The following is a 70,421-nucleotide window of genomic DNA, read 5'->3' on the forward strand; positions in this document are numbered from 1 at the left end:
TGTCCTGGTCCAAGCCACCATCATCTGTTACTTGGATTCTTACACTAATCTCTTAACTGTTCTCCCTCTTTTCACTCTTGTCCCCCTGTACCCTAATACAAACCTGCTATAGACTGAATGTTTAGGTGCCTCCAATATTCATATGTTGAAACCTAATCCCCAATATGAAGGTGTTTGAAGGTGGAGCCTTTGGTAGGTGTTTGGGTCATGAGGGCAGAGCTGCCATGAATGGGATTCATGCCCTTATAAAAGAGACCCCACAGAGCTCCCTCACTCCTTCTGCTATATAAGGACACATAGAGAAGGCATCACCTATGAACCAGGAAGCAGGCCCTCACCAGACACCGAATCTGCAGGTGCCTTGATGTTGGACTTTATTTCTGTTGTTGACAAGGTACCCAGTGTATGGGATTCTGTTCTAGCAGCCTCAAAGGTCTGAGACAAAATGAAAAAGCCAGACTGAACTTTTAAAAATGTAAGCAAAGCCACCCCTTCACTCAAAGCTCCCTTCTCATCTCAAAGTCAAGGTGGCCTAGAGGACCCCAATCACCTCTCTGGCCCCTTCCCTTGCACTCTCCAGCTTGCTCACTGCCTCGACACTGGCCTCCCTGCTGTTCTGTGTACACCTCTCCTACTGCAGCCTCGGAGCACTGATGCTTGTGTTGCCTCTCTCTGCAGAGCTCCGCCCCAGACATAGACATGGATTGCCCTCCCATCTTATAGTTTTTACTCAAATTCTTTTTTCTTTTTCTTTTTTTATAATTTCTTTTTTCTGAAAATTTTTATAGTGATGGGGTCTTCCTGTGTTCCCCGGGCTAGTCTCAAACTGCTAGAATCAAGCAATCCTCCCACATCAGCCTCCCAAAGTGCTGGGATTACAGGCATGAGCCACCACGCCTGGCCCAAATTCTTTAATCTAACCAAACAATTTCCCTTTTCTTGAGATCTTTCCTGTCCTCCCCATGTAAAATGGAGTGCCACCCCCTTTGGTAATAGCTTATTCCCACTCCCCTGCTTTATTTTTCTCATCACTAGATCAGAGACTTTATATTTTGTGTATTGATTTGTTTACTATCTGTCTTTCTCCACCAAAATGTAAGCTTTATGGGGCAGGGATTTTTTTTTTTTGATCTGTTTTATTCATTGCTGTACTCCCTGACATAATAGACATTGAATAAGTTAAATGATTCAAATGATTTCCAGTCATTGTAATGAACATTTGAGTGCTCATTTGTGTAACATAATTGTAGATGATAATGACAATAAACATAATACTAGCCTTATCCTTCAGGAGCTCACTATCTAATAACTACAGAGACAATGTAAATATAAATGAGTATAAAATAAATGTATAAACATAAATAAATCTATTAAGTAGATAAGATTCAAAATGAAAAAATATATAAATGATAAAAACAAAATAAGACATAATACATATACACAGAATATATTCCCCAAGAATGTATTCTCTTACAGTGGGAATGTAGCTGAAGCAGTAATTCATTTTAATCTATTTAATGAAGATGGCCTTTTATGTATAATATTTGTGTTTAGTAACATTTGTAAGAGACTAGTCTTAAGTAATCATTTTTTAATAATTATACTGAAACTTAGAAATTGTGAAATGTATTTTAAAAAGATGTTCTATATCACACAAAAGGGAATATAAAAAGTTTCCAATCATAAAAAACAAAAGAATAGCTTTCTAAATGCAGTACAATGATTTTATGACACAAAGAACAGCTGTGAGCTTCTCAGAAATCAATAAATCATCAATACTACATGCCTGCATTATTTTATTGTGTTGTATGTTGATATGAAATAAATTACATTATATATTATTAATTACATATACTCTATTACTGAAAACCTGTGCAAAAGTATTGACTCACAGTCCTGTTTTGGGTTTATCATGGTGAATATTTTACCAGCAGATACAAAATGGAAGCCAACTAAACAACATTGTTCACCTTGAAAACTGTAAGAAATGATTTTTTATTTGGCCGGGCGTGGTGGCTCATGCCTGTAATCCCAGCACTTTGGGAGGCCGAGGTGGGTGGATCACGAGGTCAAGAGATCAAGACCATCCTGGCTAACATGGTGAAACCGTGTCTCTACTAAAAATACAAAAATTATCTGGGCATGTTGGTGTGCTCCTGTAGTCCCAGCTACTCTGGAGGCTGAGGCAGGAGAATCACTTGAACCTCGAAGGTGGAGGTTGCAGTGAGCCAAAATCCCACCATTGCACTCCAGCCTGGTGACAGAGCAAGACTCTGTCTCAAAAAAAAAAGAAAAAAAAAAAAGAAAAATTTTTTTAAACTGTTGAGAGGCAGTGCCAGAGGTGTACACTGTAGGACATACCAGTGACTCTTAAGCCTGGCTGTGCACTGGGATCATTGGTGGAGCCTTCGAAAATCCAGATTCTCCCAGGCGTCAGCCCAACCAACTAAATCAGAATCTGTGGGGCTGGGGCCCAGGCACATGCATTTTGTCAAAGCTCCACAAGTGATGCTGACTCACAGCTAGGGTTGGAGCCACATTGAAGCTTCTTTGTATGTGGTAGAAACATGAGCTGTCCACCAGAGACTGGCTCCTCTTCCACAGGGAGAGTTGCAGCTGGGAAGTGACTGCTCAGCAGTCTCCTTTGCATTTAGGCAGAGGCTTGTGAGTGGGTGCTGGCCAATAAAAAGTGGAAGACGTGATATCCACCACATCTAGACCTGACCCTTTAAAACCTTTCATGCGATCCTCTATTTCCTCGCCTCCCCTCTCTGCCAGCTGAAAGTCAATGCCTGGGGTAGCCCTCCATAATCAAAAGAACATCATGCCACATGTTCTAGAAGTTAAAAACCTCAGTTAACAAAGAGGTCTTTTTCAGTGTTTCACTCCACTGGACAAATGGTATCCCTTTGTAGATTCAAAATAATTTTCTGGACAGATTTTGTGACATCTTTCCAATGTATATTATTACTAGTCCTTTCAAACAATCTTTTTCAAGTCTGCTAATTTAGAACTACAGGGTCAACTCTCCCCCCTCCTGTTGACAGAGCCTTTCTTCCCCTGCTGTCTATAAGGCAGTCTTAGAGGGGTCTTAAGTGTATACTTAGGTGAAAAAGGAGACCCTGTAAATCCTGATATGTGAGAGACCTGGGGTATGGCATCTCCTTGCCTTTGGTTGGCAGGCACTCTCTCTGATCCTTCCTGCAAGGCAGATCTTATAAAGAACGTTGGCCGGGTGCGGTGGCTTATGCCTGTAATCCCAGCACTTTTGGAAGCTGAGGTGGGCGGATCATGAGGTCAGGAGATCGAGACCATCTAACACATCTAACACGGTGAAACCCCGTCTCTACTAAAAATACAAAAAAATTAGTCGGGCGTGTTGGCAGGTGCCTGTAGTCCCATCTACTCATAGTCCCAGCTACTCAGGAGGCTGAGGCAGGAGAATGGTGTGAACCCGAGAGGCGGAGCTTGCAGTGAGCTGAGATCGCACCACAGCACTCCAGCCTGGGTGACAGAGTGAGACCTTGTCTCAAAAAAAAAAAAAAGAGAGATTAGGACATTGATAGGCACAGGTGGAAGACCATGTGAACATGAAGACAGCCATCTACAGCCAAGGAGATACCTCATGAGAAACCAACCCTGCTGACACCTTCATCTCATATTTCTGACTGGCACAATTGTGGGAAATAAATTCCTGGTGTTTTTGTGTGTGTTTTTGTTTGTTTGTTTGTTTGTTTTGAGACAGAGTCTTGCTCTGTTGCCCAGGCTGGAGTGCAATGGCGTGATCTCGGCTCACTGCAACCTCTGCCTCCTGGGCTCAAGCAATTCTCCTGTCTCATCCTCCCAAGTAGCTGGGATTACAGGCATGGGCCACCATGCCTGGCTAATTTTTGTATTTTTAGTAGAGACGGGGTTTCACCATGTTGGCCAGGCTGGTCTCGAACTCCTGACCTCATGATCTGCCTGCCTTGGCCTCCCAAAGTGCTGGGATTACAGGCATGAGCCACCACGCCCAGCCAAATTCCTGTTGTTTAAGCCACCCAGTCTCTGGTACTTTGTTATGGCATCCCTAGAAAACTGATGCAGTCATGAAGGTGGTGGCCAGGACACTGAGGACAACCTGAGATGGTACTGTGGGTCATTTTGTGTCAACATCAATTACCGTCAGAATTGTTTCCTGTGGTTCCTAGCCCCCAAATGCACGTGTCTCTGATAATTTGCCTTCTCCCCTCTTTCCTTGTCATTTGAGTATCTTTCCTCCATTCTCTGTTTAGTCAGGGGAAAACAAAGAAAAAGCATGTGAACGGAGGACAGTACTGAGACCATGGTAGGGGGGATGTGTCCTGTTTCTTTCAATCACGAGGTAAGGAGGAAATCCTTCTGCACCGTGGGCACATCACTAACAGTCCCCCAGAGTAGGAAACACAGGGTAAGTCTAGAAGAGGCGGGCGTTTCACTAACGGGGAGCCCCATGGTCCAGCCGTGTTGAGTCTTGGTGATGGGCTGCCTATCGGTGCAACTCTCCAGCTGTTCAGCTGTTGCTATGGCGGGTCCCACAGTGGTGCCTTCGGGTGCATGCTCAGTGTGGCTGGGGTGGGGATGGGGGTGAACGGGGGCAGGCACTCGTCTCCCTGGTTAAAGAATCAGTATCACATAATTGAGAGACTGATTCTAGGAGGATTCTAGTGGAAAAGACGTTCAGCAACCATTCCTCAGATGTCTCCCAGTTCTACTGAAATGTGCCCCAGTCCAAGCTGACCACAAATGGGGAGGATGCCAAAATGTTCCACTGAGTGACTGAGGTAAGGGGATGGAATTTAGGTATTTCATTTACAAAGACCTGGTTAAAGTGAACTTTGTTGTCTCCACTAGTCTATATGGTTCTTTTTTTTTTTTTTTTTTTTTGAGACAGAATCTCATTCTGTCGCGCAGGCTGGAGTGCAGTGGCGCAATCTCAGCTCGCTCACTACAACCTCTGCTTCCTGGGTTCAAGTGATTCTCCTGCCTCAGCCTCCGGAGTAGCTGGGATTACAGGCATGCGCCACCACGCCAGCTAATTTTTGTATTTTTAGTAGAGATGGAGTTTTGCCATGTTGGCCAGGCTGTTCTTGAACTCCTGACCTCAGGTAAGCCACCCACCTCGGCTTCCCAAAGTGCTGGCATAAGCCACTGCGCCTGGCCATCTATATGATTCTTTTGCTAACATTGTCCCAAAATCTTAGGTCCTCCATCTCACAAAACACACACACAGACATATAGACACACACACAGAGAGATCTGTATGATGGCTCTGAAAGTGACTGAACCCAGATGAGGATGAGGATGAAGATGAATATTTGAAGCTTGGGTTTTGGTTTCTAAACTATTCCCCATCTCTCTCTCTTTTTTTTTTTTTTAGACAGAGCTTTGCTTGCTCTGTTGCCCAGGCTGGAGTGCAGTGGTGTGATCTCAGCTCACTGCAGTCTCCGCCTCCCAGGTTCAAGTGATTCTCCTGCCTCAGCCGCCTGAGTAGCTGGGATTACAGGCACGTGCCACCACGCTCAGCTAATTTTTGTATTTTTAGTATAGACAGGGTTCCATGTTGGTCAGGCTGGTCTCGAACTCCTGACCTTGTGATCTGCCCACCTTGGACTTTCAAAGTGCTGGGATTATAGGCGGGAGCCAGTGCGCCCGGCCTTTTCTTTTCTTTTTTTTGAGACAGAGTCTTGCTCCGTCGCCCAGGCTGGAGTGCAGTGGCACGATCTCGGCTCACTGCAACCTCCACTTCCCGGGTTCAAGCGATTCTCCTGCCTCAGCCTCCAGAGTAGCTGGGATAACAGGTGCCCGCCACTAGGCCTGGCTAATTTTTGTATTTCTAGTAGAGATGGGGTTTCACCATGTTGGCCAGGCTGGTCTCAAACTCCTGACCTCAGGTGATCTGCCCACCTCAGCCTCCCAAAGTGCTGGGATTACAGGGGTTAGCCACTGCGCCTAGCCATTTTTTTTTTTTTCTAAAGCAATGTAAGCTACTGAATTTGAGATCAGTCCAGTATGACTACATACACTCAATTTTTTATGAGTATGAACATTTATTTCTCTGGATTCCTTCAGCAAACCTCATTCTCTTTCTTGTCTTGCCTAGGGAAAGCCATTTCTTTCAAAGTGAAGTGAGGAATCCACGTCAGCTTGCATTTTCTTTCCTGTTTCCTCAGACAGAAGCAAGCAGAGAGCCACTAAAGGTCCCAATGAGGAGGTCTGCAGAGAGCTATTTACCATTACAGTGCCCATCAGTGGGAAGGCAGCTGCGGTGCCCAAAGGGGGTCAGGCTGGGTTGGATCTGTGCTCGGCACTCTGGTGGTGGTGGGAAGAAAATCACAGCAGGTGGGCCTCGGTTCCTAGAAAACATCCATGGCCATATCTGTGGGATATTCTTACCACCCGGGATGCACAGGGAAAACATTACAGGATGTTTTCTGCACCTCCGCTTTATTGAGTGCTGGGTCAAGCGTTGTGCTGTCCTTTCTTTTTTTTTTTTTTTTTTTTTTTTTTGACGTAGTCTCACTCTGTCAGCCAGGCTGGAGTGCAGTGGCGCGATCTCGGCTCACTGCAACCTCCGCCTCCCGGGTTCACGCCATTCTCCTGCCTCAGCCTCTCCGAGTAGCTGGGATTACAGGCGCCCGCCACCACGCCTGGCTGATTTTTTGTATTTTTAGTAGAGACGAGGTTTCACCATGTTAGCCAGGATGGTCTCCTGACCTCGTGATCCGCCCGCCTCGGCCTCCCAAAGTGCTGGGATTACAGGCGTGAGCTACCGCGCCGGTCTGTCCTTTCCATGCATTATCTTATTTCATCTTTCCAGCAATCCTATCAGGTAGTCACTCTAAATATCCTATTTTGAGATGAGGAAACGGAGGCACAGAGGGGTTCAGTAATGTGCTCAAGATTGCACAGCTGTTGAGTGGTGACACTGGGACTGGAACCCAAGTGTGCCTAACTCCAGAGCCCTACGCATGCACCTGAAACCCCATGTAAGCCCAATGTAGAGATGCGCACCTAGAAATAATGGAATCCACTACATCAGTTCCTTTAGCTTTCAGTGTAATCAGAGTAGCTAGCAGGCTCGGGATTTTCCCGCTTTTTTTTTTTTTTTTTTTTTTTTTGAGACGGAGTTTTGCTCTTGTTGCCCAGGCTGGAGTGCAATGGTGCAATCTCGGCTCACTGCAACCTTTGCCTCCCGGGTTCACGCCATTCTCCTGCCTCAGCCTCCTGAGTAGCTGGGATTACAGGCACCGGCCACCACGCCCAGCTAATTTTTTATATTTTTAGTAGAGATAGGGTTTCACCATGTTGGCCAGGCTGGTCTTGAACTTTTCCCCTCCTATTATAATTCAGACACTTAACCTGAAATATACCTTTTCAAATGAAGTAAATGGGCTTACCACTTTCCTTGACCTACTATTGAAAAATACATTCTCCATCCAATATTCAGCCTGAAAACAGGTATATATATATATATATATATATACTTCTCATTGCTTTTTTTTTTTTTTGAGACAAGGTCTCACTCTGTTGCGCAGGCTGGAGTGCAGTGTCATGATCTCGGCTCACTGCAACCTTCGCCTAATGGGTTCAAACAATCCTCCCAACTCAGCCTCTCAAGCCTGGGATTACAGGCGAGCTACCATGCCCGGCTAATTTTTTTATTTTTAGTAGAGACTAGGTTTCACTACATTGGCCAGGCTGGTCTCCAACTCCTGACCTCAAAGTGATCTGCCCGCCTCAGCCTCCCAAAGTACTGGGATTACAGGCATGAGCCAATGCACCTGGACTTTCATTGCTTTTTAAAGACCTAATAGGCTAGACTTTGCTCTCCCTCAATACTCGTTGGTAGGGATAGGCAATTCTCTTAACTCCAGAGAGCATTCGTTTGCCTCTTTCTGGTGCTAACACATTCAGTGGTAGGAAACTGGGTCTTGAACAAGGGCCATTCATTCTTTGGTGCCACTGGCTATACCACAGAGACATTTAGGGGTCTGAAACAATACATTGGTCACCTGGGCACCTATACTAAGCACCTTAGAGGGAAAACAGACTTTTGCCCGCACACCTCCAAAGGATTTTGCCCTTGGAGATGTTTTTATGATCATCTATCTTTCCACCCTGGTGGAGGACGTGAGTAGGCATTTTCCCCATTTAAAGAAAAAATGGGGACGGGGGAGGGCCGTGACGCAGTCACACAGGTAAGGGGCCGCCAGATGGCAGGGAGGGGGAATTCCACCCACATTCTCGGGGGCTCATGGAGACGGGTGTTCGAATCCAGATCCTGCTCAAGGCCTTCCTACCTCGGGTGAGCCCAGCTGAGGACCAGCCACTGGGGAGCCCGGCCAGGATCCTGCAGATGCAGGGTGCCACGGCGGGCGGAATTACCGGCGCCAGTCTTGGGGTGGTATATGGGGAGAAGTGGTGAGCCCGGAGAGCCAAGCATGGTAGAAGTGGGCTGGGTAGGGGCTCACCTCAACTCCCCCATTCGGAGCGTCTGCGGAAAAGCGAAAACGTTCCCCCGCCCCGGGCAGGAAGGGGTTGGGGGGGCGGCTGGCGCCCCGCCCCAGCGTCGCCCGCTCGTTGGGGTCCGGCTCTCCTGCGCGCGCTCCCCGCCCCCTCTCTCCGGGGCGGTGGCGGCGGTGGCGGCGGCGGCGCAGGGGAAGGGGCGGGCAGGGGCCGCCGCCGCTTTCTCCTCCCACCGCTGCGCGCCAGCCCGGCCGAGCCGAGCGGTCACCGCGCCGGGCTCCCGCCGCAGCCGCGCTTCCCGGCACCCAGCGAGCGAGTGGGCAGGCGGGAGGGCGAGGCCGCCGCGGGGGCCGGGCCCGGCGTCCTCCTCGCCGCCCGCAGCGTCCCCCGGCGGGCGCGGGCCGCGATGGCAGCGGCGGAGCAGGGCTGAACCCGCTGCCCGCCCGCAGCCCTCGGCCCCGCTGGCCCCAGCCATGGCGAAGCAGTACGATGTGCTGTTCCGGCTGCTGCTGATCGGGGACTCCGGGGTGGGCAAGACCTGCCTGCTGTGCCGCTTCACCGACAACGAGTTCCACTCCTCGCACATCTCCACCATCGGTAAGGGGCGGTGGCCCAGGGCGCCCCTCCCTCCCCGCCCGCGGCCCCTTTCCCCGCCGCCCCCGTCCCCAGCTGGGGAGGAATTGCCAGCCCCTCCGGCTGGAGGCGGTGGCGCGGGAGGCCGGAGTCCGTGATAAATCTCGGGGTGAGCATAGGTTTTGGCAAGTGAGGGTGTCCCTGCTGCCTGCCGTCCGGACCAGGGGTGGGGTCTCCCGCCTCTTGCCTGGGAGACTTCCCTCCCATCAAACCGAGAAACCAGGGGTGAGGGGAGCGGGTGTAGGCCTGGGTACCCCGAGCTGGGGTAGCGAGAATCGTAGCCGCTGGAATAACATCCCCACACCCCCAGGGGGAGGGGAAGTAAAGCTTGTGCTGGGGGAAAGGGGGTCTGGGTGGAGACCGGAGTCACTGAGGCACCCTTGGTTCTGTGGTGACCCAAGGTGGAGCCGGCGGTGGGTGAGGGGGCGAAGAGAGGTCCTGTACGGAGGGGCCGCAGGGATCGAGTTTCCAGGGCAGAGTTGGGAAGGTAAGCCACAAGGTGGGACACCTGGGGGAGGGCACAGATAGGGTGAGGAGCCCCTGCGCCTGGGAAGAGGAGGAGCCGAGACATCTGTTCTGAGGGAGGCTAGAGGTTGGAGGAGTGTCAGGAATACCTGCCCAGACCAAGGGGTCAGAAGGCAGGCAGGAGCCGCCTGAGGACATTTCTCATCTGGCATTGCTGGAGCCTGTGGTTAGAGGGATAAGGCCCGGTGGCATCCCGGACAGCACTATGATGGGGTCACTTATTCCAGGAATGGGTCCATGGCCTCCCCTCTGAGACAGTCTCTCACTCCTAGGCTGTGAGGGGCCCCTCCCCAAGAAGTCTGAGTAGAGGGAATTTCATCCTCAGCTGCTACCCGGGTCAGCCCTGGAGTAGCCTCTGCATTGCCTAGGCCCCTGGAAACACCTGCTAGCTAGCTGGTCATCCATTTGGAATGCTCTCCTAGAAGTCCCTGCTGCCATCAGGGACGGGAACCAGCTCTCAGCTTCCTCTTGAGGATTCATGTCCACGCCATCCCCCTTTCCCCCAACACACATTCCTTGCTGAGAGAGAAGTAGGAGCAGATAGATACAGCCAGGAGGAACAGAACCTTCTGGTTAAGAAGCCAGCTTTATTGTCCAAGAGACCTGAGACCTCACTTTGGGGCAAAGCAACCTTGAATATCGCCTAAACTTCTGAGCTTTATTTAGTTTCTCATCTGTAGAATGGGTATAATAATTGCACCTACCTCCCAAGTTGTTGTCAAGATTAAATGAGATAATGATTGTTAAGTGCTTAGCACAGCCAGACACATGGTGAAACTTGATAAATGCTGATTGTTCTTACTGCTATTGCCATTATCATTGCGCTTTTTGGGTCTCCTCTCTTTGTTTCACTAACTTGAAGGGTGAAACAACAGGACTTGGGGTCAGGGAACAGAACTTGTCCATCTTTCTCAGAGGAGCTGTAAGGCCAACTCTTAGGAAACCCAGGAGCTTGGACTGAGCCATGGTTTGGATGAGAGACATTGCAGAAAGAAGGGGAGCCTACAGACACTAAGGCTTTGTGCCTGCCGGGAGGACTCGGGGAAGAGGCAGGTGCAGGAGAAAGGCATGGGTGTGATGGAGGGAGTGGCAGAGGAACCAGATGGTGTATGAGGACAGGTTGTGGGCTCAGGGACAAAGGGCGGTGGGTTATCCCTTAAGGAAACTAGGAGTGGCTATTTTTGGGAGAGGCCTGGTGCTTGGGACTACTGAGCTATCTCCAGAGAGCTGTGGGCTGCCTGGGAGGCCCTGGCTTTGGCCTGAAGAGCTGTTGTTTGCACCTGCTCCCCTAGTCACATTCCAAGTCCTACGGGTGACCTGGACTTTTCCCTTTGAGGGATTCATTCAACCATCTCATTTCAGAAGCTCTGGGACTCCTGCTTAGTGCTGTGGGAGGCAGGCTCCCCTGGGAGACACATACCCTTTTTTTTGAGGGCACCCCTGTTTCTAAAATACCAGGATGGCCCTCTGAGGCTCGTGCTCTCCTTAAACAGAGTCCATTGCCTCACACCTCTAATCATCCACCCTTCTCCTTGTCCCTTCCCCTTGTAATCTCTCTTCTTAGACACCTTCTGCTAATAGGTGAACACTAAATAGGTCACAGGGACTTCCTGAAACCCTCCAGGGCAGACACTTTGGGCACATAGGTGAATCAGTGAACTGAGTAGGGTGTCTCTGCAGCACTGTCTCCCCTCAAGGCCCTTGGTATATTGGCCTAAAACCTAAAGATGGCTCCCAGATTTCTTCCTCCACTTCTGACGGCCGGGTTCCCCTTTCTACAGGACACAGAGGATTCTCTAGGGTCCCCCTTTCCACAGGACACAGAGGACTCTTTAGGAGTTTGGATTCCATGGAATAGAAAGAAACCTGTCTTTTTTCACATCAGCCTTTTAAAATCTGCCCCACTGGGTATCTTAAATGCTTTCTTATTTAAAGCTTATTAAGGGACTTGGGATTCTCCCTTATCTTGGGCGTGTTTTTCAGCATTAACTAAAACTTAAACGAAAGAGTTGGATGGTCAAGAAAAGCTTTTTCCTTAAGTGATAGGGACAGTTCCTCAAGGAGGTAGAAGGGGCAGCCAGGAGACAAATCAAGGAGCCAACGAAATGAGTGCTACCAAGTCATAGTCATTCGCTTATTTTTAAAAAATGCGTGTCCTGTATGCCAGGCTCTGCACTGAGACCGAGAGATTCCGAGATGAATAATACCCACAGTCACTGTGCTCAAATTGTGCACGATCTAAAACACATTACATGACCATGCTGGGCACTGATTGAGGCACCTTTCCCAGGGGCTTTTTTTGTGAATTAAGAAAACAAAGTAATTCACCAGTTACTGCCAAGACAGTTTGGCTTCTTGGCTCATGTGGATATCCCCTAGGCCGGTACTTTTGTGATTTACTGTGTACTCCACTTTAACGGCCTGCGATCTTCTAGAGAAGAACCTGCCAGGGAGCAGTGAGAGGCCTCCCTGGTAGACTGAGACACTGACTGTCCCTCCCCCTATCCTTTTTGTTTTTCTGGCCAGCAGGCCAGCAGGTGGCCCTGCCGCTGGCTCTGCCACAGGCATTTCCTTCCTGTGCAGCTGTGCTGGCCTGGCTGGGGGTTGGTGCAAAGGGGTCCCCGAAATACTGTCTTAAACAAATTAATTGAGCATTCACTACCAAGCTCTGTGCTAGGCATTTTAGAGACATTGCAGTCTACGTTTTCTGCCCACAGAAGCCCATAACCTAGATGGGGAGGCAAGACATAGGCAAAAACAAAAAAAAAGAGCTAGTGCCAAAATGAGATATCTGAAAGTACTTGGTGAATCACTCTTCAGATGTAAAGGATGGATTATGATCATTACGGTAACTCTTAATGAAGGTCTCACAGTGGGTATCAGAAGCTAAATTATGATGCAAGATGTGCCATGAGGCAGCCGGAGAATGGCGATGGATGGGATGGGTGAGTGCTATTCCCACGACTCCATGCTGTTGGAGGCTAGGGAAGAGAGAGGTCCCTGTGGACTAGAACCGGCAGGGAAGGCTGAAGCTAGGCCTCAGTTCCTGCAGCAGAAGGGAGCAGATGGAGTAACATGAGCAGAGATAACAGAGGTGGGATTGAGTGGGTGTCCCTAGGGCTCTAGGCAGTTTAGATGCAACAGAAGGGATTCTTCAGAAAAGCAAGAACATTCTTCTATTTCTCTCTCTGTCTCCCAAACTATAAGTGCCTTGATGGTGCGACCAAATCTTATTACTCTTTGTTTTCATAGTTCCTAGTACAGGGCCAGGCAGATCTCAATGCCTGTTGTTAAATTAATGAATGCATGCAGGGACCAGTTGGCAGAGGGCATTGAGGGCCTGGCTAAGGAGGTGGAACATGAGCTTTAGCAATGGTAGGAGGGGTTTTGAGTAGGGTACTAATGAGGTTGGCTGGAAGAAGGGGTTAAGACTTGAAGCGGCCGGGCGCGGTGGCTCAAGCCTGTAATCCCAGCACTTTGGGAGGCCGAGGCGGGCGGATCACGAGGTCAGGAGATCGAGACCATCCTGGCTAACACGGTGAAACCCCGTCTCTACTAAAAATACAAAAAATTAGCCGGGTGTGTTGGCGGGCGCCTGTAGTCCCAGCTACTCGAGAGGCTGAGGCAGGAGAATGGCGTGAACCCGGGAGGCGGAGCTTGCAGTGAGCCGAGATCGCGCCACTGCACTCCAGCCTGGGGCGCACAGAGCAAGACTCCGTCTCAAAAAAAAAAAAAAAAAAAAAGACTTGAAGCAGGGAGACTAGTCAGGGGCTGCAGTAGTATCTGGGCATGAAGGAACCCTCTGAATGGACCCTCACCCCCAGTGGTACCAACACCAACTTCCGCACAGTCACCTGTTCTAGTTTCCCTCCAGAATGAGGAGTGGTTCAAGCCAATCAACCTGGCAACTTCTGAAAGAATCTTATAGGACCTGTGCCATGACCAGGTAGGGAGAAGATGTCATACATGGACATCTATGTTCAGGGGACCTTTGAGGACCTTTCTGCATGGTGGCCAGGAGTGAGAAGATGTAAACCGTGAATGGAAACTGAAGAGACTGCTCAGGAGTTGTTGGTTTTCTTTTCTTTTCTTTTCTTTTTTGAGACTAGGTTTCACTCTGTCACCCAGTCTGGAGTGTGGTGGTGGCACAATCACGGCTCACTGCAGCCTCGATCTCCTAAACTCAATCCTCCCGCCTCAGCCTCTCGAGTAGCTGGGACTACAGGCGCATGCCACCGCATTCAGCTAATGTTTGTATGTTTTGTAGAGATGGGGTTTCACTATGTTGACCAGGCTGGTCTCAAACTCCTGAACTCATGATCCACCAGCCTCAGCCTTCCAAAATGCTGGGATTATAGGCGTGAGCTACCTCACTCCCTCAGGAGTTGGTTTTCTCCCTCCCATCCTTAGTCTTCCCTGAGTAGACCTGTCACCTAGTCCCTGGACCTTTTGTTTTGAAAGCCACCCTCCAGGCTGCACTCCTTCTGGGTGAGGAGGAGGGTGATCTGGTTGGACGGGTTGGGCTGCTGTGGCTTCAGGGCACTTTCTCAGGCTGGGCTGCTGCTGCTATGTCACCTTTCTCAGGGAGTTCTGTTGGGACTGGCTTGGCTGCCTGGGGCAAGGGCTTGTGACTGAGGAGGGGAGAGGGTGAGGGAGGGGGTGGGGCTAGATCCAAGCCTGGAACAGGGTGACCTAACAGACATTGGGGCCTGTGCTTAGACACTAAGATCCTGGGGTTTGCAGGTTTCTAGACTGAGAGCAGCTGGGGGCAAATGCAGTGTGACGTTGTAAGAGGGTCAGGGCTGGGTCTGTGTCAGCCTTCAGGCAGCCTGAGACCAGTCTCTACCTACTCTGTTCCCCGGTACCTAGAAAGGAAGGGAAGGTGAGAAGCAATGAGCAGAATGGAAAGAGCCCAGATTTTTTTTTTTTTTTTTTTTTGAGACAGAGTCTTGCTCTTGCCCAGGCTGGAGTGCAGTGGCTCAATGTCAGCTCACTGCAAGCTCCGCCTCCCGGGTTCACGCCATTCTCCTGCCTCAGCCTCCTGAGTAGCTGGGATTACAGGTGCCCGCCACCACGCCCGGCTGATTTTTTTGTATTTTTAGTAGAGACAGGGTTTCACTGTGTTAGCCAGGATAGTCTCGATCTCCTGACCTTGTGATCCGCCCGCCTCGGCCTCCCAAAGTGCTGGGATTACAGGCGTGAGCCACCGTGCTGCAGTTCCCCTTTTGTAACAAAGGAGAGAGTACTGTTGACCCTCTTCCTAGGAACTGTGAGTTTGACTGAACTGTGTCCTGCCATAGGATCTTTGCTGCTTCCTCTGCCTGATTCTTTGGATCTCCCTACTGGTACCTTCTTGTCATTTAGGTCTCAGCTCACATGTTACCTCCTTTAAAATGTCTTCTCTGGCCAGCCAGTCTAAATTTGCTTGTGCTTGGGGTCTCCTCACTCTCTACTAGAGCTCTCTACTAGAGCCCAGATTAACATGCACATTTCCCATGGCCTTACTGGCCCTGTGACCTTCAGACACTTTGGTGACATCTTTGTGCTTCGTTTCTGCATCTTTAAATTGAAGATGGTAACAGAGTCTTTCTTAAAGGTTGTTGTGAAGATTATAGAGCCTAGTGCATACAAAGCACTTGGCAGAGCCCTCGATAAAATAATAGCTGCTATCATTATATTATCATTATTATTTTATTTATTTATTTATTTATTTATTTATTTATTTATTTGAGACCGAGTATCGCTCTGTCGCCCAGGCTGGAGTGCAGTGGCACAATCTCGGCTCACTGCAACCTCCGCCTCCCGGGTTTAAGTGATTCTCCTGCCTCAGCCTCCTGAGTAGCTGGGATTACAGGCGCCCGCCACCACGCCCGGCTATTATTATTATTCCTAACTATAAGAATGTTGTAGAGATGAATACACTGTCAGTGCGCTAGGAGGTCATCCTGTGTATCCATCACTTGTGCACTCAGTAATTCAGGCGCTATTTACTGAACACCAACTACATGCCAGGTGCCATGCTAAGATTTGGGGATACAGTGGTGACCAAAACAGACAGAAACCAAGAAGCTGGCCTACATTCCAGGGGAGTGCATAGGAAGCTGTGTTTCATTTCAGTTTCTGCTCTAGTACCCCCCTTCCCCTGGCAGTGCCAGGGTCTGAGAAGGAAGAGTGAGGTGGTGAGGAGGTGTGAAGCAGTGGGGTGACCTGAGAGGAGAGGATGGGGTGGCCTTGCTTCAAGGCTTGAGCCCCTGCCAGGTGTCGCTCTGCCTCGGGCCTCTGTTTCTCCTGCTGACACAGGCACAGACCTGGTCTCCCACCCCTTCCCCAAGGACATGACCTTGGGAAGGAACATATCTGAAGCCCGCAGAGGGTTTCCGCTGCTCTGCATCTGTGCCACGTTCACAGATCCGCAGATGCACCCACAGCTGGGAGCACCGGTTCCTCCCGCCTCCCTGCACTCCGTGGTTTCCGTTCCTTCCTCCTCCTCCTTCCTTCTTCCCGCTCCCCAGACAGGCTAGTGATGAGCTTTATAACATGAAAGCTGATATTTGGCCATTATCCTTCTACCCTGATTGCCAGCTCTTCTCAGAGTGCCTTCTTCTGTAATCCAATCTTTGCACCGGTTTCCCTGTGAAACTGCCAGTTTTCTGTATAGGCTTCTGCCCTCCCTTTGGCTCTTCTCTCTGGTCAGTGAGCTTTGTCAAGGGGAACACAGGGCTTCCTGGACACGTAATTCCTCCCACTGAGGAGGAGGGGGCTAATCATCATCCCTGTTTTATTTTATTTTATTTTATTTTTTTGAGATGAAGTCTAGCTCTGTCGCCCAGGCTGGAGTGCAACGGCTTGATCTCGGCTCACTGCAACTTCTGTCTCCCAGGTTCAAGCGATTCTTCTGCCTCAGCCTCCTGAGCAGCTGGGATTACAGGCGTGCACCAGCACACCCGGCTAATTTTTTGTATTTTTAGTAGAGACAGGGTTTCACCACGTTGGCCAGGCTGGTCTCAAACTCCTGACCTCAGGTGATCCACCTACCTCGGCCTCCCAAAGTGCTGGGATTACAGGAGTGAGCCACCATGCCCGGCCGACCCCATCTCTTAAAAAAAAAAAAACAAACAAAAAAAAAAAACTTTTTAAATTAACTGGTCACAGTGGCATGTGCCTGTAGTCCTAACTACTCAGGAGGCTGAAGTGGAAGGATTGCTGGAGCCCAAGAGTTGGAGGCCACAGTGAGCTGTGATCACATCACTGTACTCCAGCCTGGGTGACAGAGTGAGACCCTGTCTCAGGAAAAAAAAAAAAAAAATTACTGAGAACTCTGTGACCATGGCACCATGAACTATAGAAAGGGCTAACAGATGGCTTTAAAATGTGGGTTATGGCCAGGTGCGGTGGCTCACACCTGTAATCCCAGCACTTTGGAAGGCCAAGGTGAGTAGATCACAAGGTCAGGAGTTTGAGACCAGCCCGGCCAGTGTAGTGAAACCTCATCTCTACTAAAAATACAAAAAATTAGCCGCGTGTTGTGGCAGGTGCCTGTAATCCTAGCTACTCGGGAGGCTGAGGCAGGAGAATTGCTTGAACCTGGGAGGTGGAGGTTGCCACAAGCTGAGATCGTGCCACTGCACTCCAGCCTGGGCGACAGAGCAAGACTGTCTCAAAAACAAAAAAAAAGTGGGTTATTTTCTTTTCTTTTCTTTTGAAACGGAGTCTTGCTCTGTCACCAGGCTGGAATGCAGTGGAGATCTTGGCTCACTGCAACCTCCGCCTCCCAGGTTCAAGTGATTCCCCTGCCTCAGCCTCCCGAGTAGCTGGGACTACAGGCGCACACCACCACGCCCGGCTAAGTTTTTGTATTTTAGCACAGACGGGGTTTCACCATGTTGGCCAGGATGGTCTCGATCTCCTGACCTCGTGATCCACCCACCTCGGTCTCCCAAAGTGCTGGGATTACAGGCGTAAGCCACCGCGCCCAGCCTAAAAGTGGATTATTTTCTAATTGCTCTTCTCTGATTAAGATTTTCTCTTTGCCCATCTTTTCTCTAGATATGTACTGACTTCATTCACCCATTTATTCATCTCACTGGCTCATTCATTTTTGCTTTCATTTACTCAACTTTGTTGAATAATATTTAGTGATCTACCTGCTGCCAGGCGGTGAGAGTATGAAATGAACAGGATGCTGCTTTGCCTTCTGGGAGCTTACAGTGTAGCTGGGAACCAGACATCCAAACAAGCAGAATATTATGCAAAAGAAACGTCAGGATGCTTTGGAATCACAGAGGCGTGAGAAATCCCTCCCAGGGAGGCTGGTGAAGGCTTTGAAGAGGAAGTGACATTTGAGTGGAGTCTTGAAGACTAGGCAGGATTCTCCAGGGTCCCTGGGTGTGGGGGAAGCACACGTCCTTTTCCCTGTAGGAGGTGCTGTGGAGAACACCTCCAGTGGGGCTGTTACTCTTCAGCCTTGCTGGTGCTAGCTGGAGTGGCCACACCATGGTTATACCAGCTGAAGTTCAAGAAACTCCTTGCTAGGAGATTGCTTTGCTGGCTCTGGGTGAGGGCAGGTGCATCTGGAAGCCCCCTTCTTTCTAAGATGTTTGCTCCTGAGTCTCCATGTCCCAGTCTTTTCTTCCCTAAACATTTTGCTACCAGTCAGCACAGCCCTGCCTGAGAAGGAGGCTGGAGGAGTGAGTAGTCAGTAGCCTGGTGGGTCTTGGCTGCCTCTGTGGTGCCCGCTGGCCTAAGTAGCAGGCTTAGGGAGGCGAGACCCAGTTCCAGGAGCTGCCAATGGGGAGTGAGACGGGGTGGCTGGAGCACACTGCACGTGTCACCAAGGCTCTAGGGAGGTCTGTGCACAAAGCAGTGGGAGAAGCAAAGGGAAGACCCAGCCTGGTCAACATGGCAAAACCCCATCTCCACTAAAAATACAAAAATTATCTGGGCGTGGTAGAGCGTGCCTGTAGTCCAGCTAACTTGGGAGGCTGAGGCAGGAGAATCACTTTAACACAGGAGGTGGAGGTTGCAGTGAGCCGAGATCGTACCACTGCACTCTAGCCTGGGTGACAGAGTGAGACCCTGTCTCAAAAAAAAAAAAAAAAAAGTGGGGGAAGGGGAACACTGATCCTGATTATCTACTCCACATACTTACTATATACCTACTACCTACACAGGGACAGTGGGCTTTACGCACGCCATTTATTCAGTGTATAGAGATCTCAGCATCACATAGGAGCAGGGAGTTCTGAAGTTGGCCTTGCTGGCGTTTGAGAAGTTTCTTGGTGCATTCTTCAGGTTCACGCCTCCAGACAAGTGTAAGTGCTATTGAATGCTGACTATGTTCCAGGAACTAAACCAGATGCTAGAAGACACGCGGTAAACAGTACAGATGCAGGTGCACATGTGGGGGTCGGCACAAGACCTGAGAGAAGGGAGGGGTCTTGCTGCAGTTCCCCTTTTGTAACAAAGGAGAGAGTACTGTTGACCCTCTTCCTAGGAACTGTGAGTTTGACTGAACTGTGTCCTGCCATAGGATCTTTGCTGCTTCCTCTGCCTGATTCTTTGGATCTCCCTGCTGGTACCTTCTTGTCATTTAGGTCTCAGCTCACATGTTACCTCCTTTAAAATGTCTTCTCTGGCCAGCCAGTCTAAATTTGCTTGTGCTTGGGGTCTCCTCACTCTCTACTTTATCCCACAGTTGCTTCTTATCACATATGGCTCTCTGAAGTTAGGTATTCATTACTTATATCTGTCTTCCCCACTAGAATTAAGCTCTGAAGACAAGGATCTTTCTGTGCTGTGCATAGCTTATCTTCTAGTACCTCGCTTAGTTCCTGGCACATTGTAAGCATTCAATAACAGTTTGAATGAATGAATTAACAAATGAAAGAATGAATGAATGCATTTTCCTAGAGGACTTCTGTTCTTCCCTGAGGGAAGTTATAGGTAGTATTGGTTTCTTGGGACTGTTTTTTGTTTGTTTGTTTTGTTTTGTTTTGTTTTTTGAGACAGAGTCTCACTGTATCCCCCAGGCTGGAGTGCAGTGGCACAATCTTGGCTCACTGCAACTTCCGCCTCCCAGGTTCAAGCGATTCTCATGCCTCAGCCTCCCAACTAGCTGGGATTCCAGGGGCCTGCCACCACCACCGGCTAATTTTTGTATTTTTAGTAGAGACGAGGTTTCACCTTGTTGGCCAGGCTGGTCTTGAACTCTTGACCTCAGGTGACCTGCCTGCCTCGGCCTCCCAAAGTGCTGGGATTACAGGCATGAGCCACCACACCCGGCCTGTTTTTTGTTTTGTTTTGTTTTTTTTTAAGACAGAGTCTTGCACTGTCTCCCAGACTGGAGTGCAGTGGTGTGATCTCAGCTCATTGCAGCCTCAACCTCCTGGCCTCAGGTCCAAGTGATCCTCTTACCTCAGTCGTCTGAGTAGCTGGGCCCACTGGTGTATACCACCACACCTGGCTAATTTTTTAATTTTTTGCAGAGACATGTTCTCACTGTGTTGCCCAGACTGATCTTGAACTCCTTGGGTTCGAGTGATCCTCACACTTTGGCCTCCCAAAGTGCTGGGTTTACAGGTGTGAGCCACCATGCCTGGGCTTGAGACTCTTAAGATGATGAGGCTGGAGGGAGTGGATGGCCCCACTGCTTGAGCCCTAGAGATTCCTTACTCCAGAGTGCCCTGGCTGCAGAGGTGGCCCTGGAGGGTCACTCCAGCAACCTGGCTGAGCTGATGGGCATCATCTGATACCAGCTCGGACCCTGAACAACAGGCAACATGGACCTTAGTCTAAGGCACTGACCCCTCATCTCTGCATATACCAAAGAAGATGAGATTTGGGTGAGGACACAGCCAAACCATATCAGCTCCCAGGATCCCTGTGTGAATGGGGTCTTTTTTGGGGTTTTAGGGTTGCACAGGGTGACCTCTTTAGAGGTGACCTCCTGCCACAACCCACAGGAGGTGCACATGGCCCGCACATGCTGGTTTCCTGCAGTGGGAGGGGCTGGGGCACTGCTGGGACCTGTGCTTGGTAACCGGAGCTGGCCTGGCCCCAGGGATTGGGTGTCTGCCTTGGGTTTCAGGTGTATTAGGTTGTTCCTCGTTGTGGAGTCTCATTACTAATGAAAAGCTCAGGTTGCACTGCTGGTCCTTTCGGCTGTGGTTGATCCTGGTGATAACATTTGGCACCCAGAGGCAGCCCTGTTTCCACTAAAGCATGCAGTGCCTGGGTGGCAGGCAGGCAAGCTGGCACCTGCCCTTAACCCATGAGGTGCTGGCTCGCTAGTAGGCACACCCTACCTGTGCCAGAATTTAGGTTGTAGCCAGACTCTAGGAGCCATCTGGGCCCCACAGGGGCGGCATTTCCTCTTTTTGTTGAAACATTCCAGCCAAGTGCTGGCTTGGCCTTCATCTCTCTGTCGCACTCTTCTTCCTCTCCCCAACATAAGCCTCTTTCTACATCCTAGAGCTCTTTCCATTCCCCCTCCTGCAGCTCTGGGCTCGCTAATCTCATCCTTCCCTAAGGGAGCTTGACGGCTGCTTCTGCTAACATTTAATAAAGCCTGCGTGCCAGACCCTGTGTTATGGATTTTACACCTTATCTTACAATCTTAAAAAAATAAAATTCTCTGAGAATTCTCTGTCACCCCCACTTTACAGGTGAGGAAACTGAGGCAAAGATAGGCTAACTGGCTTCCCCAACACCATGCAGGTAATTAGTGATAAAGGCAGGGTTGGAACCAAACTTGACCTCCCAGTTGTGCTCTTAAGGGCCAGAACACTCTGTGTCTTGAGCCATACTTCCTCCATGTTTTCTAGGGCTTTCTAGGGAGGCAGACAGTGACGGGAAGGAGTGTTCTTTGGTGTGGATGTGCCCTGCCTGCTCCTTTCTGTAAGCATCACAGCACCTCCACTGCTGTACTGGGGAGGCACCAAGTTCTTCCCTGTTTGCCAACCCACGGCGAGCTAGCTTAGGAGCCACGTGAGTGCCAGGTGTCTCCCCTGCTGCATCCCTCTATTCTGCCCCTGCCCCCGGTGCCCAGAGGAGGGCCCTGCCTGTCTTCCCAGTTCTCCAACAGCAATGCTGTCCCAGCACCCTTGGGCTCCAGTTGTGGCCTGGCAGCTGCTGGGGCAGAGGCCACACAGCCAGAGTCACAGCAGGAAGAGGATGGGGCCCAGGGCTGCCTCAGGCCATGGCTGCATGGCACCATCACTTGATTGAGGAGCTTTTCTTGCCAATGTCTGTGAGGCATCAGGTGGCAAGACACGTCCCCCTGCTCTTAAGCCTCAGGCATGCAGCCCTTCTTATGCTCTCTGGGGTGAGGGGAGATCCCCCTCATGGAATTGCTTTTTTTTTTTTTTTGAGACAGGGTCCTGCTCTGTCAGTCAGGCTGGAGTGCAGCCTCAACCTCCCAGACTCAAGTGATCCTCCTGCCTCAGCCTCCCGAGTAGCTGGGACCACAGGTGGACACCATCACACCTGGTTTTTTTTTTGTTTTTTTTTTTTTCTAGAGATGGGGTCTCACTTTCTTGCTCAGTCTGGTCTCGAACTCCTGGGCTCAAGCAGTCCTCCCACCTTGTCTTCCCAAAGTGTTTGGATTACAGGTGTGAGCCACTGTGCTTGGCCTATTTATTTATTTAGAGTTTGTTTTGGAATTGCTTCTTTATGCCTGGCACTATGCTGGCACTATGTGGCAGAGATTTAAAAAACAAGCAAACAAAACAAATGCTTTGTCAACCACAAAATGTATTCTCTGCCCCTTAGGTTCTTTTTGTGTAGTTGAGGCTAGAAGACAAAAATAGGGGGCAGTAAGGAGCAGGGAGCAATGGTTTAGGGGGTCTTCCTTACAGCCCCCTTGTTGAAGCATCTGGCTCACTAGCTTGGGGGAGCCATTAGGCAGCAGTGGCCAATCCTGAGGCACTCTCAGGTGTCACTAAGAAAAGGGGCATGTGCTCTATGGATACCCATGGGCTGAACTTGGAGTCTGGTCTGGACCCATGGCTGTGCTAGGATCCACCGTCCCTAAGCCCCAACTGCGGTCAGCATGTTCATCATCCTTAGGCCTCTCCGCTTCTTTCTGCATGTTTGTCTGCCTCATGCCCTGCTCATTACCAACTGGTCAGTCCCCTCTGCCCTGCCTGGAGTGAGCTGGTTTGATTGGCTTAGCTAAGCTCCCTCACCTCTGCTGGCCAGGTCACCCTGTGGGTCACCAGTAAACCTGCTGATGGTCCAGTCTGAACCTGCTTCTCCACAAAGAACATGTTGCACCCAGCCCTGCTTCTCTGAGCAGAGGTTTGGGGCTGAGCTGTTCTAGCCAGAAAGGGACACAGGGTGTGGCAGGCACTATGATGGGCATATCTAATGTGCTGGGAAAAACAATCAGCTGCTCTCCATGCTTTGGGCACCTGGTTGGGAGAGGGCCCGTCTGTCTGACTTTCTCCTCCTGGGGCTCCCAGCGTCTCTGAGAACCTCTACCCAGAGCTGTGTAGAAGTGGTTTGCTTGTTTCTTAACACTTCTGTGCCCTATTTCTTTCTGTACCCAAGAAAGGAAGTAGACTGTTTTGTAGGGACACTGTCAGGGTGATGAATCTGGACTTACTGGAATCATGAACCATGCCAAGGAGGAAGGAGAAAATAGGCTATGGTGGGTGTCTTAGTTAGGGCTGGCTACTGTAACAAAATGCCTTTAGCTGAGTAATTAAAAGCAAGAGAAATGTATTGCTCAGAGTTTGGGAGGCTGGGAAGTCCAAGATCAGGGTGCCAGCAGATTCAGCGTCTGGTGAAGGCTGATGCTCTGTGACAAAGGTGGCACCTTCTAGCTCCGTCCTCACATGGCAGAAGAGGGAACGAGCTCCCTCCGGCCTCCTTTCTAAGGGCATTAGTCCCACGCATGAGGGCTCTAACATCACGACTGAGTCACCTCCCAAAGGCCTCCCCTCCCACCAGCACTGCACTGGGGATTAAATTTCAATATGGGAATTTTGGAGGAACACAGACCTTCAGACCATAGCAGCGGGCTTCTCCTCATGTGCCCCCTGCCTCACTTCTAGATGCCGCATAATGTCAGTGAAACCCCGTCTCTACTAAAAATACAAAAAATTAGCTGGATGTGGTGGCACGTGCCTGTAATCCCAGCTACTCGGGAGGCTGAGGCAGGAGAATTGCTTGAACCCAGGAGGCAGAGGTTGCAGTGACCTGAGATCGTGCCACTGCACTCCAGCCTGGGTGACAGAGCAAGACTCCGTCAAGAAAAAGGAGAAAAGGCATCGGGTATGCCAGGGCGTGTGGGAAAAGGCATCGGGTATGCCAGGGCGTGTGGGAAAAGGCATCGGGTATGCCAGGGCGTGTGGGAAAAGGTGGTAAGATTCCTCAGCCTCCCAGGGTTGGGAAGCCTCTGGCCGAGTGAAGGATACCCTGGGTGGGTTTTAAGACACCAGCTTTCCAGTCCAGCTCAGCTGTGGGATGTGGGAACATGAATCAGTTACTTGGCTTCCCTGTGGCTCACGATGATAATACCTACTCCTGCCTACTTCATGGGACCCGCATAAGAGCTGAGGGATTCCATAGCTCAGGGGTGTGCTATAAAGACAAGCACTGTGCATCTGGGTGTGGTTCTGAAACTTTCTTGTGCAGAAGAGTGAGTAGAGCTGGGCGAGCCCTGAGAATGTGCATTTCTCACACACTCTGATGCTGCTGATGCTCTAGTCCCTTGGCTGGCAAGGGTAGCTGGATAGCAGGGGCCGGCACTCTGTAATGCCTTCCACTTCAGGGTTCTCTGGGCTGGTTTTCCTGACTCCCCAGGAAGCCTTTATTCAGCAGAGGGAAGGTAGGAGTGAGAGGACTACGCTGTCAGTGCTTCACATACATCGTTTGATTTCTCCCACCACAGCTCTTAGGAGGGAAGTGGTATTCTCCTTCTACACTTAAGAAAATCGGCCTGGTGCGGAGGCTCATGCCTGTAATGCCAGCACTGTGGGAAGCTGAGGCGAGAGGATCACTGGAGCCCAGGAGTTCAAGACTAGTCTAGGCAATATAGGGAGATCTCATCTATACAAAAAAAAAAAAATTAGCTGGGCATGGTGGTGCACGCTTGTAGTCCCAGCTACCTACCCAGAGGCTGAGATGGGAGGATCACTTGAGTCCTGGAGGATCGAGGCGGCAGTGAGCTATGATTGCACCGCTACACTCCATCCCTGGCAACAGAGTGAGACTCCGTCTCAAAAATAAACAAACAAATAAATAAATAAATAAATTGAAGCTAGGAGAAGTTAAGACTTGCCTGAAGTTACACAGCAAGTGCCAGAACCAGGATTTGGACCAGGTCTTTTCTGACTCCAGGCCAATGGATGTTTCTTCCATGCATATATAGCTCTTGAACCTTCTTCTATCTAATATCACCCACAGTGCTGTTAAAAATACAGATTTCTGGGCCTCACCCTCAAATTATGATTCAGTAGGTCTAGTCAAGGTCATTGTTTTTGTCTTTGTTTTTGTTTTTGTTTTAAGTCACCCCAGGTGATTCTAAAGCCGAAGCTCTGCAAAGCACACCTTGAGAAACAGAGAACTCTTGTGCTGGCTCTCTTGACACTTCAGGTGCAAAACTTTTGTCCTAATGTAGTTCTCAAACTTACGCATGTGTGAGAATCACCGGGAGAGCTTATTGAAACTGATTGCGGGGCCCCATACCTAGAGGGCCTGATTCTACAGGTCTGAGGTAAGGCCCAAGAATTTGCATTTTGTTTTCTTTTCTTTTCTCTTTTTTTTTTTTTTTTTTTTTGAGATGAAGTCTCACCCTGTCGCCCAGACTGGAGTGCAGTGGCGTGATCTCAGCTCACTGCAGCCTCTGCCTCCCGGGTTAAAGCGATTCTCCTGTCTGTCTCAGCCCCACACCCCAAACCCACTCCTGAGTAGCTGGGATTACAGGTGCCTGCCACCATAACCAGCTAATTTTTGTATTTTTAGTAGAGACGGGGGGGGGGGTTCGCCGTGTTGGCCAGGCTAGTCTCAAACTCCTGACCTCAGGCGATCCACTTGCTTCAGCCTCCCAAGGTCTTGGGATTACTGGCGTGAGCCACTGCGTGCGGCCAGAATTTGCATTTCTAACAAGTCCCAGGTGATGCTGATGCTGAGGGTCCGGGGACACGCTTTGAGAACAGCTTGTTATTCAGACGATATGTGGACAGTAGAGTCATCTTCACCTGGGAGCTTCCTGCAGCATCTTAGGCCTTGCCCCACACCTACCGGATCAGAATCTGCATTTTAACTCAATCCCCGCGTGATTCTCATGTACCTGGAAGTTTGAGAAATGTGACCTTAGAGGAGCCAGAATGTGAAACCACTGGAGGCAGAGATAGATGGAGATTATCTCTTCTTCCCACGGATACTAAAGATGCAACAAAAAGGGCTGACTCTCTGGGTGTGCACCCAGGTGGGGTTGATGAGGACTGAAAAGAGGCGAGATGTGGATAGAGGACTCTTCCCTGAGGGAAGGCAGAGAGAACATAAGAAAATCTGAAGAAAGGAGGTGGCTTCAGAGGAAAGGCATTCATCGGGGCCATAAAACAGTGGAGAAGGTATCCTGCTGAGAGCACAGGGGTGGGGAGGGGGTGCCCTGGAGCTGAAGCCTTCAGTGGGAGGACAGTGATAGGTGAACACACATGTGAATAAACAGTTTGCTAAGCAGCTGTGAGGGCTGGCCAAGGCGAGAAAGCATCCGTCTGCAGAGGCCTCAATAAGGCCAGTGTGTTGACTTTGTCCTGTGGTGTGCTCAGCAGTGGAAAAAACCAACAGCTATGCAGGGAGAGGGAAGGAGCCACGATGGGCACGGGTTACTGGGGCCAGGGCTTGACTGGTGGGTGGACACAGAGGAAGGCCCAGGCTGTGTGGGAACAGAGCGCAGAAGCAATAGATTCCTCTTGAAGATCCTTGGGCTGTTAACCTTTTTTAAATTTAAGAGAGGTTGTGTGGGCGGGGAGGGAGGAAGGAAAATCCTTCAGAAGACATAGACTTACTCTGTTTCTTCCATCATATTGAATAAATATGGATAGCCAAAAGGTGAATAAAACACATGTTCCCAGGTGGCCAGTGAGACCTAGGTTGCAAGACGGTGGGGTGTGGGTGAGGCCGGGGAGTGCTGCAAGCCCCAGAATCCCCCAGCCTTGGTCCCCCGCCACATAGCTAAGAAGTGAGGGAGGAGGTGAGAAGGAGTCACTGCCCAGCCTCACTTCCAGTGGAGTACGCTGTCTCCTTGTCAGTTCTGTCTCTGGGGACAGTTGCCTGCTTTCACCTCTCCCTCCATCCCCTCTTCTCTCACAGGGAAAAATTCACCTTAATATTGGAAGTTCCTCTCCTAGCAAAGTCCTTCTCAAGCACCCACAGGCAAACAGGAAACTAAGCAGAGTTAGGGCTTCCATGCCTAGCCAACTACACGACTCTCCTCTCGCTTCCCTAAAAACCAGCGCAAGGGGCAGCGTGGGTTCCGGCATAGATGGACCTGTGTTGGAATCTCTGCACGTGCTGTGCTGACCCTGGCTAGCAGTTGACCTCTCTGAGCCTTTGTTTCCTTTCCACTAGACTCCCTGAGGGCAGGGGCTGTGTCTTTTTCACTGCTCTGTCTGCACTGAGCACTGTGCAGGGCACATAGGAAGTTCCCATAAACGTTTGTGGGATAAAGGAAATAAAACCTTCTCTCTTCCTGTCCCCCTTGTGATGGCTTTGCACAAGGCACTGTCCTTGGCCAGGTTTGCTAGGCTAGTGTGAGGATAAACTAGGTATATTACAAATTGGAGAAAATTTCTCGTTCTTCTTGGGAGAAGGTGCTGTACAATGAAACAAGAATGTCTTGATTCCCTTCTATGCCAGGTACTGGGGAGAAACAGGTGCCTCATAACCATTGATCCAGGCAGCAATAAGCATACTCCTGCTTCCCAAGGCCTGATGCCTCTCTCCTTCTTCCCTTCCTTCTTCCCTCCTCCTCTTCACTCTTTCTCTGCACACATGGAAGAATGGCTGCTAGGCATTGCCCATTTGGAAAAGTACAGCTCAATGGATATGAATCAGCTTGGGCAGGCGAAAAATGATTCACGTCTGACCAAATCGATTTAGTTCAGGTTGCCCGTTCTGCATCTTTTTTCCCTTGTAATTAAATGATGATTGGTCTTGATGGTGGGAAGGAAGAGACAGAATTTAATTTGTTTGCCTTTGTAGAAAGCTGGGGACAGCACGGATAAGGGAAGATGTCTCCCATTTGGCAAATAACTGATGCGGAGGTGGAGTGGCAGTGGTGATGGGGATGCTGGCACCTTCGGGCCTCGTGGGCCGGGCAGTGCAGCTGGTGGCAGACGGTTCAGAACTCTACCATGTTCCCATCTGAAAACCATGGCTGATCATGCCCACTCCTGACCTTGCTCCAGGGAGTACACAAAGACGTAAGCTTAATTAACCCACCAGACGTAGCTCTTGAATCCCTGGGCATAATGCCTCGGTATAGTTAGGGTTGGGGAGAGGCATGGTCAGCAAAACAACCTCCCTCATCTCTCTGTTGTCACTCAGAGTCAAGCTGGCTGCTGCTGGTGATGCTGACTTCTCTTGCTGCAGATTTCTCCAATGTGTTTCTGCCCTGGACATGTTTGCCAAATCCCTTGTGTTTCTTGTGTCTCGTGGCAGCTTAGCTCCTCCACCCCTTGGATGAAGAAGCGTGGGAACTCTGTGCTTCCTTTCCCTCCCGCAGTGACATGCCATGCCACTGCCTCTTCATCTGGTCCTATGACAGTCACTCATAAGCACCCGCATGTACCCGGCCCAGCACTAGCTCATGACAGCTGCAGTCAATTGGGCCAGGTGCTGTATCTCATCCGGCCCCCTCAGCAACCCTCTGAGATATTGGTAATGTCCCTGATGAAGACATTTACTGAGGCAGAAATGGAGGCTCAGTGAAGCAAGGTGTCTGATGTTATAGCAATGAGCTATGGGTGGCCAGAGTGAGGATAAGCTCACGCCTGACGCCAAAGCCCATGCTCCTTCTAGTCAACCACAGTGCATCCTATGGTGAATGGGTGAGTCAGCAACCAAGACGCATGAGGCCTTCTTTTTGGTGGGCCTTGGCTGGGTGCTGAGGCTTCAGGTACAATCATGGGTTGGAAGAGCCCTCCTCTCTCTCCACGGTCTGGCACTATGACCCCTTCTGCTTATTAACAAGGCAGAGAAAGAGCGGGAAGAAAGCAGGCAAATAATGCGGGTTGCTATTCCTAGAGATAGAATTTCAGGAAGGATAAACACAGCGTTCTCTCCAGAAGTATAAATAGGAAGACTTCACACATGACTAGAACGAGACATGTTTTAAGTCTGTTGAGTAAGGCAGTGATGAAGTAGATTTCCCCAGATTCACTCTTCCTCCTCCTGGGTCCCCCAGGCCCTTTACTTTTGGCAACTTTCAGCTCAGGGAGGAAGGAAAGCCCCTTTCAAAGCTTCAGATACTTCCTTAAGGTCAGTTTCTGCTTAAAGAAGGCCTTTACATTACTTCATCCCTTTGCCAAATTAAACTGAAAGGAAACCTTTCAAGTGTGATTGCCTGGCCCTTTCCTGTTCATTTCTTATGGGTACCCTTTCTAACTTTCTTGCTTTCTTCCTTTCTCCAGGTGTTGACTTTAAGATGAAGACCATAGAGGTAGATGGCATCAAAGTGCGGATACAGATTTGGTGAGTTGGGGAGGAGGAGGAGGCAAATGTAGGAGGAGAGGACCTCTGGCTGCTCCTTAGCTGCCCCTGCCATGTGTAGAATTCCTAGGCTTCACCTGGGATAACTGGCCACCTCTATGATGGAGAGAAGCGAAGTCTCAGAAGCCCATCTCTTCCTATGAGCCTTAATCTCCAGCCTCTAAGAAACTTTATGGGATTGACTACAAGCACCAAAGGGCAGGAATTAGAAGGAACTGGCACACTAACCGTTGTGAATTTGTCTCAGGATTAGGCTTTGCCCTTGGGCTGTGCCACACTGTGTTAAGATTGGAAGGAAGGAGGCTACACCCCCCATCATTTAGGGCGAGACCCCAAGAGAGTTCCTCAGGATAGCACGGTGCAGTTTCCACAGTAGCAGAGGATGCTGCTGTGGCTCTCTGCCTGAGGTCTTGGAAGCACTGCCTTTGCCAGGGTTTAGAGCTCCCTCTCAATTCCACAGCAGTATGGGCACTGCCTTCAGAGGTCCCATAGGGACTAGGGGTGTAGCAGCATCCCCTGCCAACTCTCATCAAACCAAATCTGGCCACAGCGGCCAGATTCCAGAGAGCTGTCCAAGGCCTATTCTGGCTGTGGCTTCTGGTGTCTGCCAGGAGGGCAGTTGGCAGGAGGGGCCAAGGCCCTGCAGGCCTGGTCAGCACCAGCACAGATGACCAGGCCTCTGACTGCAGATCCCCGTGGGGATCCAAGCACCCCTGGTTTTTCACCCTGCAGCTCCCCAGTTTTTCCTACAAGGGGACAGCTCTGCTCTTCCCCTCCCCATCTGTTCCCATGGTCCCTGCTCCTCTGAGGGACTGGCTTTCCCCTGCAGGGACACCGCAGGGCAGGAGAGATACCAGACCATCACAAAGCAGTACTATCGGCGGGCCCAGGTAAGCCACCACGTTGGGGGTTTCAAAGTGGGAAGCTGCCACCCACACTCCCAGCTCTGGGTATTTGAGATGTCTGTGCCACGGATCCGCTAAACAGTTTGCCTGCTTGGAGGAGCACAGGGCATCTTTCAGCTGTTCACTGATCGTTTTTCCATCCATTGTTCATGGCTCACTCACTGCAGGCAGGCCCCTGCCCTCACCCCTGACTTCCACCCTCCATCCTGGGTCAAAGATCCAGGACAAAGCATGTGGTGCCTTCCTGCTGTAGAAAGTTCTGTGATGGGCCTGGCAGGCAGCAGTGGTGGGGTCTGAGAGGAGATATTTCTGGATGCTGAGCAGGGAGAATGGGAGAGTGGGACCCAACCTTTAAGTTTCCACGGCCCCTTCTGGCCCCATGACTGCACTCTCTCTGTGCATATCACATCTCTCTATTTCTCTGTCTCTCAGGGGATATTTTTGGTCTACGACATTAGCAGCGAGCGCTCTTACCAGCACATCATGAAGTGGGTCAGTGACGTGGATGAGGTAGGAGATGCCACCTCACTGCCGGGGTGCGGAGAGGGTGCCTCACCAGGGAAGGCAAGGCGAGGGCCAGATGGGAAGGCCGGAGCTCTCAGGGTGGGCGAGCAAATGCTTCCAGGAAGCTTTGCCTTCCACAGCCCTGGATGAAGACCTCTGGGTGAGTAAGACAGAGGGAAGAAACTGAAGCTGCCATGCCCTCACTCTCCATACCCTGCCAGGCCTCCATGGCTGTGTCTTCCCTGGAAATGAATTAGTTCCAAGTCTTCCCTGTGAGCAGCTTCTTCCCTGAAATCTTGGGACCAGGTGGAGTTGCAAGATTGGGATCTAGTCCTGGCTCTGCACAATAGCTGTGGAGCCTTGGGAAGCCGTTTGAATCCTCTGGGTCCCCAGTTCCTGTAGAATGAGGGCTGGACTTACATCCAATGTCCTTTCCAGCTCTGATACCAGTGGTCTAACCCAAGGAAGCACCAGTCTTAGCCAGAGTGTCTTCTACCCTGAGCTGTCCCCATGATACCCTTGAGGTCAGCCATGGCACTTGGGGGAGCCTGGCACCTGCATCCAGTCAGCCCACCCTGTCCCTAGGGCTCTGGAATTGGTGGTGGGCTGGAGGCAGTGCAGACTCTGTAGGGAAAACTGGGGGGGCAGGCAGCACTCACTGGCTGTTCTGCCCATCCTTTGTCCCTAGTACGCACCAGAAGGCGTCCAGAAGATCCTTATTGGGAATAAGGCTGATGAGGAGCAGAAACGGCAGGTGGGAAGAGAGCAAGGGCAGCAGGTAAGTGGAGGGAAAAGGCAAGTCCACCCCAGGTCCTCTGCTGGGCCTCCAGGGCCAGTCCTGAGCACGGGGACCTGAGGGTGTGTTCCCCAGCAGCAGGTCCTCCCACGCGTCCCCAGCACCCCAAGGTCCTGGGGGAGTGGCCATCCTCGGAAGGCTTGTTGTCTGGGTTTTAGGACAGAAGCCCAGAGATTCGGGGTCCATCCAGAAACAAAGACGTCATAGGCAGCAACTCTCCCAAGTCTAGGTCCCCAAATGCAGGATTTCCCTCTGCTTAAGAGATCATCCCTGTGTCAGTAATGAAGGACTTCAAGTTGTCAACTTCTTCTCTGACAGCATCCAGGCCTAGCTGCCATGTTGCGGTCAAGAAATGATCTCTCATCCCACCTGACACTCCCCCACTCCTGTCCTTCTTACCCAGGAAAGAGCCAGGGAGGCAAATGAGGAGACAAAGAGCCACAGTTGGAGAAGCCATGGGGGCAGAAAGGGTAGGAGGATGGCACTGAGGGAATGTCCAAGCATGCAGGGAGACCATCCTCCCAGAGAGCAGAAAGAAATGTTGGTCATTTTTTTTTTCTTTCTTTTTTTTTTTTGAAATGGAGTCTCGCTCTGTCACCCAGGCTAGAGTGCAGTGGCGCCATCTCAGCTCACTGCAACCTCTGCCTCCTGAGTTGAAGCAATTCTTCTGCCTCAGCCTCCCAAGTAGCTGAGATTACAGGTGCATGCCACCACGCCTGGCTAATATTTTTGTATTTTTAGTAGAGATGGGGTTTTGCCATATTGGCCAGGCCAGTCTCGAACTCCTAACCTCAGGTGATCCACCTGCCTCAGTCTCCCAAAGTGCTGGGATTACAGGCATGAGCCACCATGCCCAGCCAAGATTGGTATTTCTGAGACAAGTTATCCACCCAGTCCATGGACCTCAAGAGTTTTCCTCTCCCTTCTCAGTCAATAGCGTTCCATTAGTACTTAAAATGAAATTGATTGTTTGGTATAAAATATAAGACATGGTCATTGACCAATTTGAAAGTAGAGGCAAAGCCTACTAGCATAGTATTTATTGAGCGCTCTATGTGTGGCACTGTGCTAAGGCAAGCACTTTTAAGTGCACGACCCCATTTAATCATCCCACAACCGTGGATGGGAGACACTCTCAACCTCCTTTAACAGAAGATAAAGCTGGGGCTTACAGAGAATGAACAACTTGTCCAAGGTTGCACAGCTAGCCATCAGTGGCAGTGCTGCTATTCAGGTCTGGGACTGTGGGACTCCAGAGCCCATGTTTTTTATGAGGATGCCACACTGCCACAATGGATGGTGTCTTTATCTCCTAATATATGATTGTGTGTTGGGGGGCGTGGGGTGGCAGCTGGAAGATTGGAGAGGCATATTTGTGGAGGATCTTCCCCCATTCTCTGCTACCCTCTCTTGGAGCTCCCAGTCCCATCTGAGAAATTATCTACTGCAGTGGCAGAAGCCTGTGCCTGGTTGTGTGGGCCCCTCCCCTGCCTTACTGACTCTCTTTCAGAAATGTCCTTCTCTTGCAGCTGGCGAAGGAGTATGGCATGGACTTCTATGAAACAAGTGCCTGCACCAACCTCAACATTAAAGAGGTGAGAGCCCTGGCGACCAGGCGCCGGCTCTCTCGGGCTGAGTCCAGCAGAGGCGGGAGGAGGAGCCATAAAATGGACCTCATCCCTTGGGCCGCTGCAGGGTTGCCAGGGGAGAGGAGGAGACGCTGGACTAATCTGTGCCCTTTGGTTTCCAGTCATTCACACGTCTGACGGAGCTGGTGCTGCAGGCCCATAGGAAGGAGCTGGAAGGCCTCCGGGCGCGTGCCAGCAACGAGTTGGCACTGGCAGAGCTGGAGGAGGAGGAGGGCAAACCCGAGGGCCCAGCGAACTCTTCGAAAACCTGCTGGTGCTGAGTCCTGTATGGGGCACCCCACACAACACCCCTCTTCCCTCAGGAGGCCCATGGGCAGACAGGGGAGCCGGGGCTTTGCCCTGCTGCTGTCCTCTCGTGTGATGACCCTATTGAGTATCAGTAGCCACTACTCCCCCTGCCTGGCCCTGAGAGCAGCTCTGCTGTCATCTCAAGCAGCCCCTGCCCCCAGCCCGTCCACCCTGGAGTAGTCTTCTTCAGCCTGTTTCCCCAGCCACAGGCCTGCTACGACCCCCATGATGTGCCGCAAGCACTGTCTCACCACCCCGCACTCGCCAAACAACAGCCGGGGCTGGAGTCCAGGCCACTTTCAACTCCTCCTTTCTCCGTGCATCTTGTCTCCTCTCTGCTTTTTCTCTCTTCCCCCACTTCTCTTTCTCTGACCCCTCCCCTCCAGTGCGTTTAGTATCAAAGCTCCTCAAACCCCCTCCCCCGTGTGTCCTGCTGTGTGGCAGCTGCCACAGCTCCCTCTTTCCTTCATTCCTAACTGTCCGAGGGGATGGACCCAGGCTCGTGGGGAGGTTCCACCCTTGGATCCAGGAAGAACCCTCCATCCTGCCTCGTGGGTGGGCCAAAGGCTACAGGGTGCTTCTTCCTCTTCCCCTCCCCACTGTCCCTCGTGTACCATGGGCCTGCCCCGCCAGTGACCTGCGAAAGTGGAGCATCGAGGTAGGAGGGAAACGGCAACCGGGGAGTCCTCGAGCCTGGGGCCGCCTTACCTCTACCCATTCCCCTACCAGAGCTTTGCTCTCGCTTGGCTGCCCGCCTGCCTCTTTGGGGAACTGAGCTCAGAGGCAGGTGCTTCAGAGAAGGAAACAAAATGAGGGGTGGCGGGGATAAAAAGTCACCTCCATTCTCTACCTCCCATGCAGCATGAACTCAATTTCTCTCCACCTGGCTCCCGAATTTAAAGATATGGACCAAGGCCTGTGGGTACTCCAGGGGCAAGGAGAGCCCCGGGGTCAGTGACACTGTCAGGCCAACCATGCACTCCAGAAAGGGGAGCATTTGGAAATGAAGGACTAGTTCCTATGTATCAGGTTAAGAGCAAGGGAGAGCTGGCCAGGGACAGCAGTTTGCACGGCAGAGGGGAATGTAGCAACAGCAGGGCCTCCTGGGCCCCATCTTCCATTTCTTAGGTAAGAAGAGCATTTCCTCAGACTCCCAGGTGGAGGACTGAGCCTAGCCTTCAGCAACCAAGGTTCTCCTGGGACCCAAAGTTTATGGGAGAAGGGCAAAGCCTTCATGGGAAGAAAGAAGGAAGGCCCTGGGTAGAAAGGCTTGGTGCTGTTTTCTTCAGCCTTTAAGACAAAGCGCTCATCTTGCCCTCTAGCTCCTGATAGGCTTGAGGGTTTGCCAACCACACTGTGGCTACAGGTGGAGGGAAGAGGACTCCATCCTCCAGAGTGCTATGTTCAGGAAGTTTCTTTAACCCCATATGGCCCAAGAGTAGCTTGTAGGAGGCCCTTTAAAGATGGAACAAGTAATTTACCAGTTCTACTGGGGTTCCTGCCCACCTTCCCAAGGTGGGCAAGGCCTAAGAAGAGGGTCGTTCTTAAGCCACACATTAGCTGCATTGCATGGCTGTAGCCAAAACAAAGAACTGGGTGTTGAGTATTCATCAACTAAGGACCAAAATCCAGGGCACTCATATGTGAAGGATAAGAACCTCACTTCCTTACTCCTCCAAAAAGAGGTGGGGAAAGAACCACCAAACCTTTCCTCCTGACTTACCAAACCAGGAAACAGCAGGAGAGGGTGGCTCAGGACTTAGGGACAGGGTATAGCTTAGATGGTAGAAAGCAAAGGAGAGCAGGAAGTTATAAATCACTGGCTAATGAGAAACAGAGAGAGCTGACTCTAGGATGAAGCTGTGACTAGGCTGGAGTTGCTTTCTTGAAGATGGGACCCTTGGGTATCAAGACCTATGCCACATCACACTGGGGCTAGGGAGGTAGGTGATGCCAGCCCTCAAGTCTGTCTTTAGCCAGGGACTTGAGAAGTTATATTGGGCAGTGGCTGCAATCTGTGGACCAGTATTTCAGCTTTCCCTGAAGATCAGGCAGGGTGCCATTCATTGTCTTTCTCTCCTAGCCCCCTCAGGAAAGAAGGACTATATTTGTACTGTACCCTAGGGGTTCTGGAAGGGAAAACACGGAATCGGGATTCTATAGACTGATAGGCCCTATCCACAAGGGCCGTGACTGGGAAAAGGTATGGGAGCAGATGCAGAATTGGGATTTTAGGGTGCAGCTACACTCACCCTAAACTTCTGTTGGCCTGGGGCATGTCTTGAGGCCCAGACTGTTAAGCAGGCTCTGCTGGCCTGTTTACTCGTCACCACCTCTGCACCTGCTGTCTTGAGACTCCATCCAGCCCCAGGCACGCCACCTGCTCCTGAGCCCCCACTATCTCCCTGTGACGGGTGAACTTCGTGTACTGTGTCTCGGGTCCATATATGAATTGTGAGCAGGGTTCATCTATTTTAAACACAGATGTTTACAAAATAAAGATTATTTCAAACCACCGGTGTGGCTGCCTGGATGAGTCCTTGGGGGTAGGTCTCACTCGGACCCTGGCAGTGATGTGGGAGGGAGAGAGGCAGTGCTGGTAGAAGCGGCTCCAGAAGCAAAGGCAACAGCAGTAGAGTGATCACGGAAGAGGCAAACATTGTCCTCTTCTCTACCTTCCCTAGCGCCACCTGCAGGGAGGCCCAAAGCAAAGCCCCATTGCCCTGCATTGGGCTGGCGCTGCAGAAATAAGATGAAACACAGTTATCGAGAGGATGCTGAACATCTATGAGCAGGTTTTAAAGCCAAGATGAGTCTCATCTGTTTGTGTGGGTCAGGAATGGGTCTTCCTGAAGGCATGAGGTGGGACTGGATAATCTTTCAGATTTGTGATTGGATACCTCGGGGGAGCAGAGGCAGACTGGGATCTCAGGACTGCAGGTATTCCATACTTTGGGATATGGAATTGATGGAGATGGAGAATATTGGGGATAAGGACTGAATGAAGAAAGGAGTAGGACAATGCAGGACAACGGTAGTCTTAAGATCTTCACTACACTTTACCGGGCACTAGTGATAGATAAACTCTTCTGACCCTAACCATCACCGTGTGAGATGGGGAGGGTGGTTATCTATCCATGTCCCACAGGCAAGGAAACAGATGCTCAGAGAACCTAAAGATTTGGCCCGGTGCAGTGGCTCATGCCTGTAATGCCAACTCTGGGAGGCTGAGGCAGGAGGATTGCTTGAGCCCAAGAGTTTGGGACCAGCCTGGGCAACATAGTGAGACACTGTCTCTAGAAAAAATTAGCTGAGTATGGTGGCTTGTGAGGCCGAGGCCAGTGGATCACTTGAGCCCAGAAGGTCAAGGCTGCAGTTGCACCATTGCACTCCAGCCTGGGTGACAGAGAGACCCTGTCTCAATAAAAAGAGCTTAAAGATTTGCCTAAGGGTCCCAAGTAACAGTGGCAGAATTGTGGTTGGAAACCACTGAATTGGAATCACTGGAAGGCAAAGCTTTGGCATCTCTAGAAAAATCCCTACAAACAATTCTCATTTGCAGTCAGAATTAAGAACCACCAACCTAGGCTTTCTGCCTAAGCCAGTGCTGTGTCCAGAGTAAGCACTGTCCCGCAGAAAGCCATGAGAATTACACGCTGCTTAGTGTATGCTTAAAGTTGTAAGCTTTTGGAAAGCGAGGGCAGTTTGAGGTAAATTTGGAGACAGAGATATTTTAGGACAGCCTCACCAAGTATATTCCATTAGGAAAGGTGAGAACCCTGGGAGAGTCTGAAGGGTCCAAGGTCACACCAGGAGAAAAGGGATGGCATGTACCTAAGGAAGAGGGAACCCCCGCACTCCTCATCTCGGGAACTTCTATGGCCTTCTTGAAGGCTTGCAAAAGAGCAGAGAATAAGAGGTGTCTCTGGAGGCCCAGAGAGTACTAGGGGGAAGCTCTAGGTATGCACACAAATCTGGCAAGTTACAGTTTTGCCCACTATCAGTGCCAAGTCCTTGTGCCTCAGTGGCTTGGTGGGGACTCTTTCTTATTGGTTGCTTCTAGGAACTCCACCCAGCTTCAGCAGGGGACACACTTCCCTCTACACTTCCTGTCACTCCTTTTGCCCACTTAGGTAATGGAAACTTGTTTTTAGGGAGCAGCCAGCTCAGACACATGGTCCCTGTGTACTTGAACAGCCATGGAAAAGCTGCAAGGCAGCTTGGCGCTCACTGGCAATAATTCCTTCATCTTATCTCAACAAATCAGATTCTCAAGACCAGCTGCTCCCCAGACTTGCTTATTCTTTGTTCTAAGAAGACAGTTCCCAATGGATGTGCCCCTGTGAAAACACCCTAGTAAACATTTGCTTTGTTATTGAAATTTCACTCTAAAATCCCAAAGCTAGGTCGAGCCCCATTACTAGTTTTACTGATGAAGAAATCAAGGCATTTTTAAAAGAGTAACTTGTTGAGTTGGCGGGTGCTTGGAAGAAGTGGCTTAGGGTCTTTTCAATTTCTGTGGCTTCCAGGGGTGGGCCTCTGAGATGGCCCTTAGCAGACGTCCTGCGATGCACTGCATGGCTCTTGTTGAAAGTATCAGGGGTGGCCTGCCTGCGTCTGGAACCACAGCAGCTTCAACTTCCTCCACACTTCCTTCTATGGGAAGGTGACCAGCACAAACCCGCTCTGAAAAGTCTTGGGGACCAAATCTCTCTCTGAGAGGGAGGTAGGCGCAGTTCATCCACTAAGTTTGCCCACCTGTTCTGTGACTCCTCTTCACCATTCTCCCAGCAACAACTGAGCCTCATGACTTGGGGGCTGGGGGATGAGGTGGAGGTGGGGGATATAATATAGGAGATGGTACAATGCAGGGGCAGTGGCTGGTGTGTTCTCCAGGACAAGTGGCACCACGCACTGAAAGACTTTTCAAGATAAACACAACTTTGTCTCTTCAGCCTGGCAAGAGCTGAGGCACTGAAAACTATTTTTTTCCCCTAGAAAATGACACACTCTGCTCCTAAGGGTCCCTTTGATTTTGTCCTGGTGGAAAGCAACAAAGAGAAGAACGTGAACAGGAATACGTATATTTCAGTTGTCATCTGAGTCCTGTGGACAGGAGGCTCAATTCTCTTCTTCATCTTTCAGATCTCTGCAGACCCTGCCCTCTCACTGTACAATTCAGAGATTGACACTCAGCAGGCATTCAATAAATGTCTGTGTCAAGTGAGAACAATTTGATGGGGCAAGTAGGAGTCAATCCTGCATCCCTCCCTCCCTTTTTTTCCTCTCCATTCGACCTTCAGGGCTCTGGTTTCCTGTAAGCAGTGAATTATTTACCTCTGCTCATAGATATCAAATTGGCCCTTCCCAGGTTGCAGCAGGGTGGGGCGGGAGGCGGCTTTGTTCAGTCTGTTAATAGGAGGAGCAACCTCCTTGTTCAAACAGCACTTACAGGTGGGGGCCTGTTTTTGCTAAGTCATCCTGGGGATGCTCAAAGCTCCGTTGTTAGATCCTTTCTGTCCTCCTTCCTGGCTCCTCCTTCCTCCCCACCCCTCGAATAGGCTCATAAGTGGGCTCAGGCCTCTCTGCGGGGCTCACTCTGCGCTTCACCATGGCTTTCATTGCCAAGTCCTTCTATGACCTCAGTGCAATCAGCCTGGATGGGGAGAAGGTAGATTTCAATACGTTCCGGGGCAGGGCTGTGCTGATTGAGAATGTGGCTTCGCTCTGAGGCACAACCACCCGGGACTTCACCCAGCTCAACGAGCTGCAATGCCGCTTTCCCAGGCGCCTGGTGGTCCTTGGCTTCCCCTGCAACCAATTCGGACATCAGGTGAGGGGTCCCTCCTTGTAATGCACCAAAGGTGTTGGGTTGGTGTAATGCACCAAAGGTGGGATAAAAGGAGAGGCTGAATGACCGTGTTTTGGAGTGTCTGGAATAATGGGGTATGTTTTGTTAAGCTAGGTCTTTAGATGCATGTGACATACCAAGAGAAGGTATATATTTTTTAAGATTAAACACTGAGGCTGTGTGATTTTTATAGTTTACTGTCTTTCTACTATATTACTCCATGAGGGCTGGTTCCAGGTCTGTGTTTCTCTCCACTGTGTCCTCAGTGCCTAGGGCACAGAAAGCACTCATTAAATATTTGTTGAATAAATGAGTGGAGAAAATAGAAACCAGGAATCAAACAAGAATTAGACAGACTCAAGAGACCTTAGCTCTAGCTGGACTTGGTTTTGCTATTTAATGGCTCTGTGCCCTCGGAAAGGGCGCTTCATTTTTCGATTTAGTTTCCTCATCTGTAAATTGGGGATAATACCACTTAGCTCACAGGATTATTATGATGTTTAGGGTACAGGATATATAAAAGTAACTTGAAAAATATAAAGTACTATGCAAATGCAAGCAAACTGATTATTTAGATTGAGGATGATTTTTGTTGGTTTAAATTAGCCAAGTGGAAAGAGAATAAGCAGGAAAGAGAAAGGTTTTCAAAAGGCACGTGCCTCTGGGCATTACATGCACCTATTTCTGATTAATGAGTCAAGTTGTTACAGATCTTCAGCCCACACACCTCGAGTTCTTTTTTAGGGATTCTTCGATTTCCACCTATGATTTTAACGTACAAGCAGGGAGAATGAACCCAAGTGAACCCTCTCATTATAATCCCCTTAGTTCAATTCACAGTGGTATGAAGGTGAGGAAGAGAGGAAAGCAGGAAGGCTGAAGCATCACTGGCTGTGACAAACCTGAGCCCAAACTGTTCACTGCTCTCACTGTTCTTCCTTAAGTTTTCTGTCTGGCCTTTTCTAGAGCAGGAGAGACAGAAGTAGCAAACCCTCTTTCGAGATGTCCTTCCAGCCCCAGAAGTACCTCCAGCCTCACACCATCACTTCAGCCTAGCAAGTTGCTGGAGGGAGTCTATAACCTACCAGGAGCCAGCCAGCCATTTGTATTAAGAAATAGAAATCTGCCAGGGTGCAGTGGCTCACACCTATAATCCCAGCGCTTTGGCAGGCTACGGTGGGCAGATTGCTTGAGCTCAGGAGTTCAAGATTAGCCTGAGAAACATGGTGAAACCTTGCCTCTACAAAAATTGCAAAAATTAGCCAGGCGTGGTGGCATGTGCCTGTAGTCTCAGCTACTTGGGAGGCTGAAGTGGGAGGATCGCTTGGGCCTGGGAAGTCGAGGCTGCAATGAGCTATGACTGTGCCACTGCACCCCAGCCTAGGTGACAGAGTGAGGCCCCGTCTCAGGAAAACAAACAGAAACAAAAACAGAGAAGTCCACTAGAGACCAGCTCTGGGCTCATGATGTCATGATGGCCTGGAACTGACTGAACTAGTTAGTTCTCACAGGTCAGAAGCAGGAACTTTCTCCCAGAGGAAGATATCTGTCTCTTAAACTGGAAAGGCAGAGGTGGAAAAGAAGGGTTCCCACGGGCCTTTTGGATTGTCATGAACGGTGATGCTGAGAGGGAATAGAACAGGGATGGCAGTGGGGAAGGAAAGGCAGGGACCAGGTTTTGAGCCAAAGCATGCGTAGCTGAGAGCAGTGAGTGGATAGGAGGTGTTGCAGTCTTTGGGTAGCAGCCTACTCATGAAAAGAATGATAATTACATACTCACAACCTTTAGCCATCAAGCACTTATTTCCTCAACTCCCCCTCCCCCTGGCCTATTCCTGAACCCTAAATCCTGTATCTTATTTAGTTCACGCCCGTTGGTTACTAATTAGTTCCATTTAGAGTACACATTCATTGTTGCCTTGAACTTGCTCTGCTGTTATGGCACCTGAAAACTAGATGTTCTTGGATGGGGGTCTTCCTTCATCAAAGCTTCTTCCCATTTGTACTTCAGTTCTAGGACAAGGCAAGAAGAAAGCAAGAAGCTGTAAATCCCATTCCTCTGGGTCTCAATTTCACCCTCAGTTCAAGGAGCTGAGTAGGCAGAGGCAAAGGCTATACTCAACACACGTGCAATTGAAAGGAGGCGAGGCAAAACCAGGGCAGAGGAAAGGGAAGGGGTGTGTGTGTAGGTATGGATTTATGGGTAGGTACGTCGGTAGGTTAGTTGAAGAGGAGGTTCTAAGCAGTATAACCTAAGCCTCTTTTCTCTTTCTTCTGCTTCAAACACCTTAAGAACTGCTCAGGGTAGACTGGAGACAAAAGCAACAGCTCAGAAGTGCTAAATCGTGAAGAGCAGCCAAAGCACGGGCAACAAAGTGAGACCCCATCTCTATAAAAAAAAAAAATTAGCCGGGCATGGTGGCCTGTGTCTGTAGTCTCAGCTACTAAAGAGGCTGAGGCATGAGGAATGCTTGAGCCCAGAAGTTCAAGGCTGCAGTGAGCGACACCTTGTCTGTTTTGTCTCTCTCTCTCTCTCCTTCACAGTGAAAAAGAATGATCCTGGGGAGGGAGTGTAGGAGGGTGAAAGAGTTTCATGTTGTGGATCCTTCTCTTCCTCCGTCCCTTGTCCACGCTCTTTGTCTTTTTCCTCCCCTAGGAGAACTGTCAGAATGAGGAGATCCTGAACAGTCTCAAGTATGTCCGTCCTGGGGGTGGATACCAGCCCACCTTCACCCTTGTCCAAAAATGTGAGGTGAATGGGCAGAACGAGCATCCTGTCTTCGCCTACCTGAAGGACAAGCTCCCCTACCCTTACGATGACCCATTTTCCCTCATGACCGATCCCAAGCTCATCATTTGGAGCCCTGTGCGCCGCTCAGATGTGGCCTGGAACTTTGAGAAGTTCCTCATAGGGCCGGAAGGAGAGCCCTTCCGACGCTACAGCCGCACCTTCCCAACCATCAACATTGAGCCTGACATCAAGCGCCTCCTTAAAGTTGCCATATAGACGTGAGCTGCTCAGCACACAGATCTCCTATTCCATCCAGTCCTGAGGAGCCTTAGGATGCAGCATGCCCTCAGGAGACACTGCTGGACCTCAGCATTCCCTTGATATCAGTCCCCTTCACTGCAGAGCCTTGCCTTTCCCCTCTGCCTGTTTCCTTTTCCTCTCCCAACCCTCTGGTTGGTGATTCAACTTGGGCTCCAAGACTTGGGTAAGCTCTGGGCCTTCACAGAATGATGGCACCTTCCTAAACCCTCATGGGTGGTGTCTGAGAGGGGTGAAGGGCCTGGAGCCACCCTGCTAGAAGAGACCAATAAAGGGCAGGTGTGGAAACGGCCAGCCTGTGTGTATCTTCTTTGACAGAGGGCGGAGGGAAGCTACAAACTACAGGTGGGATAGAAGAACTGCTAGAACGAACAGCTTTGGGAGGGGAGGATCTGATGGATCAAGGGATGCCCTAATTACTGACTGGAAAGCAAGCTCTGGCCAAGGTCTGCAGTAGCAGGTGGAGTTATGGGAAATGTGAATTATATTATTCCTTTACAGCTCTTCTTCAGAATTGGGGAAAAAGAGAAAGTGATAATGGGAGGTAGAGGAGGAAAAGACAATGAGCCCTTTGGTTGGGGATATTGGGAGGCTGTTAGGAGGATTACAGTCAGGAAGACATCAATAGCACTGTGGGTACTGGGCCAACTAGATCTGACTTGTGCCTTGGGAAATTCCTGGGAAGTCAGCTTAGTTAATGTTTACCGATAGCAAGGGCATAGAGGGTGTAGTTACTGAGAACACAAACAGCACTTTATCTTTTTCCTGCTCATCAAACATCTCGGGTGTTTGATCCTTTGCTAGACTGACTCTCCCTCCTTTTTAAAGTTCACGGCCTGGGTGTGGTGGCTCACGCCTGTAATCCCAGCACTTTGAGAGGCCGAGACAGGTGGATCCCTTGAGGTCAGGAGTTCGAGACCAGCCTGGCCAACGTGATGAAACCCTGTCTCTACTAAAAATACAAAAAATTAGCCAGGTGTGGTGGCGCATGCCTGTAATCCCAGCTACTCAGAAGGCTGAGGTGGGAGACTCGTTTGAACCCGGGAGGTGGAGGCTGCAGTGAGCCAAGATGGCGGCACCACTACTCTCCAGCCTGGGCGACAGAGTGAGACTCCATCTCAAAATAAATAAAGTTCACATTACACCCTCATTCTTCTCAAAATCACATATTCACAAATTCAGGCTCGAGACAAATAGAGGCAGGAATGACTGGACTCATTTCTTCCTCCGTAAGAAGGAAGGGGTTGGGGATGGGAGAGGGCCTCCCTTCAGAGTCAGGCTGTTTATCATCTGCCATTTGCAACATCATTATTCCTCACTATGAGGACAGTTTTGCTCAGAGGCCTTGCAAGGATGGTGTCCCCAATTCCTCATCCAGTGCAGACATAATCAAAACATACCACCACCGCCAAGGTCAAGTTCTCTCATGTGCTGGAAAAGATACCTGCTGAGAGGCCACTGCCTCACAGACCTCATCCTGGAAACTTCTCATTTCACCTTTCCTTCTTTGACCACTAGATGGAATATTTTCACTTCTATTCACTGAAGCCCTGAAGGGACAGTTTTCCAAACTGGACACACTGCTTGAGAAGTCCAATGCTGAAGGGAAAATGTTTTTCCTTTAATTGTTCTGCTTACTCTAACCATTTTCTAAGCACTTGCATCATATGAGAGTGAATGTGGAATAGAAGTTTAGGATCCCCACTGTCTGACCTTCAACTAAACCTGTCAACAACAGTGCTTTACTTCAAAAGGGTAACCTGAGTATTACAGTGGTAATCCCCTGGCACCTTTCTGCAGGCCTTCTGCTAACTTAAGGCTACCCGTACCTTCACCCTTGAAACCTCAAGCCTTTCAGATTCCTGCTCTTAAAGCCAACAGCTGGGGTATGAATTATTATGGGGCAGGACCATGTACCGATTTTAGAGCAATAACTGCAGACAAATCGATTGCTTTCCTGACGAAATAGAGAATTCTTCTTGGATGCTAGTCATCATCTTGACAGTACTATAGCCTGTTGTTACATCCAGTAACAGAGCCAGCTATCTCAGGTGTTGGAAACATGCCACAGGCAACTTAGAGCCTGAGACACCAGTACAATGTGTTCGGTCTTTCCCTTGAGGCCCAAATTCAAAGAATTATTTAGGGATTCCCAAAGGAATGGGAATTACAGTATAAGTGATTCTGCAGAAAGTCAAGAGAAGGCCATAAAGCTAGAATGAGGGCTCCTCACTTGGGAGGGGAAATGCTATTTGCTCCAGACAGAACCTGATCTGTTTCACTCAGGGGGAAACAGGGAAGGCAAGACTGGAGGATTCTGTTTTACAAGGATGTTTAGGTTTACCAAATATTTAGTTGTGCTGTTGTTAAAATGAAGAGAAATTAGAAAGTATTTCCTTTCCTTTATTCTTCATCTTGTTTGTCCCCCTTATCATCCTCAGAAGTATTAGCTTGTGGTCATAAACAGACAAGGCAAAGCTTTAAAATATCACCCACTTTTCTAGATAAACAAAAATCTTTTAATCAAATTTCCCTAGGGGCACCCAGAAGGAGGGGGAAGTCTTAACAACTCTCCCAGAAGTGCTGAGATAATGCTATTCAATTGAGGAGGGACAGAGAGAATCACTAACCTGAGGGCTCTTACAAAAACAAAAAATAAAACAAAACAAAAAAACCAGAGCTTGGAACAAGTGATTTTAGGAGGCCAAGGTATAGATGGTGAAATTGATAATTATCTTCATGACTACATTCCCATAGCTATCTTTCCTTAGTTTATGAGACACTGAGGCCCAGTGTGGTGGCTCAAGCCTGTAATCCCAACACTTTGGGAAGTTGAGGTGGGAAGATGGCCTGAACCCAGGAGCTCACTACATAGCCTGGGCTACATAGTGAGACTTCGTCCCTACAAAAAATTAAAAAAAAAAAAAATCAGCTGAGCATGGTGATATACACCTGTAATGGTTTCAGCTAGTCAGGAGGCTAAGGTGGGAGAATTGCTTGAGCCTGGGAGTTCGAGGCTGCAGTGAGCTATGATTGCATCACTGCACTCCAGCCTGGATGAGACCCTGTCTCAAAAACACTGAGCCAAACTCTAGAACTTTATTATAATCTCCATCACAACCATCACCCAAAATACCGTTCATTTAATATTTACTATGGGCACAGACTGTGCTAGGTACTTTATATACACTAGATTATTTAATCCTCATAGAGATCCCATGAAAAATTGTTATTTCTATTAAAAGAAAAGGTAATTGGGCAAGACACTTGCCAAGGACACAGCGCTTAGGAAGCAGCAAAGCTGCAAGTTAAAGCCAGGTCAGTCTGACTCCAAAGCCTCCACTCTTAACCATAACACAACAGTGCTTTCTTCTAGCTCAGATTTTTCTTCATAAAGACCACTGACAGCTGCCTGCACACAGCATTAGATTTAAATCATTAGATTTAAAAATTCTATGGAGGCATGATGGTTTCTAGTTTTCCACTGAAGACATTGAGGTACAGACAGGCTAATTGACTTGCCCAGTGTCCCATCATTAGCAGGTGACAAAGCTAATTCTAGACCCAGATCTTTTCATTCCTTTTCTATCCAACTATACTGTATCTTACAACAGTCTTGTACTACAGTAAAAAAAAAAAAAAAAAAAAAAATACATTTTTAAATTTGAGCGCCTCAAATAACTAGCCCTGCTCACAACATGAAAGAATGAAACCGAAAGGACTTTTGATACACTGAAATAAAGGACAGTGAACCTAAACCTCTTCATGGTAACTTACAAATAACAAGCCATATCTGGTTGTGCCCAAGCTATCTCGGGTCAATTAAATTAGTACTGGGAGAACCTAAAACCATGTGAGAAAGAGCTAGATCAAACCAAACAACAAATACTGGCTGAGCTTTTAACTTCAGGAGTCTAACTAGACAGACCGGTACATCACAGAATGATTAGAGAAAAAGGAGGTGCCAAGATAAGCCCACGTTTCCAATTATCCCCACAGGTGATTTCTCTTCCTTCTTATATCTCAGGAAGGGAAGTAAAAAGAAGAGCCATGTTTTGCCTAATTCCTAATTTGAACAGAAAAATAAGGATTCTGTGAAACTGGGTTCAAGTGGTCTTTATTAGATCCACATAAGAATCTAGAAAATGATAAAATATCACAAAACACAGCACAATGTTGGTTTACCAATAATGAAATATAGAGAGAGGATCTTATGTTTTAAATTTTTGTAACATATAGTCCAAAACAAATAGAATACTGCAATAGATGAGGACATTGGCAGGGCATATAAAATTAGACTCTTGGGCTTCAAATGACTAAGTTGGAAGCATTAGCAAACTCAAGGAAGGGACAATTCAGAGGCTATAATGGGCTTAATGCTGCTATTTAAAGTAATGAAGCATTTTCTCTGCTTTCTGGATTCATTTCACCAAATCATTTCCTCAGCAGGTCAGATATAGATTTGCAGCAAAATGAAAAACATTTTCCAGGAATAAAACAACTGATCCCTACAACAGCTGACTTAACTTTCCTGAATAATAAATCTTCATCTGACATGCCTAGATGCCTCAGAGCACTTGTCACTGATATTCTTAACCTCTTCCTAACCTTGCCAGATCCTTGTATTTCATATTTGCCAAACATTATTACTGAGAGGGGGTAACTGCACTAGCTGTGTGACCTTAAACAAGTTATTTAACTTTTTTTGTTGTTGTTTTGTTTTGTTTTTTGTTTTTGAGATGGAGTCTTGCTCTGTCTCCCAGGCTGGAGTGCAGTGGCATGACCTTGGTTCATTGCAACCTCCCTGTCGCGGGTTCAAGCGATTCTCCTGATCAGCCTCCCATGTTGCTGGGATGCAGGTGCACACCACCATGCCTGGCTAATTTTCGTATTTGTATTTTTAGTAAAGACGAGGTTACACCATGCTGGCCAGGCTGGTCGCAAACTCCTGACCTCAGGTGATCCACCTGCCTTGGCCTCCCAAAGTGCTGGGATTACAGGCGTGAGCCACCGCACCCGGCAAGTTATTTAACTTCTTTGTGCCTGAGTTTTTTTGGCTCTAAAAGTGCTACACTGAAATAAAGAACAGTGAACATAAACCTCTTCATGATAACTTACAAATAACGAGCCCTATCTGGTTATGGCTAAACTATCAATAGCACCTACCTTATGAATTTGTTAATGAGGATTAAATAAGTGCTTAAAAAGGTCTGAGCACATAGTAAGTACTTAATAAAGCTCAGATATTATTATTATTACTGTTATTCAACAAAGCTTTTCCCAGGTATCTACAATGAACACTTTCCTCATTTCTTGTTCTTATAAGGCCTTAGTTCAGAATTTCCAAATCTCCTAGATATGAAGAAGAAACACTTTTGTTTCTAATGCCTGACCCTTTAAATTTAGGTCTCAGAATGAGCACTAATTGAAGCCACCTCATTGTATCTAGTACTTTATATGCTTTCTAAAGTATCTTACATTCACTAATTCATTTAAATCTCCTAACAATACTGTGATGAATGTATTATATCAATTTTATTAGTCCAATTTGATAGAAACAGGACAATAAAGTCCAGAGCAATGCTTTGCTTAATGACTATACTGCTACTAAATGGCAGAGAGGCCTAAATGCCAGAGTTTATAACCTCCTAGCCAGCGCTCATGAAACTATGCAAAGTAAGATATTCTAAGATCCCTTTAAAGCAAATGAAACCATTTTCTCATTTATATTAACTAAAGTCCACACTGTATTCCGATTTCCCTAGTTTCTACCAAACGACCTTTTCTTTTTTTCGTGGTATATAATTCCATGTAGGATACCACATTACATCTAGCAGTCATGTCTTCTCAGGCTCCTCTTGGCTGTGACCATGTCTCAGATTTTCCTTGTTTTTGATGGCCTTGATAGTTTTGAGAAGTACTGGTTAGGTATTTTAAAGAATGCTCCTCTATTGGAATTTGTGTGATGTTTCTCTCCTGATCAGACTTGGGTTCTGAGTTTTGGGGAGGAGGACCACAGAGGTAAAGTGCCATTCTTATCACATTCTGTATGATGTGATGCTATCGAGGATACATGCTATCAAAAGGGCTTATCATGGATGACGTTAACCTCAATCACCTGGCTGAGCTGGTGTCTGTCAGATTTCTCCACTGTAGTTATTCTTTTCCCCCTTTTCCGTATTATACTCTGCAAGGAAGTCACTATGCGAAGCCCACTAAGTGGGAAGTATCTACATAAATTATTTGAAATTCTTCTGCACAAGAGATTTGTTCCCATTCAATCATTTATATTAGTTTGGGCTTGTAAATATTTATTATATAGTTTGGGTTATAACCCAATACTACTTTATTTTGTTACTCAAATTGCTCCAGCTCTGGCCTTTCAGAGATCCTTCAGTTCGATCATACTGACATACTCCCAATCACTGTGATTTTTTTTTTTTAAATTTCAGTACTTCATTTTTCTGTGGCACAAGATACTCTAGGCTCATCTTGTATAGTTCATACCCCAGTTCTAGAATCAGTTGATTTTCCAAGGAGCCCTGGTTCCTTTTATTGGAAACCAAAATCTGGGCACCAGGTGTGCTCCCATTCTAGTTGTTTTTTGACCACATAACTGCTAACAAAGATGCTCCCTCTGGCTACACTAATGTGAACTTTGAACTTTAGCAGAAGAGCTCAGCTCTAGAGAACAATGATCTCCTACATTACTTTTTTTCCTCAAAGAATAAGTAAGTCTAAGCAGAAAAAAAATATGCAAAGAATTTTCAGTATGAATGAAATAAGACAAACCATCAGGCTTGCTGTATTGTAAACCAACCCAATATAGTTATAACAGATCTGTAGAAGGATCCTTAGAATAACAGAGTCATTTGTCGGGGGTCATCAGGGAGAATACTGATAGTATCTTCGGCTTTGCCACATAACAGACACAGCATGGTATACTCCTAGAACAAGATAAAGTGCTTAATTACCTCGAGGAACAGGGAAAAAGATGCTTTATAACTTATTCTAGTTAAGATGTTTTCTACAAATTGTCATGAATATTCTTTCTGTACATTGGATCAATTTCTTCAACATGTATCAGCAATGTCTTAGGCTTATTCTGTATATTCCAGAGCCTGTTGTTTATATAAATTGATACATAAATGTCATCTTGGAAATACATGGCTATTTCTCAGAAAGCACATATATTTAGCTTAGTGCTGCTATTTAAAGTAATGAAGCAATTTGAGTGTGGGTCCCTATGGACAAATTCCTATTCTCACAGCTGTTCCTTTCTAGGATATTTAACACTAATACACAACATAAATAATTTTTTGAAAAGAGAAAATTCCCAAACTGAAAAAGCTATTTTTATCTACCCCAGGAAAATAAACAATTATGTTAAATTCACTAGTATGTCCTGCCTCATTTTCAGATTGCTAGTTGTCTAGGAATTTGATCCATTTAAGAAGTTTGTTTCCTAGGCTTAACAAATGCCCAGATTGGTAACAGAGGAGATTTTGTTTTAGGCAAAAACCCTTAGGGCAAGGTTCTTTTTCATTTTTTTTTTAGACACGGTCTCACTGTGTTGCCCAGATTGGAGTGCAGTGGCACAATGATGGTTCACTGCAGCCTTGACCTCCTGTGTGCTCAAGTGATCATCCCACCTCAGACCCCCAAGTAACTGAGATTACATGCACCTGGCATCACACCTAGCTAATTTTTAAATTTTTTGTAGAGATGGGGTCTCACTATGTTGCCCAGGATGGCCTCAAACTCCTATGCTCAAGTGATCCTCCCGCCTTGGCCTCCCAAAGTGACACGATTACAGGTGTGAGACACTGCATCCAGCCCAAAGTCCTATTCTTATAGCTTTCCCTTTCTAGAATATTTAACAGTCATAAACTACAGAGATATTTCTTTGAAACCTTTCGTTTAAAAGCCTTTTTCTCTGTACAAAAACAAACATCTATGTTAAGTCTTCTAGAATTTCCACACCTGATGCTGAGTTTGCTAGCTGTCTGGAAATTGATCAGTCAAGACAGTTTGTGTCTCTTAGGTTTAGACAGTCACTACAGAGGGCCACAGAGGTAAACAATGACTGTGGTACAAAGAAATAGAAGCAGGCAACTGCCTTTTCCATCTTCTACTGGTGAGTTCAGGAGGGGAGCTTAGTTGTGGCAGTGGAAAAATTGCTTTATGAATTAAAAATAAAATAAAAATACATCCTCTTCAAGATCTTTTACTGTTCTCAAATACTTCCACTGCTTTAACCCACCAGGCATTGCTATTTGGATGGCAACCTTTTACAGGAAAAGAAGAAGGAAAAAAGTAATAGAGTCAAAAAGAGAAAATGTGTGAAGCTAAACAAATACTTGAGTTTTCAACCAATCTAGCCAATGACAAATTGATACTGAGTGCCTACATGCTCTGCAATGTGATAGCAGACATGAAAGACATGAAAGAACAAAGTCTGACTTTATAAAATCTGCAATCTAACTTGGGAGGGGGAAAAAAAACCTACATATAATCTGGCAAGATTATTAAATCAGTGAGACTGATTATACCTGTAATCTTTATAGGCAGTCTGGAACCCAAATTTCATTGCAAGTCAATTATTTGGAATTCAAAAGCAATTTCCCACAGAAGTAATGTCATACACGGCGGTTAGGTTCCCAGGAAAATCCACAAGTCTTTTAAATTTATATTGTTCAAGTACCATAGAATCTAACCATATATAGAAGTGCTTCTGTGGGAAAATATGTCTAGAATTCTAACTTGGGATGTCAGGAACAGATCTCCTTGTGCTGCCAGGAATATGATGAGATTAGGACACCTTTTATCAAAACCAGCCAAGTAGAGAAAATAATTCCCCCAGTCATTCATAGGGACTCTCAAAGGCTCCAAATGGGCAGGGCCTAGGGGAAAAGATTTGGAGGGAAGAGCAGAGGGGGTAGAATTACCCCCGAGTAAGACCAGATCTTTTTTTTTTTTTTAATTATTCTGAGGGCTTTACTTTTTTCTCTATTAGCTTTACTCTTTTCCTCTATTAGGCCCTGTTAATTCTGACTCCAAGTCTTCTCCTTCCCTGGCCCACAGAGGAATAGAAAGCAGTCTCATAGTTTCTGTCTTGTTTCTTGAAGTAAACACACAGTACATTTTGGTGTGTGGGGTGGGGGTGGGGGGGGGATTTTGCCAGGGGGATTTTTTTTTTTAAATAAAGGATACCTATAATAATTTATGATGTATTTTCCATGTAAACTCTGTCCCTCTGTCTCCATTTTCCCCCTAGTCTTGCCATCAGAAAATCCTACTTTGTTTAATAATGGCATTATGGTTGTTTTAAAAACAGAATACTTATCTTTCACAGAGGCTAATGAAATATTTAAAGAGGTAGTGATATGTTTGGAATTTGATTTGAAATAATCCTATGGGGGGATGTGAGAATGGTGAAATATAAATAAAGCAACTTGAAGATGGGTAGTGTACATTAGTACACTATTCTGCCTACTTTGGACTATGTTTAAATCTCCTATAAGATGTTTAATATAAAACAACCATGGTGGCTGGGAATCCCATCTTGAACTTGAACTATTGCCAGGATAGGATGAGGGGCTGGGGTAGGGTGGGGACAAGGATATTAAGTAATGGCAGCTGGGAATGGAGGGTTCTTGTGGCCATTAGGCTGAGGTAGAAGTTCCCAAGTGGCTATTCACTAGAGTCAGGGCCTGACATAGGTACAAGAAAAGTTCAGAGAAGGGAGAAGATGCATAGGCTTGAAGAGCAAACAGGAGATGGAATTTGAGTTCAGGTAGAAAGAGGTAAGATTTAGTTGGCTTGAAGGTAGAGAGAGGGACAATTCAAATCAAGGAAAAGACACGAATATGGACAGCAATATGGAAAAGAGCATGCGCATCGCTTACGGAGTAAAAGCGAAAGGAAGCTGCATTTGGTTTGTCAGCAGGGGAGTGAAGGATGATATGTTTAAGAAGATTAACTTGATGGCAGCGTTCAGAACTGCAGTCTGGGGAATGCTGCAGTAATTCAGGCTTCAATGGGTATGGTCCTTGACATGAGGTGTGGTGCCACAGTCAGAGAAAAAGCAAGCAAAACAAAGTAAAAAAAAAGAGGGGATGAGGGGTGTAGGCGTGAAGGCTAGAGAAGGAAATGTGAAAGGTATCTAATAGGTCTCTACTGAGACAGAGTACATGTGTGTTCACTACATGAGAGAGTATAAAGAAGGTTCCAGACCACAGACCAAAAGCTCAGGAGTATCACTTCGAGAAAACAGGAAAGAAAAATGAGAGAAAACACAAAGGAGCAGTTAAAATGATTTAAAAAGGAAAGAAGTCAAGCACTATGGACCTCAAGGGCAGAAATGCTTCAAAAAGACAACAATAGTTAATAAAACTAGATGCAGAAGCCATGTAAGAGAGAAAAGAACTAAGACAAAGTCACAGGATGTGGTTAGATTATAGGAAACCTATGAGAGAATAGTTTTAGTACAGTGAAAATGAAACTCAGTTTGTAGGTAGTTAAGAGGAGTATAGGGAAATAAGGAAAATATGGTAAAGACCTAGTCAAGTGGCCAGGCAATGGCTCACACCTGTAATCCCAGCACTTTGGGAGGCTGAGGCAGGAAGACTTTTGAGCCCAGGGGTTCAAGACCAGCCTGGGCAACAAAGTGAGATCTCATCTCTACAAAAAAAATTTTTAAATAGCCATGCACAGTGGCTAGTGCCTGTAGTCTCAGCTACTCAAGGCGTTGAGGCAGAAGGATCGCCTGAGCCCGGGAGGTCAAGGCTGCAGTGAGCTGTGATCATGCCACTGCACTCCATCTTGGGCAGCAGAGTAACACCTTGTTGCAACAAACAACCTATTCAAGTAAAGAAGCAAGAGGAAGAAGAAATGATTACTGGATGAATCAAAGTACACTGGAAAGAAAGACGGTAACATGAGATTCCTGAGGAAATGCAGTAGGGGTAGCATTAGAGAGGAGTAAATAAAAATATTCCTCTCTAACAGGAGAGAAGGAAGAGTCCAAAGTTGGGACAATGCTAAGTATGGTGTACATACGAAAGAGTCGCAGGAAATAAAAGAAGGGAAGCTGGGCCAGTCCAGTGAGAACCTTGAAATGAGGAGCTTGGATATTGTACTGTAGCTAAAGGTGCGCTATGGGAAGGCCAATGAGGTCACCCGTAAGTTTCATTTATTTTTACTTTTTAGTAGAGACAGGGTCTCACTATGTTACCCAGACTGTACTCAAACACTTGGCCTCAAGAGATTCTCCTGCCTCAGCCTCCTGAGTAGCTCAAACTATAGGCACACATCGCTGTGCCCAGCTTTGAAAACATCATTTTAAGAAAATTAATATGATGGTACAGTATGGAGTATGACTTGACGGCTGGGGGGGTGGGGGGAGGAGTAGACTGGGAGTAGAGAGTCTAGTTTAAGAATCATTTTCACCACCATTTCATAGTTTCTCGCATCGTGACTACAAGCCACCTTCCTTTACCTTCTTCCTGTCCCAGAGTAATTTCCAGGGCAGCTTTGAAAATGGCTGCATTTAGTCATAAAGGAAAAATCAGCTAGACAATGGCTTGGTTAGGACATAAACAGGCAACCTCAGTATCTATTCAGGAGCTGTACATAACTCACGTGAGTTTTAGGAGCTTCTTGAAAATAGCTATAAGCACTCCTTTCCTCCCATAAAAGAATAGGACTGTTTCTTTAAGCCCAGGAGATGCTCATCTCCCTATGTGGCCACTACTCATTCACTAAGATGTCAATTTTGCCCTAAGTTACGCATATCATATAAATATTTCTTGAGGCATAATTTTTGGATGCTGAAGAAATATAGTCAAGATGTTATTTTAGATTAACCACAACATATCAGACCAGACTTTGACAGGTGACTAAGCACTTTCTTCCACGCTAAAATAAGGAATAAGAAGGGTTTTACTATCTTATGATTCTGCTATGGAAGATTATTATTATTTTCCTAATTAAGTACTATCCAAATGTGAAGGGAATTGAAAAAATTCTCTTGGCTGTTAAAAGCTCTAGCCTGATATTTATATCCTATGGACAAATATGTAGTTCATACAAAATAAGTAACTCAACTTGAAGGCTTGAAAACAGGCAGTGAGGGACACAGATAGGTTTCAGTTTGTCCCTGGCTCTCCCCGAATGCCCAGCTTTTCTTTCTGACCATCAGACTTGTGACTCTTCAGCAACTACAGGCCTATACCAACCTTCCAGAGAATTCTTCACATGCTCCTACAATTGTGTAAGGATTAATCCTTATGATAAATCTCTTAATCTCCAGCTTCACAGTGGTTCGATGTTTCTCCTCCAACCATGATACACACAGCTTGTAATTGTACTTAATAATATTATAATGTCTTACCACAAATGAGACTGCAGAGTTGTTCAACTCTACATGCCAACTTGGGAAAACAAAGAAAACCTCCTTATCACAATTTCCATGCTGGGCAAGTATGGTGGCAGTGGACAGGCCACCACTTAAAAGCCCACAACTGTGCAATCACATAACTGGGCAGAAAAAAGGAAGCACAATGGTAATCTCATAAGAAGCTAGAATGTGCTACTATTCTTTATAAATAAAAATGACAGGGCTGAGATATCATTTGTAAACTACACATTTTGATTTGTGACTCTCGTGAAGACAGGTTTACACAAATCCACCCACATCTAAAGTCTGTCTCTCAACTTGCACAGATATAAAAAAGGCATGGGGCTGGGCACAGTGGCTCATGCCTGTAATTCCAACACTTTGGAGGCCGAGATGGGAGGACTGCTTGAGCCCAGGAGTTCAAGACCAGCCTGGGCGACATAGCAAGACACCATCTCAAAACAACAACAAAAAAAGGCATAGTCTCCTTTAATATATGCTAACACTTTGCACTTCACTTATGAAAACTGTATTTAGATTCTCAAGGGCACTTTTATTATTCCCCTAACCTCCCCATATTTATATTTATACCCATATTTATATTTACCTGAAATTCATCCATGATACTGAATGTATACTCATGTCTGGCTATTACATGATGACAATTCTTACACAAATCTGCTAAAACAAAGAGAGATTTATGTAATTAAGTCTTAGAGAGTTTCTTAAAACTTCTATTAAAATTTCTATTCTCAGCATACTATTTAAAGAGAATCTTAAGTCTGTCATATTTAACATAGGAGGAAACCCATTATAGTTCTACCTTGATTTTTAAAAAATTCAGAATCTGCCACATAGCAACACTACATAATTCTGAGTCTGAGCTCAGAGACTTAATATGCATTTATTAATTGCCACCAAAAGTTCTTTAAGAGAATCAGTTAAAAGATATTTAAGTGTATTTTTAAACTAGCTAAATCAATTTTTTTTTTTTTTTTTTTTTTTTTTGAGGCCGGGTCTTACTCTGTTGCCCAGGCTGGAGTGCAGTGACATGATCATGCCTCACTGCAGCTTCAACCTCCCAGTCTCAAGTTATCCTCCCAAATCAGCCTCCTCAGTAGCTGGGAGAATAACTTGAGCCCGGGAGGGGCTCAAGACATGCACCAACACACTCAGTTAATTTTTTTGAATTTTTGTAGAGGTGAGGTCTCACTATGTTGACCAGGCTGGTCTTGAACCCCTGGGATCAAGCGATCCTCCCTCCTGGGCCTCCTAAAGTCCTAGGATTATAGGCGTCAGCCACCGCGCCCATCCCAGCTGGACCTATTTAACTATGTAAAAGCTTTCATTATCATGAATAATATAAACTGTGCTACTATATCCAATCATAAATAAAAACCAAAGCTGGGCATTAAAGTGAATTTAATGGTAACAAAATAATCTAGTAAAAATGATGATTTATTGAGTGCGTACTATTTTAAATATTTAATCTTCTAAAATACCCAATGAGGTAGACAGTATCATTACCACCTTTTTAGAGATAAGGAAACAAAGGCATACTTCAGTTAAGTAACTAGCAAGAGGACTGAGCCAGGATGTATTGGAACCAGAATTCAAACCCAAACAGCCTAGCCCCAGGGCCCTTGCTCTTAAACCACTATGCCCTATTGCCTGGAATGAAATACAGCTTAAAGAAAACATATGCTAAAAAGAAAGAAAAAGATTCTTCTAGCTTAGAACATTTATTATTATCTGACTCCATTCTAAAGGCTTGGTGTCTTTCAAACTCCTCTGTCAAAATACCATTACCTGTACATTTATTCCTCATGTGTTTAGAAGGTAACCAAGAACCAGGAGACAAGCAAAAAGGGAATGTGAACAGTTAAATACTTCTCACAATATTGGGCACTGAAGTATACATATACTTAACTTACAGAAATCCTTAGTGCTAACCTCGGAATTGATTTTTTTATACATAGTTTATTTGGTTTCCCAGTATTGAGGACGAGGAGAAGGATATGAAGGCAGCTTATTATTTAGCAGCAAAAGTAAGGAACAACAGACTGACAGTGAGATTGGAGAAGAAAAAAAAGCTAGACATTCTGAGCAGAAACAAGACTGAAAAAAACACTGCATTCCTAAAGTCATTTAGTATAGGGACAAGCAGCCCTAAACACTTTAATAGCTGTTGGAGGATATCATGGTATTATACTGTAGCAGAAAGTGAAAACTCACATGGATGACCCCAAGGTCACAATAATAACAATAATAAAAAGTATATCTTGTTAAGGCAGCATAAGGCTTTTAAAAATATGTCCCTGAAAAATAATTTGATAAACAAAAAAAATCAGTTTCTGAATCATAAGCTTTAGTTATCTGCAAAAGTCATTTACATAGACTATTTGATGATCCCACATAAATGAGGTGTTAACGACATTCTCCTCTTAAAGACCTAACTAGTAATTATGTGTGCAATACAATATTGAAATAGGCCTCAGAATATTTTGCGTAACATATCGACTTCCAAAAGCTGACAACTGCTAACACACTCAGGTTAAAAAAAAAAAAGTCTACTTACGATCATAGGTAACTATTTCTTCTCCATCTTCTTCTTTCAAGGATTTGTTTGTGATCAGCATAAAATCCCGCTTACTGCACACTGCACAGCCTGTAAAGTTCAGCAAGAAAGATCCATTCTCCAGGCAGGTATTACCCTAAAATATCAGAAACAGGAATTTAATTTCTTTACATTTCAAAATCTTTAGTGAAGATGATTAATAGACTTAAAATCTCTAAAAGCAAAACAAAACTAAAAAATGGCCAGCATTTACTTCTAGGTCATATACCAAATAATTTCTGAAATTACTAGCTTTCCTAAAGAAGCGTTACTCATGTTAAAAAAAAAAAAGCAACTAAAGTGCAGTGTTAGATCCTTAAGTCTCTGAGGACTGCCACTATGTTGAAAAGGGAGGATAAACTGCAAATAGATATTTAGAAACAACTTAAGGAAATCTTAATATAAAATATGAAAATAGAAAATTAGAAAAATTTAATAACCAACAATATTAAACAAGGCATACTAAAACTAAAATTAAATTCAATCAAAATAGAAACTGAGTCAATGATAAAGATGATCTTACATACTATGATGTTTAGTTGTTTGTTCAAATAGTTTTGAACCTTGATCATACAAAATAAACAAAAGTAAACTCTCAGCTCTAGATGTCAGTCCTTAAGGATACACATGATTGAGGTAGAGAAGCTTAAGTTCTTCATTTCATAAGACTGACACAATGGCATTTAAGAGAGAATGGGTTTTACATCTTTACTAAAAAACTATACAAATTTTCAAAAAAAGTTTTTAAAAAAGAAATTCTAAATAACTTATGCTCCTGGCTCAAGGGAAGCCTTTTTTTTTTTTTTTTTTTTCTGGTAATTGAGATGGGGTCTTGCTATGTTGCCCAGGCTGGTCTCAAACTCCTGGGCTCAAACGATCTTCCCACCTCAGCCTCCCAAGTATCGGGATTACAGTTGTGAGCCAACGTCCCCGACCCAAAGGAAGTCTTTGCTAAAGGCTTACTAATAATTGTTAATAATTAAAAGTCACTTTATAAATAATCTAGTCCAATCCCATTTCTCAGCAACACACTTAAAGAGTATTTTTAAATAATGTGATTAAAAATCACTCAAATCGACGTTTCTCCAGTGCATCCGTGTCTGGTATTGTGCAAAGCACAATAGAGGATTCAAAGATGAGCCAAATATGTTCCTACCTTCAAGGAGTTTTAAGAGGCATCAGCGAAATTAAGATCCACCATAAATAACGCCACTAGGAAATCTTTCTGGATTCCAAGCACCAGAATTAATCTCTCCCTTCTATGTATTGAGGAAGAGATTAACTCTGGTGGGAGAATTAATCTCTCCCTTCTACATATTGAGGAATCTCTCCCTTCTATGTCTTGAGGAAGAGATTAATTCTAGTGGGAGAAATCAAGACATTACCACATAGAGTTATTAAATCATAGGTGCACTGCCTTAACTACTAAAAGGGAAAAGGGCCTTAGGATTAAAATATACATTTCCAGTTATTAAGAGCAAATGCTTTTCTTTTTTTTTTTTTTTGAGACGGAGTCTTGCTCTGTCACCCAGGCTGAAGTGCAGTGGCACGCTCTCAGCTCACTGCAAGCTCCGCCTCCCAGGTTCATGCCATTCTCCTGCCTCAGCTTCCCAAGTAGCTGGGAATACAGGTGCCCGCCACCATGCCCGGGTAATTTTTTGTATTTTTAGTAGAGACGGGGTTTCACTGTGTTAGCCAGGATGGTCTCGATCTCCTGACCTCGTGATCTGCCCATCTCGGCCTCCCAAAGTGCTGGGATTACAGGCGTGAGCCACTGCGCCCAGCTTTGATTTTTTTTTTTTAAATAAAATCTACTGAGGTACAATTTACATACAATAAAATTCACACACTGTAAGGGTACACATAGGTGAATGACTTTTAACCAATGTATATACCCATGTAACCACTACCCTAGTGATGGTATGAAACATTTCTATTTACCCCAAAAAGTTCCTTCATGCTTTTCAGTCTATCTCTAACCTCCATCCCACCCCAGACACCCACTGATCTGATTTCCATCTCCAGTCTTGCACGTTCTACAATTTTATATAAACAGAATCAGTATACTCCCGCATCCAACTTCCCTTGCTCGATATAATGCCCATGTTCATGATCCCTGTTGTTCTAGGTACTGGTAGTTTGTTGCTTTTCATTGCCAAATAGTATTCCCTGTAGGATTCAGCTGTTGGTAGACATTTGGGTTGTTTCCATTTGGGGCTATTATGAATAAAGCAGCTATAGAGATTCATGTGCAAGTCTTGGGTGGACATATGTCTTCCTTTTCCTTGGGTAAATATGTAGAAGTGGAATTGCTAATATGGTAAAAATATGATATATTTAACTTTACAAGAAACTGCCAAATGGTTTTCCAATTTACATTCCTGCCAGCAATGTGTGAGTTCCAGTTGCTCTATATCTACATCAATACTAGGTATTGCTTTTTATTTTTGCCATTCCAGTTATGTAAAGTGGTATCTCATTGTAGTTTTAACTTTTGTTTCCTTGATGATTAATGATGTTGAGTATCTTTTCGTGGTGCTTATTCATGTATCTTCTTTTATGAAATGTCTATTGAAGTATTTTGTCCATTTTCAAAAAGTTAGGTTGTTTGAGTTGTAAGAGTTCTTTATATATCTTAGATACAAGTTTTTTCCCAAATATATTTTCTCTGTCATTGATTTGCCTTTTTTGATGGTTTCTTCTAATGAGCAAACAAGTTTTGATTTTCATAAAGTCCAATTTATCATTTTTTCTTTTATAATTTATACTTTTTTTCTCCTAAGACATCTCTGCCTACCCCAGGGTTGCAAAAAGTTTCTTATGCTTTTTTCTAGAAGTTTTATAGTTTTAGTTTGTAGGTTTAGGTTTATAATCCATTTTGAAATAATTTTATATATGAGGTAAGGATCAAGGTTTATTTAGTTCCATATGGATTTCCAGTTGTTTTGGCAAGATTTGTTGAAGACTGTCTTTTCCCCCACTGAATTACAATGGTGCTTTTGTAGAAAAAAGTCAATTACCATATATATGTGGGTCTGCTTTGACTATTCTGTTCCCTTGATACATATATCTACCTTCCCACTAATATTAAACTCTCTTGATTACTACAGTTTTACAGTAAGTCTTTAAATCAGGTAGTTTATGTCCTATAATTTGGGTATTCTTGGTTCTTTTCCGTTTCATGTAAATTTTAACATGAGCTTACACACTGTACAAAAAACTCTACTGGAGTTTGAATTGGGACTCCCTTGAATCTATAAAAGCTGACTGCCAAGGACTCCAAAAAATTAAGGAAAACAAAACACTTTTTAAAAAGATCTAAATGCCAATTTCAAATAAACGTAACTCTGAACTGGACTGCATCCACAGACACAGGTTCCTTGCACAATGTGGCCTAGCCTCTGTAATCTGACCATGTAAGTAGGCAGAATGTGACTCTAAGAAAACACTGAAGGAAGAGAAGTATCTATGTATCTGTTGTCTGGTAAGTAAATGCTTCAAATGGCAAAATACAAGTACAGTATATAAGAAGCAGATGGGACTTTCTTTAAGAGCCCTGGTCATTTGAAAGCAGCAAGAGTAACCTTCATCAGTGAGGCACAGCTCTTTTATTAGATGAGGCAAGACTATTAACATCCAAATTTGGGAAAGTAAACTAAAGCACACATTATTCAGGGAAGGTTTTCAGGCTCCCATAATAGGTGGAAAAGAATGCAATTCAAATCAATTCCACAATAATAACAGTAGACCACAACAGCTTCAAGAACAAAAGGAAAAAAGTCGACATGTTAAGTACCCTTAGAAAATTTGATTCAGATAAATCCTGGTTAAGGATTTGTAAAGGTACACAAGAGTGCAAGAAGAAATGGCTGAAAACTATGAGGATAATTAATATGAGAGTATGTTATAAAATCTTATGAGAAAGGTGTAATTATTCTGATAAAGACTGGATCAATTTTTTTCCAGCAAATTATTTCAGATGATACAAGTTAATAGCTAATGTATATATTTTGCAGGGAATGTTTAAAAATGGAAAATACGGTTTTTATTAAAGAACCAATTTTTTGTTTCATTGATTTTCTCTTGTATTCTCTCAGTATTTTCTACTCTGATCCTTATTATTTGCTTCCTTCTGCTTGCTCTGGGTTTAGTTTGCTCTTTTTTTTCCATTGTCTTTTTTTTTTTTTTTTTGAGACAGGGTCTCACTCTGTCACCTAGGCTGGAATGCTGTGGCGCAATCTTGGCTCACTGCAACCTCTGCCTCCTGGGTTCAAGTGATTGTCTCACCTCAGCCTCCCAAGTAGCTGGGACTACAGGCACACAAAACTATGCCAGGCTAATTTTTGCACTGTTTGGTAGACAGGGTTTCACCATGTTGGCCAGGCTGGTCTCAAACTCCTGACCTCAAGTGATCTGCTAGCCTCGGCCTCCAAAAGTCCTGGGATTACAGGCGTGAGCCACCATACCCGGCCCGTTTTTCCATTGTCTTAAGTGGAAGGTTAGGTAATTGATTGAAGAGTATACTTTTTAAATACAGGCACTTATAACTATAAATTTTAAGATGCAGAGTATCATTTTAAGGCACTCTTACATACAACTGTTTTGCTAATTATATTACTCAGCATTTAATTAAATCTGGTTCAATGTTATCTACTAAGCAACAATTGAGTATAGGAAGTTTGGTAGCTTAGCTTAAAGTGACAAATACAAAACATGTAAATTTAAACACATCACTAACACTGATTTTTTCCCACTGATTAATAATGTATTTCTGTATTCCTGTTGCATTACTAACAAAATTTCAAGCCGAAATTAAAATATATGAAATGTTTCATTTCCAGTTTGATATGAAAAATAGTTGATTACAATTTTGTGCCTGTTCAGTAATTTTAGAAAATGTAGTAGAGTTCTAGTTCCGACTGGTTTGCTAAATGCTTTTCTGAAGGAAAAAAAAATGTGGTTCGCCGTTGAGTTAAAAAACATTTGGGTTCAGAAAATTAGTATGATTCATTCCAACTTGACTCACATTTGAATTCAAATTCTCAGTGTTAACATTATAAGCAAGTAGGCCAGAGACCCATTAAGAATTCAGTACTATATATTTCTAGTCTGTAAAAATAAATGACAAAACTCCAAACAACTTTATGTAATAAAAGATAAATAATTAACATTACTTACTCATTCTACACTTAGAGCTTCCCAACAAATGATTTTTTGTTTGTTTTTTTAAGTAGACAGGGTTTTGCTCTGTTGCCCAGGCTGGAGTACAGTGGTGTGATCTTGGCTCACTGGAGCCTCGAACTCCTGGGTTGAGGGAATCCTCCTACCTTAGCCTCTTCCCAAGTAGGTGGAACTATAGGCACACACCACCACGCCTGGCTAATGTTTTTTAATTTTTATTTTTAGTAAGGATGGGGTCTCACTATGTTGCCCAGGCTGGTCTCAAACTCCTGGGTTCAAGCCATCCTTGTGCCTCAGCTTCCCAAAGTGTTAGGATTACGCGTGTGAGCCACCAGGCCCGGCCCACTATCTTCTTATTACCCTTCCCTTTGCTAAGCTTCTGCAAAGCTGAGCAAAAGCAGTAGGCTTCTGCTCTTACTGCACTTAAAAATAGGTCATAACTTCAAAGAACCCCAGAGTTGGAAGGATCCTTGACATTCCAAATGGTCAGTTAGTGTCTACTGAATAATAGGAAGAGAGCTTAATTCCTTTAAGAGTTACTCATTCCATTTTGAAATGTCAGAATGTGCTTTATTCTGATTCAAAGTCTAAGACCCGTAACATCCACCCACTAATTATTTCTAAATCTGCCTCTAAAATTCCAAAGAAAAGTTTAATTCTTCTTCATGACAGTCTTTTAATTATTTTAGAACAGAATAAAATCAGAGAAAAGTGCCTTTGAAAGGCACTCTCCTGGTTATCCAATCACCTCAATCCCTTTTTCTACTATTCTTCCTTATACTTTATTTTCATTTCTGAAGTTAATTTAGTCTTTGGAGCTCAGTCCTTGATTCTCTACATTTTTTTCCTCAGAAAACAAATCCTATTTTGACACTTGTATTTGACTGACTCATTTGTCTGTGTAGTTGTACCCAAACTGCAGTCTTATATCTTCACCCTTCAGATATTCTCAACCTCAGGTGAAGCATGATATTAATAACAATTTGACCATTTGTCCCCAATTTTGTTTTTTCTTCCCATATGCCTCCAATTTCTGTAATGATACTTCCAACATCCCAGTTGCCTAGATTGAAAACCTTGAGATCATGTGATCATGTATAGGTCTCCCCTTATTCTCTTCTACATTAAACTGGTTGAATCTTGTTAATTCTTTTTTTTTTTTCCAACAGGGTCTCGCTCTGTTGCCCAGGCTGGAGTGCAATGGCACGATCATGGCTCACTGCAACCTCCCACCTCAACCTCCAAGTAGCTAGGACTACAGGTGCATGCCACCACGCCTGGCTAATATTTGTGGTGGTCTTTTTTTTTTTTTTTTTTTTTTTTGAGACGGAGTTTTGCTCTTGTCGCCCAGGGTGGAATGCACTGGTGTGATCTTGGCTCACTGCAACCTCTGCCTCCCATGTTCAAGCAATTCTCCTGCCCCAGCCTCCCAAGTAGCTGGGATTACAGGCGCCTGCCACCACACCCAGGTAATTTTTGTATTTTTAGTAGAGACAGGGTTAAGCCATGTTGGCCAAGCTGGTCTCAAACTCCTGACCTCAGGTGATCTGCCAGCCTTGGCCTCCCAAAGTGCTGGGATTACAGGCGTGAGCCACCACGCCCAGCCTATTTGTATTTTTTGTAGAGACAGGGTTTTGCCATGTTTGAGACTGGTCACAAACTCCTGGGCTCAAGTGATCCACCTGCCTTGGCCTCTCAAAGTGCTGGGATTACAGGTGTGAGCACCGTGGCCGACCTAATTCTTTCTTTGAAATAAGGTCTTCATTATCTCATGCCTACACCACTGTTGCCATGGCTCCTCAAATGCTCTGTGGAGTTCTGTCTTTACACACCCTCTACCCCACCATTTCAACATTCAGCCATAAGATTCATTTTCCTAAATAACAGATTTCAGAATCATTTCTCTATTAAAATTTTGATGGTTGCTCAATGCCTAAAATGTAAACTCTGAACTTCTCAATACGACTTTTAAGTTTTACAATAACTCCACTCTTAAGAATCTAACCTAAGGCCGGGCGCGGTGGCTCACGCCTGTAATCCTAGCACTTTGGGAGGCCGAGGCAGGTGGATCACGAGGTCAGGAGATCGAGACCATCCTGGCTAACAAGGCGAAACCCCGTCTCTACTAAAAATACAAAAAAAGTAGCCAGGCGTGGTGGCGGGCACCTGCAGTCCCAGCTACTCGGGAGGCTGAGGCAGGAGAATGGCATGAACCTGGGAAGCAGAGCTTGCAGTGAGCCGAGATCATGCCCCTGCACTCCAGCCTGGGCGACAGAGCAAGACTCCATCTTAAAAAAAAAAAAAAAAAAATCCAACCTAATCTCTTTAATATTCTCTACTGCAAACTTCTCCCTCACGGTCTCATAATAGCCCATGTTTATTACTGGTTTCATAAAAATCTTTTTAAACTTTAAAAAAATGAAATAGTACACGGTAAAGTACATGAAACATAAATGTAGAGAACAAGAAATAATTATGAAGTGTACATCTGTAAAACCACCACCCAAATCAAGAAATAAAACACTGCTTGCACCCCAGAAGACTTTTTCTCATGTGACCCTTCTTGATCACACCCTAATCCCTTAGCAGTAACCACTATATCGACTTAACAGTAATTGTGTGCTTTCCTTACAGTTTTGCCACCCAGGTACATCCTTGAATAATATATTTTGGCTTGCCTCTTTTTGAATTATACTTTATGTGTTCTTTCATCAACACTATTTGTAAGAATTTTCAGGTTGCTGTGTAATTCTAGTTTGGTTTCATGGCTATAATTCAGGGTTTCTCTACCTCCGCACTATTGACATTGGGAGTGATACTTTGTTGTGGTGGCTGTCCCATGTATTGCAGGATGTTTAGTGGCATCCCTCGCATCACCCATTAGCAGTCAGTAGTACTTCCCCTTTTGACAACCAAAAAATGTCTCTGGATATTGCCAAATGTCTCCTAAGAGGCAAAAATCACTCCTGGTAGAGAACTACTGCTCTAATTCATTCACTTCCATTCCTCCTTCATTAATGGTGTTCCATTCTAATGAATATATGACAGTTACTTTTCCAATCTACTAGAAAAATAATGCTGTTATGAACACTCTTATTTATAAAAGTCTTCAGAAGCATATACACATGCATTTTTCTGGAATGGGAATCGCTGGGTCATTTCCGTATTTTACAAGGCTCACCCACTTTTTCAAAGTAGTTGTACCACATGAGAATTCATACTGTTATACATGCTACTCAAAAGCCTAAGTATTACCCATAAGATACTAAGACATAAGCAACTACAGAGACTTCCTCCCTCCCTCCCAACCCACGCACAAATTCCGTTTCTGTAATTTTCCCCCATCCTCCAGCTCCTCACCTTCTTTTCTACCCTAATTGCAACTGTCTTTCAAGTCTTAGATGATGTCCACCTTTTCTCAGGGGAGAACAGCACTATCCCCTATTGCCCTCCCCTTTCCCTAAACTTGAATAGCATTTCTGAACTGAGCTACTCATTTTTTGTTAGTCACATACTCCCCAAAACTGTAAGCTGTTAGGCAGCACCAAAGCTGCCTTTTAATTTCTCCTGAAATAAATAATCCAGCCGGACGCGGTGGCTCATGCCAGTAATCCCAGCACTTTCGGAGGCCAAGGCGGGAGGATCGCTTGATCCCAGGAATTTGAGACCAGCCTGGGAAACAGTGGCACCCTGTCTCAAAGAGAGGAGAAATAATCCCTTTCTGGCCTAGCAAAGTAATCTAACTACACATATATAAATGTTCAACAAAGATGCCTTGAATGAATGAGAATAGACAAGATTGGCAAACTCCTGAACCTGAAAGTAACTGAGAAATTTAGGAGGCAGTAACAGGCAGGAAATCTAAATTCTAGTCCTGGTTCTCATCCATGCAACCAGAATGTGAACTTGGGCAAGTGATTTCCTCTGTCTGGGCATCGGTTTCTTCATCTGCAAAAGTGTTAGAAGAGATGACCACAGAGGTCCCCTCCGGCGCTAGAATTCGGTAAGAAAATTGTACTTCATCAAATCGAGCTTGAGGATGAGACCGGAAGTGGGGGTGGGGCAATCCCTCGGTTGTCGACGGGGGTTGTGGTGGTAGGGTTCCTCTGTTGCTCCCTGGAGCTCAAGAGAACGGCCACGACAGCTGAGGTCAGCCGCCAGGGCGGGGACCAGAGATACAGACCGCCACAGGCCATCCCTGGTGTGCCTAAATACCGCTACCGGGTCACCGGGACCGGCAGTGCGGCCGAGTCCGCCCACGTACGGCCTCTCTGGGAAGGCCAGCCTGGGATATGAGACACCTCGGGGGCCGGCCGCGGGCCAAGGGAGCGCCCAGTCGCTCACCCGGTTGGGATATTCCTTCTCCACACAGTCGCCACACATCGCGACGCAGTCAACAGGGAATGTCCTCCAACGCTTCCGGGAAGACGAAACCTCGCGAGAACTGAGATACGGTTGCCGCATGCGCCCAAGTACTCGACTCCTGGGTATTCCGTCTCGGGAACCGAGTCGAAGTCTCCGCCCCTTAGCAACTGTTGTCAAGGCAGGGCACAGTCTCCTTGGCACCGTGCGTGGGCAAAGGGTGGGGCTTCAGAAACCTTCAGAGAAAGACGAAGAAATCTTGTGCACTGACAGATGTGACGAGAAGGGAAAGTGGATCTTGCGCTGAGCGAAGTTCTCACAGACACCTGAGCTTAGGCTGACAAGAAAGGCAAATCACGACACACAAGAAAGGGAATTATTTCTCGCTACCACATATACGAATCTGAAATGTTAATAAATACCTTTCTGTACCATTTCTTAAGGCAATGAGAGTGAATAGGAGACCAGATATCAGCAGGTGAATAAACAGTAATCGAAGTGTTTGGAAAGAGACACTCAGAGTGCTGCAGAAAATCTCCTAAAAGAACACTTAAAATATTAGTAATAATTGGCCATTCCTGAGTCCTCTGGAGTACATAGCAACGAGGAACGTATTTCTACCTCTCTCAGGTGTCACAGAAGCACCTCAGTGGGGGGGAAAGCACTATGTAAATAGAAAAATGGCCAGGTCATCAGCCATCCCATTACTGGGTATATACCCAAAGGATTATAAATCATGCTGCTATAAAGACACATGCACATGTATGTTTATTGCGGCACTATTCACAATACCAAAGACTTGGAACCAACCCAAATGTCCATCAGTGATAGACTGGATTAAGAAAATGTGGCACATATATACCACGGAATACTATGCAGCCATAAAAAAGGATGAGTTCATGTCCTTTGTAGGGACATGAATGAAGCTGGAAACCGTCATTCTGAGCAAACTATCGCAAGGACAGAAAACCAAACACCGCGTGTTCTCACTCATAGGTGGGAATTGAACAATAAGAACACTTGGACACAGGGGTGGGGAACAACATATACTGGGGCCTGTCGTGGGGTGGGGGTAGGGGGGAGGGATAGCATTAGGAGATATACCTAATGTAAATGACGAGTTAATGTGTGCAGCACACCAACATGGCATATGTATACATATGTAACAAATCTGCACTTTGTGCACATGTACCCTAGAACTTAAAGTATATTAAAAATAAATAAATATATAAAGATTTCAAAAATTACCTAATTTAATTGACTGCGGGTGATATTTTGATTTCAGATTTGCACATCCATTTATAAATGATCTATTGGTTCACAGATTAAAAAGCCAATAAACATATGTGCTTCCAAAAAAAAAGAAAGAAAGAAAAATAGCCAGGTCAGTTGTTCCTGCATCATTTCCCAGTCCTGTGGATCTCAAAATGCTTGTGATTGTTGCCCCGCCTCATCCTTTCTCTCTGTATTGAAAGCATCTTATTTATTCGCAACGACCTAATTAACTTGCATACGAATCTCCGAAGTTTGTCTCTGCTTCTGAACAATGTGTCTTTATCACACTCCTCTACTCCAGTGGGAACATCAACATCCTCCCTCAGCCCTGCTTTATTGCTGTCATGTCAGTGAAGAAAGATTGGGGAGCATGGGAGACTCTGGGATCCAGATTCCTTAAAGAAGAGATTAATAACCATTTCAAAGCACACCAGTTTAAATTGCTAATACAGGAATTATTTTTCCACGGAAGCACTGAAGTTGTAACCTTTAGTATTTCAACTTCTAGTAAGTATCTGCAACGGTTACTAAAAATCATAGGTGTGCTAAGAAACTGCATGAACTAGAGCCATCGGAGTTTACCTTATTCTTAGAATAATTATAATACCTCCCATTTGTATGACATTTTCAGCCTTTCAAAAGTGTCCTCATTTCAGTTTCTAATTTTATGCTATTACAACCTTATGTGGTTGGTAAGAAAAATATGTCTCCTCTTTTCAGATGAGGAAACCACAGAAGTGAGTAGTTAAAGGTCTTGTCTATGGTAACAAAGCTACTCAGTAGTCAGCCAGGGCTAGGACTCTGTTGCTATCCTTGCTCAGTTTGTTTCTAATACAGTAGCACTAGCCACTTATGGCTATAAAGCACTTTAAATATGGCAAGTTTGAACTGAGATTGTGCTGTGAGTACATTCTGCACACCAGATTTGGAAGATTTAGTATTAAAATATATAAAAATCTCATTAATAAATTTTTATGATTATGTTGAAATAATTTTTGACATACTGGGTTAAATAAAAATGTATTATTAAATTAATTTCACCTGCTTTTTTAATGTGGCTACTAGAAAATTAAAAATTACACATGTAGCTCTCATATTCCTATTGGACAGGGCTAGTCTATTCTTTTTTTGTTTTGTTTTTTTCTCTTTTAAGGCAGAGTCTCACTCTGTCACCTAGGCTGGAATGCACTGGCACAATCTCGGCTCACTGCAACCTCTGCCTCCCAGGTTCAAGCGATTCTCATGCCTCAGCCTCCCAAGTAGCTGGGACTACAGGGCACACCACCACAACCGGCTAATTTTTTGTAGTTTTAGTAGAGACGAGGTTTTACCATGTTGGCCAGGGTGGTCTTGAACTCCCGGTCTCAAGTGATCCACCTGCCTCAGCCTTCCAAAGTGCTGGGATTACAGGTGTGAGCCACTGCACCTGGCCCAATTCTTTCTCTTCATCCATTTTTAAATGCTTTCTCTGTTTTTAAAGCCTAATACTGACTTTTAATCCTTTGCTACTCCCCAGATACTCACAATTTAGTCTGAGAGATAAAATGAGCACAAATACTAATAATTACTGGCAGATTGGGGTATAAGAACACAAAATGGTGAGACTACACCCAGGGGGAGGATTAGGAAAGAGGAATTTGGGCCTTAAAGCATGTATAGAATTTCAAAAAGCAGAGTTTTTGTTTTGTATAGAAATTTCAGGTGGACCATGCCAAGGAGTTTGGATTTTATTCTGCATGTGGTAGGGAGCCACTGAAGATTTGAGCAGGAGAGTGTTGCCAGAGTTGTGGTTTAAAATTATTTTAGGCTGGGTGTGGTGGCTCACACCTGTAATCCCAGCACTTTGGGAGGCCAAGGCAGAGGATAGCTTGAAGCCAGGAGTTAAAGACCAGCTTGGGCAACATAGTGATGACCTCAAAAAACTTAAAAATTAGCCTAGTGTGGTGGTGTGCACCTGCAGTCCTAGCTACTCAGGAGGCTGAGATGGGAAGATCTCTTGAGCCTAGGAGTTTAAGGCTATAATGAGCTATGATCATGCTGCTTGCACCCCCGCCTGGGCAACAGAGTGAGACTCTGTCCCTAAAAAATAAATAAATAAAAAAGAAGATTATTTTAGCTGCATTTTATTGGGACTTATTGGAACTGGGAAAAAAATGGACATGCCAAAGGCAGACGTTAGC

General features: G+C 46.1%; 3 protein-coding genes across 8 annotated transcripts; 2 read left to right on the forward strand and 1 right to left on the reverse strand.

Moving 5' to 3' along the window:
* Positions 1-4,311: 4,311 nt before the first annotated feature.
* On the forward strand, positions 4,312-36,022 carry RAB15 (RAB15, member RAS oncogene family). Of its 4 annotated transcripts, XM_058429634.1 has the most exons (8): positions 8,426-8,442; positions 8,937-9,084; positions 29,286-29,346; positions 30,194-30,254; positions 30,702-30,779; positions 31,462-31,551; positions 33,099-33,164; positions 33,320-36,022. In XM_058429634.1, the coding sequence occupies exons 2-8, from the start codon at positions 8,961-8,963 to the stop codon at positions 33,476-33,478; spliced, it is 639 nt and encodes a 212-aa protein (XP_058285617.1). In that variant the 5' UTR covers positions 8,426-8,442; positions 8,937-8,960; the 3' UTR covers positions 33,479-36,022. The 4 variants fall into 4 exon arrangements, with proteins under 4 accessions (XP_058285618.1, XP_058285617.1, XP_032035888.1 ...); XM_058429635.1 differs by lacking the exons at positions 8,426-8,442; positions 8,937-9,084 and adding an exon at positions 4,312-4,363; XM_032179997.2 differs by lacking the exon at positions 8,426-8,442 and having other exon boundaries at positions 8,635-9,084.
* Positions 36,023-38,813: 2,791 nt separating this feature from the next.
* GPX2 (glutathione peroxidase 2) lies at positions 38,814-43,443 on the forward strand. Its single transcript, XM_032180010.2, has 2 exons — positions 38,814-39,339; positions 42,014-43,443. Exons 1-2 carry the CDS (start codon positions 39,118-39,120, stop codon positions 42,362-42,364), a joined length of 573 nt encoding a protein of 190 aa, XP_032035901.1. The 5' UTR covers positions 38,814-39,117; the 3' UTR covers positions 42,365-43,443.
* A 3,064-nt stretch (positions 43,444-46,507) lies between these two features.
* CHURC1 (churchill domain containing 1) lies at positions 46,508-67,058 on the reverse strand. Of its 3 annotated transcripts, none has more exons than XM_032180007.2 (4): positions 66,949-67,058; positions 57,385-57,520; positions 55,414-55,484; positions 46,508-49,353 (listed from the first exon to the last, which is right to left on the reverse strand). In XM_032180007.2, exons 1-4 carry the CDS (start codon positions 66,985-66,987, stop codon positions 49,261-49,263), a joined length of 339 nt encoding a protein of 112 aa, XP_032035898.2. In that variant the 5' UTR covers positions 66,988-67,058; the 3' UTR covers positions 46,508-49,260. The 3 variants fall into 3 exon arrangements, with proteins under 3 accessions (XP_032035898.2, XP_032035897.2, XP_032035900.2); XM_032180006.2 differs by having other exon boundaries at positions 55,414-55,487; positions 66,949-67,037; XM_032180009.2 differs by lacking the exon at positions 55,414-55,484 and having other exon boundaries at positions 66,949-67,037.
* Between the last annotated feature and the right edge of the window lie 3,363 nt (positions 67,059-70,421).

The sequence above is a fragment of the Hylobates moloch genome, unplaced genomic scaffold (assembly GCF_009828535.3).
Source record: "Hylobates moloch isolate HMO894 unplaced genomic scaffold, HMol_V3 SCAFFOLD_16, whole genome shotgun sequence".
In the NCBI taxonomy this organism is placed as follows: domain Eukaryota; kingdom Metazoa; phylum Chordata; class Mammalia; order Primates; family Hylobatidae; genus Hylobates; species Hylobates moloch.

Bases quoted from the DNA above. Each gene is read 5' to 3' on its own strand.
- CHURC1 (XM_032180006.2), bottom strand. From the start codon at position 66,987: ATGTGTGGCGACTGTGTGGAGAAGGAATATCCCAACCGG. The intron at 55,488-57,384 runs GTAAGTAGACTT...TCTTTGTTTTAG, and splicing joins AGAAATAGTTACCTATGATC to CAGATTTGTGTAAGAATTGT. The intron at 49,354-55,413 runs GTAAATATAAAT...ATCTTGTTCTAG, and splicing joins GTATCATGGATGAATTTCAG to GAGTATACCATGCTGTGTCT.
- RAB15 (XM_058429634.1), top strand. From the start codon at position 8,961: ATGGCGAAGCAGTACGATGTGCTGTTCCGGCTGCTGCTGATCGGGGAC. The intron at 9,085-29,285 runs GTAAGGGGCGGT...TCCTTTCTCCAG, and splicing joins CTCGCACATCTCCACCATCG to GTGTTGACTTTAAGATGAAG. The intron at 33,165-33,319 runs GTGAGAGCCCTG...TTTGGTTTCCAG, and splicing joins CCAACCTCAACATTAAAGAG to TCATTCACACGTCTGACGGA.